This window comes from Muntiacus reevesi, chromosome 13 (genome assembly GCF_963930625.1).
Source record: "Muntiacus reevesi chromosome 13, mMunRee1.1, whole genome shotgun sequence".
NCBI classification, from domain to species: Eukaryota; Metazoa; Chordata; class Mammalia; order Artiodactyla; family Cervidae; genus Muntiacus; species Muntiacus reevesi.
In genome coordinates this window covers 38,283,710-38,355,798 of record NC_089261.1, presented here as the reverse complement: position 1 = coordinate 38,355,798, position 72,089 = coordinate 38,283,710, and the positions used below count along the sequence as shown (strand labels likewise).

Sequence of the window (72,089 nt, the reverse complement as noted above, 5' to 3'; positions counted from 1 at the left end):
GTCTGACTTTGGTGTCTTACGTGAGATAATACTGCAAGCCAGTGGCAGAAGTACAATAATGGTCTCAAGTCATTAACAATAATATTCAAATAACTCTGTGTTTTTAAACTAGTAGAGTAACTTCAACTTTTCAAAAGTCACTACCTCTCATTATTATTTATTAATATGCAATTTCTCAGCCAGTCATTTCACATGTATGTATGAAGTGCCTAATATGTGCCCAGCTCCACATGGTTATGTCGGGGCGGCAGTAATGAGTGAGTCTCTGTGCAGAGCATCTAAGGATGCTCCTGAGCATCCTTCCACAAGACAGCAGAAGTCACAGTTACCGACTGGTACCAAGAGCCCCACCATACAGCAAATAGGAAACACACAGGGAAGTGCTAGGAGGTGGGTAGCGCTGGCCATCATTCTTTGCCTGGCTTCCATTTAGGATGAACACTAAAACTTGCATGACATGTTAACTTGTCACCTTCCTGAATTCTTACTTCCTTCGGCATTACCAGCTAAGCCTTTGAAAGAGCAGAAGAGAATTCTTCTTTGGATCTTTGTAATTTAGGGCATATTATGACATGATCTTGTGTTTTGATTGTTCAATCTTATTTTGTGCTGTCTCCATAGAGATAATGTCAAAAATGACTTCTGGACAATTAGTAAAAGGTATAGATAGCCTATTTTGAGACTTCCCTAGATCACTCACAGGCTTTGATTTAAGTAGTTACAAAAAAATATTAATGGGCAAAGCTAAAATACAAACAAAATTAAAAAGATCTTAATTGTTCCATTCAATTAAGTTTTAAATTGTATATACACATTCATAACCATGAGCTGGATTTACAGATCCCTTCTCCAGCAGTGAGAAACCTGGCTCTCATTTCCTAAATAAATTTTCTTGTTTGAGTAATGCCTCTGTATGTAACCAGTCATCCATCTGCCAACACCTCTTCCCTCAAAAAGATGCCCTCCTCACCTCACTTGGGCTCCCAGCTCCCTTAACACGCAGGTTATCTCCACATGGTCATTGCACTCCTACTGTGTTATCTCCAGCTATGCCTCCCTTCCTGTAGATGCCCTCTTCACCCTGCTTGGATTCTTGTGCCAGGTCATCTTATTACACAATTGCCTCATCACCCTGCCCGGACTCTGACCCTGCTCTGGGATACAGTGGCTCTCCCTACTGTCCGCCCTTTGCCTCTGCTCTGCCCAATCTAATGGCTTTAGGGCTAATGTTTTCAAGAAGGGAAAGGAGGAAGTGCTTGTTGTAATTTTAATTTCCCTGATGACTAGTCATGGTGAGCACATTTTCATGTTTATTGTCCATTCACATATGTCCTTTTATAGATACCTATTCAAATATCTTATGCATTTTATAATGGGCTATTTTATTTGTTGATTTATAGATGTAATTAAAATATTTGTTGTGGGTATACAATTTCTTCAGACACATGTGCTGTTATTTTTCCCATCTGTAGCATCTGTTGATTTTCTTAATGATGTTTTGTTGAGCATAATTTTTCAGTGTATCATTTTTTTAAGTTAGTGATTTTGGGTGGGGGGTGGTGTTTGTTCGTTGAAGAAATGTTTGCCTTTCCCAAGGTCACAAAGGTACTCTCCTACATTTTCCTCTGTAAGCTTTATGGTTATGAATTTTATGTTTAGATCTATGCACCAAATTGGGGAGTCAAAAGTTAGATAGCGGCTAAGATTTACGTTTTTCCATATTGATAGCCAGTTGTTATGGCAGTATTTGTTAAAAATACCATTATTTTTATTGAATCTCACTGGTGACTTTTTCTAAAAGTCATTTAAATATCTATGTGAGAGTTCATTTCTGCTCTCTTTTCTGTCTTGATGCCAATACCACGCTCTACTGATTAGTATAGGAATATAGTAGGTCTTGGGCTTCCAGTGGTGGCTCAGTGGTAAAGAATCTGCCTGCAATGCAGGAGACACAGAAGACATGGGTTCAATCCCTGGATTGGGAAGATCCCCTGGAGGAGGGCATGGTAACCCACTCCAGTATTCTTGCCTGGACAGAGGAGCCTGGAGGGTTACAGTCCATGGGGTTGCAAAGAGTTGGACATGACTGAAGCAACTTAGCACGCATGCATGCATGCTCCCACAGGAGGCCTTAAAATCAAATAGAGTAAGTACTCTAACTTTGTGTTTTATTTTTAAAACTCATTCTTACTATTGTAGATCAAGTCTTAGAAAGTGAAAGTGAAGGTCGCTCAGTCCTGTCCGACTCTTTGCGACCCCATGGACTGTCCATGGATTTCTCCAGGCCAGTATACTGGAGTAGGTAGCCTTTCCCTTCTCCAGGGGATCTTCCCAACCCAGGGATCGAACCAAGGTCTCCCGCATTGTAGGCAGATTCTTTACTGTCTGAGCCACCAGGGAAGCCTAAGAATACTGGAGTGGGTAACCTATCCCTTCTCCAAGGGATCTTCTAGCCTAGGAATCGAACCAGGGTGTCTTACATTGCAGGCAGATTCTTTACCAGCTGAGCTACCAGGGAAGCCCTAATCTTCCATAAACCTTTTTAAAAATTAGATCTGGTCTCAGTGTGTGGGAGACTACAGAAACAAAAACTACTCCAGTGGATAACAGTGTTTCTTTCTCCAAAACCAAGATGGTTGTCATGCTGGTGTTAATGATGGAAGATAGCTTTTCCAGTTGGCTACTTGGAAGAATGGTAAGGCAAGATGGCAGAAGCATAGCAGGTTAGAAGGCTGTTTTTGAGCACAGATAAAGCCACAGCCTGAGGAATTCTCAGATCAAATGAGGACGTTTTACGGCGTTAACCTCTGATCACAATAAAACTAGTAGATGTTCAGATAATAGTAACTTAGATTAGACACAAAGAAGAATGACAAGGAGGGAGGAGCCAAGAGGAAAAGGAGGAGAAGAGGAGGAGAGAAAGGAAATCTATCTGTACTACCCAACCTACACCACCCCTCTGTATAAGCACTTCCCTCACTTATTAATGTTTCTGTATAGTTTTTCCCTGTATATTTTCCCCAAATGAATGCTAGCCTAGATGTTCCAGAATGAACTATGACTTTTTCTGCATCTAAGTCCATAACCCTGCCCTTTCAATTTGTATGTGAGAAGCACAGATCTATCTAGAATAGGATGACATGATCACCCACCCTAAGGTTATTGTTCTTTTCTGAAGAGGCAGCCTTTGATATAAACAAATTTGCAAAGCAAAACACAGATACTTTCATCTGCCAGATCCAATGTAGTAATTTAATAGGCATGAGATTATTTAAATAAGTAAAGTCTGTAAAAATATCATTATAAAGCCATTAGTTTCAGCATTTACTTAGAAAGTAACATTGACTCTGACAGAAACAATGATCTGGGATTTGTTTGAAAATTATGTTTTCATTCATGGGGAAAAGGCTTGCCTAGTGCCCGTTAAAAATAAAGAATAAAAAAGGCATAAGAATCAATGATGACTTACTAGTTAATACTACAAATATTCCACAAGTATACACTACATTTATTTCTTTTTTTTTTTTTTTAATTTATTTTTTTATTTTTCAGTGGGTTTTGTCATACATTGATATGAATCAGCCATAGAGCTACACGAATTCCCCATCCCGGTCTCCCATCCCACCTCCCTCTCCACCCGATTCCTCTGGATCCCCCCAGCACAACAGGCCCGAGCACTTGACTCATGCCTCCCACCTGGGCTGGTGGTCTGTTTCACCACAGATAATATACATACTGTTCTTTCGAAACATCCCACCCTCCCCTTCTCCCACAGAGTTCAAAAGTCTGTTCCGTACTTCTGTGTCTCTTCTTCTGCCCTGCATATAGGGCCATTGTTACCATCTTTCTAAATTCCGCATATATGCGTTAGTATACTGTAATGTTCTTTATCTTTCTGGCTCACCTCACTCTGTATAATGGGCTCCAGTTTCATCCATCTCATTAGAACTGATTCAAATGAATTCTTTTTAACGGCTGAGTAATATTCCATGGTGTAAATGTACCACAGCTTCCTTATCCATTCATCTGCTGATGGGCATCTAGGTTGTTTCCATGTCCTGGCTATTATAAACAGTGCTGCGATGAACATTGGGGTGCACGTGTCTCTTTCAGATCTGGATTCCTCAGTGTGTATGCCCAGAAGTGGTATTGCTGGGTCATATGGCAGTTCTATTTCCAGTTTTTTAAGAAATCTCCACACTGTTTTCCATAGTGGCTGTACTAGCTTGCACACCCACCAACAGTGTAAGAGGGTTCCCTTTTCTCCACACCCTCTCCAGCATTTATTGCTTGTAGACTTTTGGATAGCAGCCATCCTGACTGGCGTGTAATGGTACCTCATTGTGGTTTTGATTTGCATTTCTTTGATGATGAGTGATGTTGAGCATCTTTTCATGTGTTTGTTAGCCATCTGTATGTCTTCTTTGGAGAAATGTCTGTTTAGTTCTTTGGCCCATTTTTTGATTGGGTCATTTATTTTTCTGGTATTGAGCTTCAGAAGTTGCTTGTATATTTTTAAGATTAATCCTTTGTCTGTTTCCTCATTTGCTATTATTTTCTCCCAATCCGAGGGCTGTCTTTTCACCTTACTTATAGTTTCCTTTGTTGTGCAAAAGCTTTTAATTTTCATTAGGTCCCATTTGTTTATTTTTGCTTTTATTTCCAATATTCTGGGAGGTGGGTCATAGAAGATCTTGCTGTGATTTATGTCAGAGAGTGTTTTGCCTATGTTCTCCTCTAGGAGTTTTATAGTTTCTGGTCTTACATTTAGATCTTTAATCCATTTTGAGTTTATTTTTGTGTATGGTGTTAGAAAGTGTTCTAGTTTCATTCTTTTACAAGTGGTTGACCAGTTTTCCCAGCACCACTTGTTAAAGAGATTGTCTTTTTTCCATTGTATATCCTTGCCTCCTTTGTCAAAGATAAGTTGTCCATAGGTTCGTGGATTTATCTCTGGGCTTTCTATTCTGTTCCATTGATCTATATTTCTGTCTTTGTGCCAGTACCATACTGTCTTTATGACTGTGGCTTTGTAGTAGAGTCTGAAGTCAGGCAGGTTGATTCCTCCAGTTCCATTCTTCTTTCTCAAGATTACTTTGGCTATTCGAGGTCTTTTGTATTTCCATACAAATTGTGAAATTATTTGTTCTAGTTCTGTGAAAAATACCGTTGGTAGCTTGATAGGGATTGCATTGAATCTATAGATTGCTTTGGGTAGAATAGCCATTTTGACAATATTGATTCTTCCAATCCATGAACACGGTATGTTTCTCCATCTGTTTGTGTCCTCTTTGATTTCTTTCATCAATGTTTTATAGTTTTCTGTGTATAGGTCTTTTGTTTCTTTAGGTAGATATACTCCTAAGTATTTTATTCTTTTTGTTGCAATGGTGAATGGTATTGTTTCCTTAATTTCTCTTTCTGTTTTTTCATTGTTAGTATATAGGAATCAAGGGATTTCTGTGTGTTAATTTTATATCCTGCAACTTTACTATATTCATTGATTAGCTCTAGTAATTTTCTGGAAGAGTCTTTAGGGTTTTCTATGTAGAGGATCATGTCATCTGCAAACAGCGAGAGTTTCACTTCTTCTTTTCCTATCAGGATTCCTTTTACGTCTTTTTCTGCTCTGATTGCTGTGGCCAAAACTTCCAACACTATGTTGAATAGTAGTGGTGAGAGTGGGCATCCTTGTCTTGTTCCTGACTTCAGAGGAAATGCTTTCAATTTTTCACCATTGAGGGTGATGCTTGCTGTAGGTTTGTCATATATAGCTTTTATTATGTTGAGGTATGTTCCTTCTATTCCTGCTTTCTGGAGAGTTTTAATCATAAATGAGTGTTGAATTTTGTCAAAGGCTTTCTCTGCATCTATTGAGATAATCATATGGTTTTTATCTTCCAATTTGTTAATGTGGTGTATTACGTTGATCGATTTGCGGATATTAAAGAATCCTTGCATTCCTGGGATAAAGCCCACTTGGTCATGGTGTATGATTTTTTTAATATGTTGTTGGATTCTGTTTGCTAGAATTTTGTTAAGGATTTTTGCATCTATGTTCATCAGTGATATTGGCCTGTAGTTTTCTTTTTTTGTGGCATCTTTGTCTGGTTTTGGAATTAGGGTGATGGTGGCCTCATAGAATGAGTTTGGAAGTTTACCTTCATCTGCAATTTTCTGGAAGAGTTTGAGTAAGATAGGTGTTAGCTCTTCTCTAAATTTTTGGTAGAATTCAGCTGTGAAGCCATCTGGTCCTGGGCTTTTGTTTGCTGGAAGATTTTTGATTATTTCTATGTAGAAATTTATGCCAATACTTTTCCTCCTCTACTAGACAGTTCTTTTTCTTTAAAGAAAAACTCATATTCTAGCACTACCATGACTTAGATCTTTATGAATTTTTCAAACCCAGTTGAGCTTTATCTCATCTGAACACCACATAATCCTTAGACCACAAAAGATAATTTAATTATAAACTTTTTTGTATAGTGTTTATTATTCATATGAGTTTGTTATATCTTCCTTGAATGTTACTGAAATGTCTGTAATGATGATTGATACCCAGGTCTTAAAAGCTCTTGATAATCTATCTAGAATATAGCCTATATGCTATTATAAAAATTAAATGTTATTTTTAAAAGTATTTTAAAAGCCATATATAGCAATATATATATATTGCATTGTTTTAAAAAAAAAAAAAAAAGCTGTCAAATGCAATAACATACTCAAAGTCACTGGACCAGCTAGTCTCCCCAAAACAACAACAATGATAGTAACAACACTGAGTATTTACTGAGCTTTCTAGGTGACTCAGTGGTAAAGAATCTGCCTGCCAATGCAGGAGCTGCAGAAGATGCAGGTTTGATCCCTGGCTAGGGAAGATCCCCTGGAGGAGGTAATGGCAACCCACTTCAATATTCTTGACAGGACAATCCCACAGAAAGTGGACACTGGCGGGTGACAGTCCACAGGGTCTCAAAGAGTTGGACGTGACCGAGCACTCACACACGACTATGTCACAAATTGCCTAGAACTTCATGTAGATTAACTCAGTTCTCACAATAACCCATGACTTGGTTACTACTATAGTTTTTGTTACTAGGCACATCTACTTGGAAATTCATATCATCATCAGGTAATTTTTAAATTAGTTTATAATAATAAGCAACCACATCATGAACTGTCATACACTGTCAGTGCGGCATCCTCTTTCCTTAGGCAGAGAGCAGTATGACCTGACCCAGTCTTGCTAAACAGTTAGCCAAAAAATGGCAAGTGATGACTGTAACATAGAACATAGACAGTTCTAATGATTTAACAGCAAAAAGAAAAGATGCCCTGGTCCATCTAACTCACAATAAAGTCTTACCAATAAGAGTAGAATATTTGAAGTCTGTTTCCACATTTATTTTTACAGTAGGGATGGCTTTGTCCTTCAATCAATTCAGTTCAGCCACTCAGTCATGTCCGACTCTTTGTGACCCCATGGACTGCAGCATGCCAGACTTCCCTGGCCATCACCAACTCCCACAGCCTACTCAAACTCATGTCCATCGTGTCAGTGATGCCACTCAGCCATCTCATCCTCTGTCGTCCCCTTCTCCTCCCACCTTCAATCTTTCCCAGCATCAGGATCTTTTCAAATGAGTCACTCTTCACATCAGGTGGCCAAAGTATCAGAGTTTCAGCTTCAGCATGAGTCCTTCCAATGAATATTCAGAACTGATTTCCTTTAGGATTGACTGGTTGGATCTCCTTGCAGTGCAAGAGACTCTCAAGAGTCTTCTCCAACACCACAGTTCAAAAGCATACAACTGTGCACCGACAGTGTATGACACTTCTTTGGCGCTCAGCTTTCTTTATAGTCCAACTCTCATATTCATACATGACTATTGGAAAAACCATAGCTTTGACTAGATGGACCTTTGTTGGCAAAGTAATGTCTCTGCTTTTTAATATGCTGTCTAGGTTGGTCATAGCTTTTCTTCCAAGAAGTGTCTTTTAATGTCATGGCTGCAGTCACCATCTGCTGTGATTTTGGAGCCCCCAAAAGTAAAGTCTCTCACTGTTTTCATTATTTCCCCATATATTTGTCATGAAGTGATGAGACCAGATGCCATGATCTTAGTTTTCTGAATGTTGAGTTTTAAGCCAACTTTTTCACTCTCCTCTTTCACTTTCATCAAGAGGCTCTTTAGTTCTTCTTCACTTTCTGCCATAAGGGTGGTGTCATCTGTGTATCTGAACCAGTAAACCAGTGAAGTTGCTCAGTCATGTATGACTCTTTGTGATCTCGTGGACTGTAGCCTACCACCCTCCTCCATCCATGGAATTTTCCAGGCAAGAGTACTGGAGTGGCTTGCCATTTCCTTCTCCAGGGGATCTTCCTGACCCAGTGATCAAACCCAGGTCTCCCGCATTGCAGGCAGACGCTTTACCGTCTGAGCTACCAAGGAAGCTTGATATTTCTCCTGGCAATCCGTCAATACTGTCCTGCAATACTTATTATCAATTAATAATTTATGGGAAGTGAGTGATAAATAGAAACAGAGTTAAAGAGTCTATTTAACATTTAGAAATTTTAATAATAAAATCAATATTTTTAAGAAATTGAAGCAGCATAATAGAAAAAAGTAGAATTGAGATGCTGTTGCCAAATAGAACATGTTCAAAGGAAATATGAGGAATCCCCACTAAGCATCTCTTGCCTGGCAGAGCACAGCTTAGCACAAGGAAAAGCAAACAAGACAAATCTGTGACAGAATCTAATGCCAGGCTGCCCAGGGTCAGACTACGACTCCACCACTAGCAATATACATGACCTTGCACAATTTCCTTAATTTCTCTGGGTCTCTGGAAATAGTAATAATACCTACTTCTTAGAGGTATTGTGAAAAGTAAATATATATGAATTTCTAGAACAATACCTAGAACATAGTAAGAACTATGTGCTACCTGTTATTTAAATTGCCTTGCATTTTTAAAAAAATTAGATGTCTTTTCATTTTAAAAATTGATTAAGTATATACCAAGACCATTTTCATATACTAGATGATATGGAAATCTACTTGGTTTTTGCCTGAACTTTCCTAAGGCTTACTGTTAGCCATTAAACTATACCACTATCCAAATTAATAAAATAAGATAAACCTTTTTCAGAATTTTTTGATTTTTTTTCGGCTTTTCGGATATTCTTAAGATTCTCTTTGAACAAATACTACCCATTTCTTTCCTAATGGATAGATTTTAAAAGATGGAAATATAAGCTTTAAGCAGGTTTGCTGCCTAACTGCTCAGCTTTGGCTAAACGGGTAACTTTGCTGGTATCACAGCCGGAGGTAAACACTCCAGTTCTTAAGTTTACATCTTAAAACACCAAGATGCCCTGTGCTATCTTAAGACCCGTCCTTGGCAGTGTTTCTTTTAACATTTTTTATTCCCAGATTTAGGGTAGTTTAATGAATATTCAAATGCTAGTGAAAGGAGCCAGATTTTAGCAGTTGTCTTAGCCAGCTCAGGCCACCATAACAAAATACCACAAACAGGAGTTTATTGTCCCACAGTTTGGGAGGCTGGAATGGATATCAAAGTGCTAGGGTGGACAGATTTCTGGTGAGAGCTCTCTTCCTGGCTTGCATGTGTCCCCATATTTGATGGGGTGGAGGAGAGAGAAGGAGAAAGAAAGAATGAATAAACTCTCTGGTGTCACTTCTTATGAGAGCTGTTATCCCATGACCTCATCCAACTCTAATTACCTCGCAAAGGCTCCATCTCCAAATTTCATTACATCAGGGGTTAAGGATTCAACATATGAATTTTGGGGGGTGAGCAAAACCATCCGGTCCACACAGGAGTGTATTAAGGAGAGATTGCTGCTGCTAAGTCACATCAGCCGTGTCCGACTCTGCGACCCCACAGACGGCAGCCCACCAGGCTCCCCCGCCCCTGGGATTCTCCAGGCAAGAACGCTGGAGTGGGTTGCCATTTCCTTCTCCAATGCGTGAAAGTGAAAAGTGAAAGTGAAGTCGCTCAGTCGTGTCCGACTCCTAGCGACCCCATGAACTGCAGCCCACCAGGCTCCTCCGTCCATGGGGTTTTCCAGGCAAGAGTACTGGAGTGGGGTGCTATTGTCTTCTCCTAAGGAGACATTAAGAGTATTTAAATCATATATATTACTGTCCTTAACCTGGTAGGCACAGCCTAGTCCTTTTACTGCTGTCTTCTGAGAAAGACCAGTTAATTAGCTGACTCCTTATAGTAATATTTGATGGTAGAAGGGAACTTAGAAATGCTATATTGAAAATCTAAGAACAAACCAGAAAAGCAAAATCATAAAATGTACTTTATCTGTATAGTTTTATATAGAGAGAGAGCATTTTGGGAAATACTTCATTTATGTGTACAATGTTGAATTTTTTTTTTCATTTAGAGTCTTATTGCAGACTCATGTGTAAGATAACCTCAAATCTTTTCTTAATCTGGAACTTAGTGATTACTTTATTAATTGATTTGATTTATCACTAAGCTGGTAATTAATGATCAATAGACTTATTCTGGGTCATTTAAAAATTACCTTTATAATACTCTTAATATTAGACAATTGTTTTTTTAATTTAAGTATAGTTGATTTAAAGTGTTATATTAGTTTCAAGTGTAAAACAAAGAGATTTCATATTTATATATATTATACTCCATTTAAAGTTATGAAAAAATATTATCTATATTACCCTGGGCTCTATAATATATCCTTGGTGCTTATCTATTTTATATATAATAATCGTATCTCTTATTCCCTTAGCCCTGTCTTGCCTCCCCCTCTTATCTCTCCCCATACTGTATGTTATAACTTACATATGGAATATAAAAAATGAAAAATATATATAACAAAACAGAAACTGACTCACAGAAAACAAACTAGATCCACTATATGTTTTTCATTTTTTATATTACACATGTAAGTGATAACATACAGTGTTTGTTTTTCTCTATCTGACTTATTTCACTAAGTATAAAATCCTCTAGGTCCATCCATACTGCTGCAAATGGAAAATTTTCATTTTTTTTCTGACTGAAAAATATTCCACTTTATATATTCACAAAACACATCTTTATCCATTCATGTGTTAATGAACACTGGGTTGCTTCCACTGAGGTACATTTATTTTTTATTTTTTTTAAACTATAGTCTAGTTGATTTACAATACTGTTAGTTTCAGGTATACCACAAAGGGAGTCAGTAACACAAGTGTGCTAAGTCACTTCAATCATGTCCTACTCTGTGCGACCACAGGGACTGCTGCAGCCTGCCAGGCTCCTCCGTCCATGGGATTCTGCAGGCAGAAATAGTGGAGTGAGTTACTGGGCCCTCCTCCAGGAGACCTTCCTCACCCAGGGATCAAACCTGTGTCTCTTCCATCTAACCTGCATTGGCAGGTGGGTTCTTTACCACTAGCGCCTCCTGGGAATCAGTAATACATATCCATACATCTACTCTTTTTTAAAGATTCTTTTCCCATATAGACCATTATTGAATATTGAATAGGCATAAGAGAGTATTGAGTTCCCTGTACTATACAGCAGGTTCTTATTAGTTATCTACTTTATGTATAGTAGTATGCATGTATCCTTCCCAACCTCCCCATTTATCCCTCTCCCACTTATCTCCTGGTAACCATAAGTTTGTTTGCTACATCTGTGTCTCTCTTTTTTCAAAATAGTGTTTTCATTTTCTTTGGATATACACTCAGGATTCAAACTACTGGATCATGTAATCATTAATTTTTAGTTTTTCGTTTTTTTAGGAACCTCCATACTGCTTTCCAAAGCGGCTGCACCAATTTACATCCCCACCAACAGCACACAAAATTCCCTTTTTTCTACACCTTCACCAGCAATTGTTATTTGTAGACTTTTTGATGCTAGTCATTCTGACAGGTGTAAGTTGATATCTCATGGTTTTAAATTGCATTTCTCTAATAATTAGCAATGTTGAGCATCATTTCATGTGCATGTTGGCCATCCACATGCCTTCGGAAATGTCAGTTCAGATCTACTGCCTATTGTTTAATCAGGTTATTTTTTTGATATCAAATTGTATGAGCCAATTATATATTTTGGATAGTGACCTCTTATTGGTCATATCATTTGCAAATATTTTTCCCCAACTCTGTTTTTATAGGAATCTTTTTTACCAGTGTCCAGTTAATTTTCAGTGAGAATTGTTCCACATGTAGATATATTTTTGATGTTTTCATGGGGGGTGGTGGTGGGGGCAGTTCTACATCTTCCTATTCTGCCATCTTGATCAACTCTATAATGAAAGCCATGTGAAATACAAAATTATGGGAATCTTTCATACAATAGAAAGTGCATGTGATTTTGTAACTGTATAAGACTGGATTCAACTCCCAACCCTATTCCTTACTATTTGGGTAACTTTGATTTAATAACTTCACAGCTCTACTTAATTTTATCACTCAAAATGAGCGTGTTAAGTGACTACCTTAGAAAATTCTTGTAAGGATTATGTGAGAATATATTTGAAAGCTCTTAACATGGGCCTGTCACAGTAGCCATGTAATCAAGGCTATTATTGTTGTAGTGTTGATTGGGTGGAAGTAATAGAAGCAAAGATAGTAGTATTAACAATCATGCCTTTTTTTTTCCTACTGTTGTGGGAAAAAAAGCAAAAGCAAAACTTTTTTGTTACTAGTCACATAGAGAATTCTAGAAACAAAAACTGCATATAACATTCTTTCTCAATAATGTACTTTTCTTTGTCAGTTAATGCTATGGCCAATCACTGTTGCATACATGAATGCATTGTGACTTCTGATTAACTCTTTCCAAATAAGTTCAATTCATATCAAGAGATTAAGCTAACTCATATGTGATTAAGCTAAAACATATGTGGTATTGGTTTCTGCTCTCAGTGCAGTTTTAAACTGTTAAACCCACACCAGCTGCTTTCATAAACCAGCCATTCTAATCACCCAGTATCACTCCTTGAGGCATGTTAGATTACAGAAAGAATGTGATAAACCAACATGAATTTTAGATTTTCAGCAGATTTATTTCAATTTCTAATCAAACTCATTCCAAGCATTTTCCCTGACCACTCTTGTGCAAAGAGATTTAAAATAAGGAAAATTGAATTCAGAGAATGTAATACATGAAAATGTTATGCTGACAATACCAAGCTATCTCCTTTTGTTTCTAGTTATGTACAAGAAAACTCTAAATGATTGTCTCATCATCTCCATAATTTAAATACTTTTTAAAAAACCATCCTCCCTTCAAGTCAAATATAAAGTGAGTGAAGTCGCTCAGTCGTGTCCGACTCTTTGTGACCGCATGCACTGTAGCCTATCAGGCTTTGCCGTCAATGGGATTTTTCAGGCAAGAGTACTGGAGTGGGTTGCCATTTCCTTCTCCAGGGGATCTTCCCGACCCAGGGATTGTAGGCAGACACTTTACCCTCTGAGCCACCAGGGAAATCCTTCCCTTCAGGTCAAATACAAACAGGACCAAAAATATCAAGGGAATACCTTACAACCTGTAAGTTCCTTGAGATTCCTTATAAAGAAAAAATCATTTTCTGAAGATGGGAACAGCAATATATACTGTCTTATAATATTTCATGCCAAAATAATACAATTAAGATAATACCGTGTTGTAAGCACTATTTTCAAGAGCTTAACATGTATTAACTCATTTAGGGCACACAGTAATTCTAAGAGAGAGATGATGTTACTATACCCCTTTTTTTCTCATTTTTCAGATGAGAAACCTGGGGCATGCATGTGTGCTCCATCGCTTCAGTCATGTTCAACTCTTTGCGACCCCTGGACTGTAGCCCACTAGGCTCCTCTGTCCAGGGATTCTCCAGACAAGAATACTGGAGTAGGTTGCCATACCCTCCTCCAGAGGATCTTCCCAACCAAGGAATGGACCGTGCATCTCCTGCGCTGCAGGCGGATTCTTTACCAACCAAGCCACCAGGAAAGTGCAAACTAGGGCATTCAAACTTAGATATCTTGAGAAGGTAAGCTGTAAAGTCAAGATTCAAATCCAATGGTTTGTCTTCTTGACCGCTCATCTTAATGCTTATTTGTGATGGTTTAAGAAGTACAAAAAGAATGACATTCAGGAATTATTTTAACATAAACGATATCCAAGTGATTTCTAAATCTCATCTCATTTTTTGTATATCAACAAGGTAGCTAAAGAACCAAACAGCTAACAATCCCAATGGTGTGACTAAGTCACTCTTTAACAAAGTAACTTGAACCTATCATGAAATTCCAACTTTTTTTGTCTCATTCCTTCTTTGGTCTTCACCTTCTTCTTTCCTACTGTCCCAATGGGGTTTTTTAAGTGTATGTTTCAACTTTCTTCTATGTTCCTACTCTTGTCATTTGTACATGAGGATTTTCAATTGCTCTGGATATATGTTGTTTTATTTTCTTCTGGAAATTTTATTATTTGCTTCTTCTTCATTTATTTCTTAGTCCTCTCTGCAGTTTGTTTCAGTGATCTCCTTCTCAATAAGTGGGTTTGTTTAGCTACTTTAGATTTACTGGTGAATCTTAGAATGTCTAAATGAATAACCTGGAATTCATTCCAGAAGTATACAAGATGCTGAAAAAAGAAAAGATCCTCTATTTGCAACTTTCCTTATTCACTCCAACTCCTCTATTCACCCCAATCCTAACCTCATGTAGAGAATGTTCTAATTAGAGCTTAAGCTATCTTTCAAATTTCAAGTGCAAGAAAAAAAGAAATAACTTCTGCATTACCATTTTAGCCTGACTATTCAAAGATATCTGGTTAATATCTATGCTTGACTCAGGATAGAAATACTCTGGTTCAATATGTACAATATTCAAAGGAAAACTAATCAAGGGAAGTTTTCATCCAAAGAAAAGTTACATCTCTAATATGTATCACATGAGGCTGGACATCCCTAGGTGAGAAAATGCCAAATCTTTCCTTATGATATAAAGTGACAGTATGCAAAAGCATTTACTGATTTTCATCTGTTAAATTCATTATCATACATAATGGTCTTTCCAGGTAAATCAGCAAAGGGATGTAAAATTGCATAAATTTGTTCACAAGGTTGTAAATGTGCCAGAGTAGCTGTTTTTCAGGTATCTGACTTGACCCAACAGCTGAATGCTCACTTGTGTTTGAAAGTAATAAAATACTCATGGCTGGACCTCACTCTGGTCGAGTGCCAAACTAATTATCTATTACCTGATATTATCCAGGAGTTCTCTTTACGTACTTCTGATGCAAGCAGGTAAAATACTTAATCCTTCCTCCACATGTTAATTTGCAATTGGCCTAGACAAAAATAAAACTGAATAATAACCATATTTTTAAAGCAAATCACCCAATAAGTTCACTGACTTAAGTCTTGAGGCATTGCTAGTGACCCAGTGGAATACTGATTTTATCATTTCTTATACTTGGAAGCAATCTATGGAAAGAGAGAATGGAACAAAACAACAAGCTTAATTGATCCACCAACATGATTACTAAGAAAAGAAGAAAACAGGTTTTCTTATGTTGTGTTTTTTCTTTATTATAGAAAAAAAAAAAAGGTGATGTAATTGGGAGTGAGGGAACCAGGAAGAGATTCAAAGCACTGTGACTTATTGCATTGCTTTTTTTCAACCCTTATTCCACTAAATAGCTGTTTGTTTTTATACCATACTGAGTACTGCTATGTTTAAGCCATTATAAAATCACGAAGTTGAACTGTGGAAATGGCCATAACCAGAAATTATGAGCTGGATACCTATTTAATACAAATAATACTTATGCAAAAAGAAGAAATTCTAAAGAGAATTTAATGACCCTGTTGTTTATTTCCTTATGTACTGTTGCACAAAAATGAGCACTGTCTCCTTTCTATTTAAGTTTAGTAAATTTAGAAACAAATGTCAGTACTGTAAGTATACTGTAAATTATACTCATAACACTTAAAACAGTAGACTTCAAGGTAGTATCTATAGAGATTTTGTGGGGCTTAGATTATACTGAACAAGCCCTGAACAAACATTAATAAGATTCTCTGTGGATGTGTCATTTAGTCATAGCTCCTTATGGACCAAATAAAGAGCTTACAAGGATGTGAACTTTACATGTTTCTGAATTAAGCTTCTTATTTTATTTTAAATAGAATATATTTTGTATTGTTTCTATTGCATAAGCACTACTTGATTTGTTTTATTTTTTACTTTTTAATCTCAAATGTGTATTGATTTAATTCTAAACACCAAATAATATTACATAATACTTCATAATTCTAGACTTGCAAGTAATCCCCTAGTGATTCAGTTGAACTAGAAATCTAAGTGATACAAACAGCCTTAGAGTCATATGATAGGATGATAACTTGAACTCATAAAAGGGTACCAGTGTAAACAATTTACTTAGCTAGGTGGTATCTAAGAATAGAAAATAATATTTAAGATTAATTTTCACTTGTTTTGTGAGTTTGTGTCATTTTTAATGCCATACAAATTTTTCTTTAGAATAATGGTAAGGAAAGAGTGCATATTACTAAGTAAATCCTAGGTAATCACTCTTAAGATAAATTGAAAATGTCATGTTTAAATTTAAGTTAGTAAATATTTATAGAAACACTGTTGAAGATACATGTTAGGAAATTGATTGTAGGAGATGACTGATGAAAAAGAAATCATAATATAATTCAGTCCTGAAAAAAATAGAAAATCATGTTTCTTTATGATCAATTTCAGGATGTAAACTTCAGTTGTATATTAATTCATTTGTTGAATATCACCTCTCCTTCAGACACTGTGTAGGCACTGGGGTCTCCAACAGTGAATATAACCCAGAATAGTGTACTCTACAAGCAAATTTAAGTCTGCACTCAATAGAAAAATGACATAGGGAACATTTAAACATAAGCTCAAGAGAACTGGAGTCAGGAAGGAGGACATATTCGGTTAGGGACATCAGGCTTTCCTGGAGAAGGAAGCATTTAATTTGCAACTTGAAGGATGGTTAACATTTCAAAAATGAAGGAGAGGAAGGCTTTCTCTGGAGTTGTAATTAACAATACATGCGAAGGTAAAAACTCAAAAACTTTGTAAGAAGTAGTAGCATGGGGAATTTTCTAGTTATGGTATTAGGTATAGACTCATACTATCCTTCAGACTTCTCAGATGAGATTATGGATTGAGTGATTTCTAAGCAATTATAAATTTGAGAAGGTCCTCTTTTTCTTCTTGATAAATTATTTCCCCAGTTTTGTTTTGTTTTTATTCTCACAAGTGTGCTAGAAAAAAACCAGTTCCATTCTTGTGCTGCTCTGATCTATTTTCTATACAGCAGCAGCCAGAGAGCTTTTTAAAATGCAAATATGAAGATCTCACTTCTCTGCTTAAAACTGATTAGTATTTCCTCATTTTACAGTTCCTAAAATAAAGTAAAATAAGATAAAACAATAAAGGAAAGGGAAATAAAATCAAACAAAGTTTAATCTGTTTAAGAGCCTTCTTCCCTCTATCAAAAAACTTTTTCTCCTAAATTTTCTACAGTAGTGATGATTTACCATCATCAGATATTAACAAATGTCAGTTTCTCAAATATTTCTTCCCTTATTCATCTAATCTAAATGAATCCTTCTTTTAATTCTCTCTTATGGGGTCCTCAATCTTTTTGTTTTCCTTTACTTATCACAACTTGTAACGGTCTGTCCATGTATGTGTTTATTTATAAGACGACTCTCATTACCCATTCCCACATCTACTACCCAGGTAGACCAGAAGCTTCCTTTAAAAAGGCATCGTTTCAGGTTTGATTGACCATCATAGGCCCAATGCCCAGTGTATTAGGTTGGTATGAAAGTAATTGCAATTTCAGACCATGAATTTTAAATCACTATAACTAGACTCAAACACATCTTTATAATAGGGAACATTACAATCAACACCTTATTGCCAACTAGAAATGTTTGCTTATTCCTGTAGCATAAAAATCCATGCTTCAGGATTCAACAAACTCTTGGAAAGCATTTTCTTTCTCCTGCTAGATGTGGAAGTGTTTTCCCTGCAAAAAGTTGTTTGAGATGCTTGAAGAAGTGGTAGTTGGTCGGCAAGTGGCCAGGTGAATGTGGCCAATAAGGCAAAACTTCATAGCCCAATTCATTCAACTTTTGAAGCATTGGTTGTGCAACATGCAGCTGGGCGTTGTCATGGAGAAGAATTGGGCCCTTTCTGTTGACCAATACCAGTTCCAGGCATCACAGTTTTTGGTGCATCTCATTGGTTTGCTGAGCATACTTCTCAGATGCAATGGTTTTGCCAGGATTCAGAAAGCTGTTGTGGGTCAGAGAGGCAGCAGACCACCAAAGAGTGACCATGACCTTTTTTTGGTGCGAGTTTGGCATTGGGAAGTGCTTTGGAGCTTCTTTTCTGTCCAACCACCGAACTGATCTTCACCTGTTGTTATCTAAAATCCACTTGTCATTGCACAGCACAATCTGATTAAAAAAATAGTTCATTGTTGTTGCATAGAATAAGAGAAGATACTTCAAAATGACAATTTTTCTTTTGATGTTTGGTCAACTCATGAGACACCCACTTATCAAGCTTTTTCACCTTTCTAATTTGCTTCAAATGCTGAATGACCATAGAATGACTGATGTTGAGTTCTTCAGCAACTTCTTGAATAGTTGAAAGAGGATCAGCTTCAATGATTGCTCTCAAGTAGTCATTGTCAACTTCTGATGGCCAGTCACTACCTTCCTCGTCTTCAAGGCTCTCGTCTCCTTTGCAAAACTTCTTGAACCACCACTCCACTGTGCGTTCATTAGCAGCTCCTGGGCCAAATGTGTTGCTGATGTTGCAAGTTGTCTCTGCTGCCTGACAACCTATTTTGAACTCTAATAAATCACTTGAATTTGCTTTTTGTCTAACATCTCTATAGTCTAAAATAAATATAAAATAAGCAGCAAGTAATATCATTAGCAGAAAAAAATAAAGCAAAAAATGCACATTAAAATGATGTGTACCATAACTGCATTTATTTAAGAACATATTCCAATAGTAGCAGTATTAGTAGTGTTACAGCTCAGTCGTGTCTGACTCTTTGGAGCCCCATGGGCTGTAGCCTACCAGCTTCCTCTGTCCATGGAATTCTCCAGGCGAGAATACTGGAGTGGGTGGTCACTTCCTTCTCCTGGGGATCTTCCTGACCCAGGGTTCGAACCTGGGTCTCCTGCATTGGCAGGCTGATGCGTTACCATCTGAGCCATCAGGGGGGCCCTAACTTATACCAATATCAAATGCAAATGCCAGCAGTGCAAAATTGCAATTATGTTTCCACCAGCCTAACACCACCTGAAGGAAAAGTGGTTTGCAACGAACGTTGGCTGAATAAATCACTTTACATCTCCTGAAATCATTTTTCAGATTCTGGAACATAATCATAAAATTACATAATTTCTTAAAGTGTCTTACTCTGACTCCTGTTTTCATTGAAATCTAAAGCATGATTATTATTTTCAATTAGATGGAAAAATGTTTCCTGATTATTGAACTTTCTGTCAAAGTATATGTAACATGCTGATTTAATTAATAATACATTTTCTATATTCAATACATTGTATTCTTCAGTTCTGGAAAGTTATAAAATACACACATGCACACATATACACACAAATACATACATAAATCTATATGAGTATGAAGACTGACATTCCACTCTTTGTTAGCCTTACAACTATAGAATATTACTAAAGTGAAGGACCACAAGGATGAAAATGAAAGTAGGATGATGAAGGTAAATGCTAAGGTTCTATTTTAAGTATCCCTGAGTCATGTTGACTTACGGAACCTGAGTAGCTGATCTCACAGACAGCTAGAAATCATATAGAGTAGCAGACTGGATTTTCCAAAAATCTGTTCTGTCTCATGTTCTCATCTTCACATAACCCTTACCCTAATCAAAATGTGGAATCTATTGAACCACCTCCTTGAATATGGAACCACCAGAATGAGACACAAAATAAGCTGTGTGACTTGCAAGAGTAGGTCGGAAAAGGTGGTCCCCTTTCTAAGTTCATATTACAACAGTGCCATAGGAGGAAAGTGCTTTAAATAAGAAGTGAAAATCATTTCCCAGGTTCTTGCATTTTTTTTTTTTTTTCTATACCTACTTAACTACAGAGATGAACATTTTCCCCCTTTCTCCATCATCACTGGCCAGAGTTCATCATCTAAGGGCAGTCCCTGCTTTTGAGTCTTCCCAGCTGAGGACCCAGACATCACAGAGCAGAGTCAAGCCTTCAGTGCCATCCGTTTTCCAAATTCCTGACCCACAGAACTCACAAGAATAATAAAATTGTTGTCGTCTTGCAATGCTAATTTAGGGCTCATTTGTTGAACAGACAAATTGAACTGTTTAGCATGACACACAAATCTCTTATTTAAATTAACTTCATAGTATCCTGTTTTACTATGCTTAACTCACATGGGTCATTAATAAGTAAAACTATACTTGCTGTTTGGTTGAAAGTTCTGTTTGCATCTTTGCAGCATCCGCTAACTTGAACTTCCTGCTGCACAAGAGATGGAGTCTAACATCGGAAATCACTTCCAAAATTAGGTGCTTCTGCCTTGTGGACATGTATCACGTAGTGAGAGCTATGCCTTTTCCTGATTCTAAGTACTTTTCAGATGTATTCTCTGCACTCTACTTGAGACAATACCTGTCATCCCAGAAAATCTTAGCTCTAAATATTTGCCTGGAAAAAATTGGGCTTGCTTGTCTTAGAGGGTACTGGTTCTAGTCTAGTTAGCTAAGCTTTCCCTTTCTGGATGGATGGTGCTGCCTTGCCTTACATGACTCATTTTTCCATAAAAGTCTAGCATATTTTAGGTTTTGTAGGCCATATGTGAAAGTGCTCACACATCCCACCTCTCTAGGTTGACACAGAGCCCTTGTATGAGTTTTCTGAGACATACGGAAAATTCCCGTTGGCTATCTATTTTACATATGGTAATATAAGTTTCCATGTTACTCTCTCCATTCATCTCAGCCTCTCCTCCCCTCTCCCCATGTCTATAAGTCTATTCTCTATGGCTGTTTCTCCGTTATTGCCCTACAAATAAATTCTTCAGTACCATTTTTCTAGATTCCGTATGTATGTGTTCAGTTCAGTTCAGTTCAGTCTCTCAGTCATGTCTGACTCTCTGTGACCCCACGAACCACAGCATGCCAGGCCTCCCTGCCCACCACCAACTCCTGGAGTCTACCCAAACTCACGTCCATTGAGTCGGTGATGCCATCCAACCATCTCATCCTCTGTCGTCCCCCTCTCCTCCCGCCCTCAATCCTCCCCATCATCAGGGCCCTCTCAAAGGAGTCAGCTCTTCGCATCAGGTGGTCAAAGTATTGGAGTTTTATTTAAAGAGAACTGTTTTTTTCCAGTCTTATCTCCTACTATGCTCTTATACTCCTTTATTCTAGTGATTCTTCTTGTATTTTCCCAAATGCATCTTGTATGTTTCTACTCTTTTTTTGTCTTTATTATATTCATCTTTACTAGATGAATATACTAGGGCATTACTAGAATGCACTTTTCATTCCTGTTTCACACTCTTCAGAGGCAGCTGAAATTCCATTTCTACCTTGAAGTCTTACGTGACAAACTGAGCCCAACTACTTTTTAAAATACCATCTAGGTGGCTCGGATGGTAAAGAATCTGCCTGCAATGTGGGAGACCTGGGTCCAATCCCTGGGTTGGGAAAATCTCCTGGAGGAGGGCATGGCAACCCACTCCAGCATACTTGTCTGGAGAATCCAGATGGACAGAAGGGCCTGGTGGATAACTGTCCATGGGGTCACAGAGTCGGACACAACCGAGCGACTAAGCACAGCATACATTATCAGGAAATGCCACTGCACAGATATCAATCCGATGGGAGCTTTCAGTTCAGTTAAGTTCAGTCCCTCAGTCATGTCCGACTCTTTGAGACCGCATGAATCGCAGCATGCCATGCCTCCCTGTCCATCACAAGCAACCGGAGTTTACCCAAACTCATGTCCATCAAGTCGGTGATACCATGTGTTAGTATACAATATTTATTTTCTCTTTCTGACTTACTTCACTTGGTATAATAGGCTCTAGTTTCATTCACCTCATTAGAAATGACTCAAATGTGTTCCTTTTTATGACTGAGTAATATTCCATTGTGTATATGTACCACTACTTCTTTATCCATTCATCTGTCTATAGACATCTAGGTTGCTTCTATGATCTAGCTATTGTAAATAGTGCTGCAATGAACAGTGGGATACATGTGTCTTTTTCAGTTTTGTTTTCTTCAGGGTATATATCTAGGAGTGGGATTGCTGGGTCATATGGTGGTTTTATTCCTAGGTTTTTAAGGAATCTCCATACCATCTTCCATAGTGGTTGTATCAATTTACATTCCCACCAACAGTGCAAGAGCATTCCCTTTTCTCCACACCCTCTCCAGCATTTATTGTTTGTAGACTTTTTGATGATGGCCATTCTGACCAGTGTGAGGTGATATCTCATTGTAGTTTTGATTTGCATTTCTCTAATAATGAGTGGTGTTGAGCATCTTTTCATGTGTTTGTTAGCCATCTCTATGTCATCTTTGGAGAAATGTCTGTTTAGGTCTTTTTCCCACTTTTTAACTGGGTTGTTTGTTTTTCTGGCATTGAGTTGTATGAGCTGGTTGTACATTTTGGAAATTAATCTTTGTCAGCTGCTTCATTTGCTATTATTTTCCCCCATTCTGAGGGTTGCCTTTTCTCCTTGCTTATAGTTTCCTTTGCTGTGCAAAAGCTTTTAAGTTTAATCAGGTCCCACTTGTTCACTTTGGTTTTTATTTCTGTTACTCCAGGAGGTGGGTCACAGAGGATCTTGCTTTGATTTGTATCATCCAGTGTTCCGCCTATGTTTTCCTCTAAGAGTTTTATAGTTTCTGATCTTATATTTAAGTCTTTAATCCACTTTGAGTTTATCTTTGTGTATGGTGTTAGGAAGTGTTCTAATTTCATTCTTTTACATGTAGCTGTCCAGTTTTCCCAGCACCATTTACTGAAGAGACTGTCTTTGTCCCACTGTATATTCTGCCTCCTTTGTCAAAAATACAGTACCCATTGGTGCATGGGTTTATTTGTGGACGTTCTATCTTGTTCCATTGGTCTATATTTCTGTCTTTGTGCAGTACCATACTGTCTTGATGACTGTAGTTTTGTTGGATAATCTGAAGTCAGGAAGGTTGATTCCTCCAGGTCCATTCTTCTTTCTCAAGACTGCTTTGGCTATTTTTGGGTCTTTTGTGTTTCCATATGAATTGTGAAATTTTTTGTTCTAGTTCTGTGAAAAATGACATTGGTAATTTGATAGGGATCACATTGAACCTGTAGATTGCATTTGGTAATATAGCTACTTTCACAATATTTATTCTTCCTACCTAGGAACATGGAATATCTCTCCATCTGTTATGTCATCTTTGATTTCTTTCATCAATGTTTTATAACTTTCTATGTACAGTTCCTTTGTCTCTTAGGTAAGTTTATTCTAGGTATTTTATTCTTTTTGTTGCAATGGTGAATGGGATTGATTCCTTAATTTCTCTTCCTTAATTTTCATTGTTTATATATAGAAATGCAAGTGATTTTGGTGTATTGATTTTGTATCCTGCAACTTTGCTAAATTCACTCATTAACTCTAGTAATTTTCTGATAGTATTTTTAGGGTTTTCTATGTCATCTTCAGTGAGAACTTTACTTCTTATTTTCTGATCTGGATTCCTTTTATTCTTTTTCTTCTTTGAGATAAGGAAGGACACTACATAATGATCCAGGGATCAATTCAAGATGAACACATAACAATTGTAAATATCCATGTACCCAACATAGGAGCACCTCAGTACATAAGACAAACACTAACAGACATAAAAGGAGAAATTTACAATAACACAATAACAGTAGGAGACTTTAACACCCCACCCACACCAATGGACAGATCATCAAAACAAAAAATTAATAAGGAAACACATGTCTTAAATGATACATTATATAAGATGGATCTCAGGACATTCCATCCAAATGTGGAATACACCTTCTTCTTAAGTGCGAGTGGAACATTCTCCAGGATAGACCACATCTAGGGTCACAAATCAAACCTCAGTAAATTTAAGAAAGCTGAAATCATGTCAAGCATCTTTTCTGACCACAACACTATTAGACTAGATATCAACTACAAGAAAAAACTGTAAAAAACACAAACACATTGAGATTAAACAACACACAGGTTACTGAAAAAATCAAAAAGGAAATAAAAAAATTTCTAGAAACAAATGACAATGGAAACACAACTCAAAACCTATGGGATTGACTGGTTTGATCCCCTTGCTGTCCAAGGGATTCTCAAGAGTCTTCTCCAGCACCACAGTTCAAAAGTGTCAATTCTCTGTTGCTCAGCCTTCTTTATGGTCCAACTTTCACATCCACACATGACTGCTGGAAAAAGCACTGCTTTGACTATATAGACTTTTGTTGACAAAGTGATGTCTCTGCTTTTTAACACACTTTCTAGGTTGGTCACAGCTTTTCTTCCAAGGGGCAAGTATCTTTTAATTCATGGTTACAGTCATGGTCTGCAGTGACAGTATGTACTCTGAGGCTACCATGTTCTTATGAAGGCAAGTCACATGCAGAGGCCAAGTATAAGCATTCCTGGTTTTCCAGTCCTCCTTGCCTAGGAACCAGATACTTGAATGAATAAGTCTTCAGATGATTCCATTTTCTACTCTTCAAAACAGTCCTAAAGGTTGAATCTGATAATGACCCTTAATTTTTCTGATAATGACCCTTAATGTTGAATAACATTACCTCTAAGGATATTTTTCAATGACATGTGCACTAGAGTCATAAAAAGTTATAAGCATACCAAAAACAAAATTACCTGTACCATATTGAACTTGCAGTCAACATCACATTTCAATTTGCACATGAATTTTTTGCACAGATTCTATCTTTGTGCATACAACTTGCACATTAGTAGCAATAAAGCAAGTCATAAACATGCAATGAATAATTTTTTATTAGCTGTTATTTGAATCTTGGTTTAAAGTTACTTTATTTTGGAATATTATTTTTTAAATTATCCATTGAAATTTTCATTCATAATCATTTTTAAAATTTCCACCCACTCAGGATGAGACTTGCATCATAGTAAGGGCTAAACTCATCCAAGAAAGGATTAATTATTTGTTCAGTTTTAAACTCCCCAATAATCTTTAGAAGCTCATTTCAGGTTCAAAAATTGTGAAACATATCACTTTAAGAGTAAGATTTTGTTGAGAGGGGAAAATGGCATACATAATTGTAGTAATGGTATTTTTTATTTTCTATAATTTACAAAGCTTTGAAATTTGATCCTTGCAGACACTGGAAAGACTGCCCCTCCCAGGATGAGCTAATTCCTAGAGCTAGCAAATTACTCCCCTGAAGTATGTAAATCAACCAATCCAAAGTCCATACTCTCCTACTATCTCCTTTATCAAAGTTTTACAGGTTGAGCCACTATCCCTGTGCCCCAGCATCACCTCAGAGCCAGGTACCAGGCAATTAGGGGCTATCCCTCCACCCCAGAGCCTGTTGAACTTATTCACACTAAGTTCAGTTCAGTGGATCAGTCGTGTCCAACTCTTTGTGACCCCATGGACTGCAGCATGCCAGACTTCCCTGGTCATCAACTCCCATAGCTTGCTCAAACTCATTTCCATTGAGTCAGTGATGCCATCCAACCATCTCCTCCTCTGCTGCCTCCTTCTCCTCCTGCCTTCAGTCTTTCCCAGCATCAAGGTCTCTTCCAATGAGTCAGTTCTTCCTATCAGGTTGCCAAAGTATTTGAGTTTTCAGCTTCAGCATCAGTCCTTCCAATGAACACACAGGACTGATTTCTTTTAGGATTGACTGGTTGGATCTCCTTGCAGTCCAAGGGACTCTTAAGAGTCTTCTCCAACAGCACAGTTCAAAAGCATCAATCCTTCAGTGCTCAGCTTTCTTTATGGTCCAACTCTCACATCCATACATGACTGGATAAACCATAGCTTTGACTAGATGGACCTTTGTTGGCAAAGTAATGTCTCTGCTTTTTAATATGCTGTCTAGGTTGGTTGTAGCTTTTTTTTCAAGGAGCAAGTATCTTTTAATTCCATGTATCTAATTAATTCCATGACTGTATCTAATTAATTCCACGGCTGCAATCACCATCTGCAGTGATTTTGGAGTCCAAAAAAACAAAGACTGTCATTGTTTCCATTGTTTCCCCATCTAATTGCCATGAAGTGATGGGACCAGATGCCATGATCTTTGTTTTTTGAATGTCAAGTTTTAAGCAAACTTTTAAACTCTCCTCTTTCACTTTCATCAAGAGGTTCTTTAGTTCTTCTTCACTTTCTGCCATAAGGGTGGTGTCATCTGCATGTCTAAGGTTACTGATTATTTCTCCTGGCAATCTTGATTCTAGCTTGTGCTTCATCCAGCCCAGCACTTTGCATGATGTACTCTGCATGTAAGTTAAATGAGCAGGGTGACAATATACAGCCTTGACGTACTCCTTTCCTGATTTGGCACCAGTCTATTGTTCCATGTCCAGTTCTAAGTGTTGCTTCTTGACATATAGATTTCTCAGGAGGTAGGTAAGGTGGTCCGTACTCCCATCTCTTAAAGAATTTTTCACAGTTTGTTGTGATCCACACAAAGTTAATAAAGCAGAAGTAGATGTTTTTCTGGAACTCTCTTGCTTTCTCGATGATCCAATGGATATTGGCAATTTGATTTCTGGTTCCTCTGCCATTTCTAAATCCAGCTTGAACCTCTGGAATTTCATGGCCGTGTACTGTTGAAGCCTAACTTGGAGAATTTTGAGCATTGCTTTGCTATCATGTGAGATGAGTGCAATTGTGCAGTAGTTTGGAGATTCCAATACCTGTTTAGCCTGCTTACCCTGCCTTGCCCATTGCTTCCCATGGAAATCACAATGAAGGCTCTTGCCCACATTTTTGCTTGTTCCTCTGCCTTCTAACCAACCCTGGTGCTTCCCTGTGTGACCCTTCATGGCATGCCATGCCTCCTGTTTCTGGGGATCTGTGAACATAAATTTCTTCCTTCATGACAATCATTTCCATGTCTCTGTATCTTACCACATCTGATTGAAACAAATCCAGGGTACATCGTAGAATAAGATCCTGGAGGTCAAACTTTGGAAAAATGGTCATAAAGTTTTTGACAAGGTAGACAGAGTCCTTTCTCAAGTCCCACTTCAGGGTATCCAGACAGTTCCAATGCTTTTCAAAACTACTTTCCAAGAAAAAGAGAAGGAATAAGTACAGTTAATTGGGGACCCCGGTTGGATACTATTTTGAGTGATTTGGAGCAGTGAACTTTAAAGGAGACCCTTGTTCTGTCATTTTCAGGCAAATCAGAGCTTCTTCTTCCCATACATATACTTGTAACTTTTGGCCCCTTATCTTCCTTAGGGGATTGTTTTGGCTCATGAATCCTTTCCATAATTCTCTTTTGCTCAAGTGATTAGTCAACCTTCAGAAAAGATTTTATGGACATTATGATGAAAACAAAACAAAATACCTTTGTGTTTGAGTATTTGTGATAAGTGAGTCTTCTAAAACATGGGACATGGAGCAGAGCCCTCCTTGTCTGGGACTCAAGAGGTTTTGGCTCTGTTAGATATAAATCTGTATCATTTAAAACAATATAATATTGCTGAAATGTATGAAAGTGTTAGTTGCTCAGTCGTGTCCACATAGTCCACCCGGCTCCTCTGTCCACCATTCCCTTCTCGAGGGGATCTTCCTGACCTAGGGATTGAATCCTGGTCTCCTTCACTGCAGATGGATTCTTTACTATCTGAGACATCAGGGAAGCCCATCTTCAAATCCTATTGCTGACAGGGTGGAACTTAATTCAAAATGCAGAAACAGACCCAGGCATTTATAAATATTTGGTAATCGAAAATGAGTGAGAACAGGCTGTGCATTCAATAAATGGTCCTTGAACAATTGGTTAGTTCCATGGATGAAGTCTAGATCTGGGTGCTGCAACTTTCACAATGGCTCTTCTTCCACATTTTACAGATCAATACAAGTTACAAAGTCAACCCCAGTTCAACAGAGCGGAGAAATAGACTCTGCCTTTTGAGAGAGGAGCCACAGTGCCATCTGACAAAGTGGCATGGACAGAAGGAGACTTGAGTCACTAAGGGGAGGGTTGCCAGATGTAGTGAATAAAAATACAGACAGCCCAGTTAAATCTGAATTTCAGAAAAACAACACATTTTTAGTATAAATGTGCCCCAGATGTTACATATGACATACATATACTAAAAACCTCATTGTTTATCTGATGTCAAATTTAACTGGACATCCTGTATTTTGTCTTATAGCACAAATTAATGGCCATTATTAAAATGTTTACCACAAATATGGGCTTTTAATTTGTACATAAAACAATCATAGCTTGATTTAGGAACTCTGAATTAATAAATATTTCTAAAAATATATGTACCAAAAAAAACCACATTTTAAAGTTTAGGTTTCCAGGAGTTTAGAGCTGTTTATGAATGTTAACGGCTTATCAGTAGAGAACAACAAGAAAAGAAAAGTGATTTCTGTTTAGCTACATCATTACCTTTAGATGCCTGGTTCCTCCATTTATCAGTTTATTAAACGTACAAGTCAGATTACCAGCTCATTCACATTCATTTTCACATCTTTCCCTGGTACATTGAGAGGATAAAGAACTATTCACCCCATCATAAAGGTGATGTTCCAGCATTACTATGGTGAACAGATATTCCAAAGCACTCCCTTGGTTTATATCCAGAGACACTGTCCCTCAGGTCTCACCTTGCAGGCTGCAAAGGACCTGTTGTGATCTCATAACCAAGTGGAAAACCTCGGTGCCTCTGACAGAGGAAAGCCCCAAGTCTATCACCCAGGAGACTTGTTCAGTGGAGCAGAACAGCTTTCCAGGAAGACATGATAGGTTTTATATTTCTAAAGAACCTTATTCTGGCAAAAATAATACCACCTAATATTTATTTTTATCTCCAATTTCTGTACCTCTTGACTTTCAGTCATGGTTTTATGGAATACCTTTAGGGTGTGTAATCGCACGCTGGACTGGGGATACAAGAGACCCTGGTTCGTAAGGAATACTACTTAGTAGATGAGAAAACATCATGAACAGAAATATAAAGACAAAAGCATAGAAGTCATTTTTCTAACAGCTGAAGAAAAGAGATGGCTAATATCCAAAAAAGCTTTGGTGAAGTAGGAGAATCATCAACTGAGACTTAATGGAGGGGATCATGTGAAAGGCTGAGCAGGAAAAGGAAAACTTGTAGAGACTACTGTTGTTCTGCAAGATATATTTCCCATTTTTTGCTTAAGTACATAACCCTCAGGGTTTTGCTAGGTATGTGGTCACCTGTAATAAAAAACTACATTTCCCAGACTCCATTGCAGCTAAGTGTGGTCCTTTTGTCAAAGCAACATAAATATGAGACCATTGAGTGTAATTTCTTGGAAATATCCTTAGCAGGAAGGGCCACCTTTTCTTCAGCCTTTCCTACTTCTTGCTGGCTGGAACACTGACAAGAGGGGAAGAGCACAAAGAGCATATTTCAAGAGCCTTCTAGAAATATGAGGTGGAAGCTTGAACTAGAATGCTGAGGGTAATGGAACGGCAAGACAAAGGAGTCTTGGTTTCTAACACCACACGTGCCATCCTGCTCACCATAAGTGCTTACTACCTGATTTCATTTCCATAATTGAGAAATGAACACCTGTTCTACTAAAACCTTGCCCTGGGGTTTTTTTTGACAAAATAAAATAGTATCTTTGCATAACAGATATATAACATAATGGCAAAATCAAATGCTTAATAGGAAATCAAAACTATGGTTACCTGAATATCTTTCCAAAAAGTAGTGACCTTGTAATACAGTCAGAAGTGTGCTATTCCCCAGTGCCATCCAGGCAGATTTCCAATTGAAGAGCAAGGCAATAGGGAAATATTCAAGCCCAACTCTAAATGAGCCTGTCATTGAAGAGATTTATTTTCAAGAAGAGATCATAGGGTCAAAAAAGAAAAATAAGGATCGTTTGCATTGAAATAGTTCCGGCCAATTCCTACCAAATCAGGCTGACAATAAGTACAATTCAAAGTTGAAGTGAAATTATTACTTCTGACCAATCTCTCTTAGCCTTTAAAGATGGCTGTAATTGAGTTGTAGAATAGCCAGAAAACATCTTACATGGTGCACCATTTCTTGAATATCAGTCTGCACAATGATAATTAAATTACAGTACTTTTAACAAAACCTAATTTCCTGGAAATTTAACTTTTTCTTTTTTTTCCCACAATTGACAAAACCCAAAATAAACATGACAAGTTGAACATTACTTAGCAATTTGAACAAATATCAGTATTTATTTGAAACACAGTTAATTTGCAAAATCTCTGTTACCATTATCAAGTCATTGATAGGATCCACCCATCAAATAATTCTAGAAAGTGAAGAATAAGATATTCCTTAATCCTTTCATTCTTTTTGATTTTTTGCTTTTAAAGTAGCATTAGTTTATTAGACTGAATTTTAACTTCATAGACAGTATCATACTTTTCCACTTTCATTTACCTGTATTTTTCTACAAAGAATTTTACAGGCAGCTAGAAAATTTCACTCTAATACTTTATGGTATGGTTTTTATATTAAGGAAAGATATTTCAGTGGTTCACATTTTGGAGACCTTTCAGGTCGGAGACCAGTGGTGGCTTTTCATGCAAACCACAGAACAAGATGGAGGTGCTCATGGTCTTCACACTTCCTCCCATGGGCAGTGACTCTGGTGGGCCACACTGACTCTAGTAGTACTGGGACAGTGGCAATTATCACTCAGTTCCATAGAATCAATAAAGTCATATCAGATTCTTTATGACCCCATGGACTGTAGCCCTCCAGGCTCCTCTATCCATGGAATTCTCCAGGCAAGATTGGCTGGAGTGGGCAGCCACTCCCTTCTCCAGGGACTCTTTCTGATCCAGGGATAGAATCCGGGTCTCCTGCATTGCAGGTGGATTCTTAACCATGTGAGTCACCAGGATCAACAAAATGAGATGTTGAAAACAGATCTACAAGGTAAACCCTACTATAGGTACATAATTCAAATATTCCCCTCTTAATATGAAGATTAAAATCTGTTTTAATCTTAATGAAAATCTGTTGATCTTAACAGTTTTAAAAGGTGACAAGGCAAAATAATAAACCAAATAGACAAATAGAGGCCCGTAAGAAGCTCAACTGCAAGGAGATCCAAGCAGTTCATCCTGAAGGAGATAAGTCCTGGGTGTTCACTGGAAGGACTGATGCTGAAGCTGAAACTCCAATACTTTGGCCACCTCATGCGAAGAGTTGACTCATTGGAAAAGACCCTGATGCTGGGAGGGATTGGGGGCAGGAGGAGAAGGGGACGACAGAAGATGAGATGGCTGGATGACATCACCGACTTGATGGGCATGGGTTTGAGTAAACTCCGGGAGTTTGTGATGGACAGGGAGGCCTGGCGTGCTGCGATTCATGGGGTCGCAAAGAGTTGGACACAACTGAGCGATTGAACTGAACTGAATTGAACTGAAGAAGCTCAAATATTTATATATTTTATGTATCTATTTACATAACACATAGCCAAGCCACTATTTGGAAAACAGCATCTCTGTTTTTTCAACAGCTCAACTTGCTCAAATCACTCTTAAGGATTATCAGTAATGATTTGGTCAAGAAATCCACCAGGAGTTTTCAATCCTTGTTTAACATGAACTTTCTGCAGCCTCTGAGAATGATGGTTTATCTCTACTTCCAGAAAAATCTCTTCTCTCTTGGCTTCTGTAGAACTATTTTCTCTTGGTTTACTTCTTACCTCTCTGAGCAATCCTTCTGTCTGCGCTGCTGGCAGTCTCTGAAGTGTTACGGTTCCCTGGGGTCTTGATCAAAGCATTGTCTTGTCCCATAGTTTAAGCACTCCTCATCTGCTAAAAGAATTCCAATGCTTGACATTATCAGTCTCAGAACACACTTCCAAGGTTCGTTGTATCTGTTGTATTCTGGATTTTTTTCACTTGAACACCCCAAAGAAACCAAACCAAATCCATTCCAAGCCAGACTTATTTCCTAAATCTCTTCCCTCCCCCACCCCATCTTCATCCAGCCACAAATCCTGTTTATTCTACAGGCTATGCATCATTTATTTTTCTCTCCAACATCACTGATTGTTATTCAGCAGTCAGCTGGACCATTACAAAAATTATAAGAGGAAACAAACAAAAATCTTCTAAATAGCCCTCCAGCTTTTAATTTTATACCATTTCCATTATACAACAGCTTATGTGAGCCTCCTAAAGTATCTAATATGGTCATTTTCTTATTTGAAATCTTAAAGTGACTTTCCTTCACCTGTAGGTAAACATCCATGCTCTTGAGGGTACCAGATGCCATTCATACTCTGAGCACCTTCATTTCAGCCATCCACTTCTTCACACACTCAACCATGGTTCAGTCACCTTGAACTCTTATGTTCACTACATGCACTACAATCTCTCTTTCCTCTGTGGCTTTGTACATGCTGGTATCACTGACTGGAAAATTCTTCCCTTCTTTTTCTACTTGGAAAATTCCTCTTTTAAGAAATCCCCCTTTCTCCTATGTCTATGTTACACAGACTCTTCTCCTATGCAGTATTAGATATTCCCTTTCTTGAGTCCCTTTGCTTTTTGTATGTTTTCATTGCAACCATTTACACAAGGATTTGGAAGCACTTCTTTACATGTATATTTTTGCTTTATGAGGAAAGGAACCATGTCTTATTCACTTTTCTGTGACTAACACCAGGCACAATGCCTGGTGGTCAAAAGATGTTTGTTTTATTAATATTAAACAGAGAAGCGGGTACACAGATAAAACACATATGGTCCTGGATTTCAAGGAAATACATTAAAGATCTAAAGATGTATCATGAAAAAAAATGTAAAATAGGTTTGCTTTTATCCCACCAGAGAGTAGAACTAGTAAAATTTACAAAGAAGCAAATTTTTATTGAATAAAAGAAAGTACTCTTTAATTTGTGGAGTTCTCCAACAACCAAACAGGAAGTCCAAGGGTTAGTGAGTTTCCCACCTCTATAGTCAAACTGAAACAAAATGGTCTAATCAACCAGAAGGAGGGCTGGATTCAATACTTGTAATGAATGAGGGTTTAGGCCTCTATAAATCTGATGTCACTCTGTGAAAAAAGACATGCTTTAATGATTCTGAAACAATTTTTTGAGGAAATAAGATTATCTGATATTACTCCCATGATTCAGTATTTTAATATATTAAATTTAAATTAAGTTCAGAGTGTTTATAATGAGTTCACTGAAATTTTATAATTCCACAATATTCTGGGAATGAACAACTAGAGACATTGTATTAGAGTTATCTGGGGGAAAAGCAATAAATATCGACTTAGGAAACATGGACATAGGAGTCAGAAACATGGAGGTCAAACAGCACCTTTGTTACCAATGAAGATGAAAAGCTTTTTACTGATAAGCCCCATTCCTCTGCAGGCCTAACAAATAACCCTGTATTAAAAGTACTCAAGCCCCACCCCCCAAAAGATGTGCGCTTCCCCTGCAGTGCTCCCAGAGGGTAAAATGCAGAGCAGCAGAAACATCATGAGGACCCAGAAAGCAGCCAGCCCTGCCCTGTTCCTTCCCCATTTTCAACCGTCTGTGGAGGGGAGTGAGTGAAGGAGTGGGGAGAAGCTAGAAATGCTTCTTTTACAAATTCTTCTGGAGAACTGAGAGGAATGCTCCTCCTCTCTATGAAGAGGAGATGAGGAACAGGAAAGAAGAATCTTATATACTCTTAAGAGTAACACCTTCTTTCCAGTGCCTCTTATTCTACGATGGGCTTTACAGATGAGAAAACAGTCTTGCTTCACTGGTACTTTAAAAGAATCAAAAGTCAGCAGCTATACTAAAGACTAACCTCTTTCTTTATTCTTTTTGAATTTTAATAACATATTTTACTTAACCCAATATGTAAAATTACATTAATTTCATAGTGTAATCAACACAAAATTAATTATTGAGATATTCTACATTTTTATTTATCCTAAATCTTCAAAGTTAGGTGTGTATGTTTACACTTAAAGCACATTTCAGTTTGCATTAGCAACATTGTATTTGTCAATAGCTACCTGTGACTAGTAAGTATCATAGTGGACAGCACAGATAAATGGTTAAACTTTTGATATAAATTTGTCCCTGTTAATAGCATATATCTTGTTTTTTTCATCCAACCTGACAATCTCTGCTTTGTCATTAGTGTATTTACATGCAATGTGCTTATAATATAATTAGATTAAGCCTATCATCATATAATTTTTTAACTTTTTATTTTATATTGGAGTATAGACAATTAACAAGCAATGTTGTGATCTTTTCAGGTAAACAGCCATATATGCATGTATCATTCTCCCTCAAACTCCTCTACCATCCAGGCTGCCACATACAGTATGTCCTTGTTGGTTATCCATTTTAAATACAGCAGTATGTACATGTCCATCCCCACTCCCTAACTATCCCTTCCCCTGTCCTTCCACCCAGCAACCATAAGTTCGTTCTCTACGTCTGTGAGTCTCTTTCTGTTTTATAAATAAGTTCATTTGTGTCATTTCTTTTTAGATTCCACGTCTAAGGGATGCCATATTTCTCCTTCTCTGTCTGACTTACTTCACTCAATATGACACTCTCTAGTCTATCCATGTTGTTGCAGACAGCGTTATTTCATTTTTAATGGCTGAGGAATATTCCACTGCATGTATGTACTACATCTTCTTTATCCATTCTTCTGTTAATGAACATTTACCAACCTCTCTCTTTAGAATGACTTGTTTTACTGTTTACTCATGCACCCATAGAGTCAATGAACATTACTAAAAGCCTACTGTACCCCTGCTGCTTTTGTGCTAGTGATCAAAGACAAATAAGCCTCTGTGTCCTTGAAGAAGAAAGTCTAGCTGGAAGAAATGTCCTATTAATAATGTGATACATTGGGTAATAGAGGCAGGATAATTATACTATGAACCCAAAGGTGAAGGAACAATTAATTACTAGAAAAAAGGAAAAGGAACATGGTAATGAAAGTGGCAAAGATGAGGGGGAGTCCTGATGCAGGCTCTGAAAGATGATTGGGAGTTCACCGGGAGAAAGTGGATGGGGACAAACACACCCCTTGGAAAGAATGTCCCTGGGCAAAGGTACAAACATCCCAACATGAAGAGCTTCAGAAAGCACGAAACTAAAAGGAAAACACGGCAGAACATTTGATATATGTGAAATATTTTCACATTTAACTTAAAGTTTATTAAAGCAAGGAAACTTTTACATAGTTTAATATGCTTACAAGGACCTAGACATGAGGCATTTTGAACTAGTTAATAATAACCAAATGACTTAGGGAATTATTCATTAATCATTAACAAATACCCCCTGGATCCCTCATCTTTGGTTGATTTCCAACAGTTATATCTCAGCAGCCTTGGCACTTGATATTTGAATTTAAGCATTTATGCCCATAATATAAAAACCAAAAATATTTTGCTTCTGGGTCATTAAAATTTTTAGAATAATAAGCCGTTCCCTCCCAGCCTCTCTCTTTGGTAGAACGCCATCCAGGAATGTGTTCTCTATCGGAATTCACGAGGGAAATAAAGCAGTGCTCTTATTAAGGAAATCCATTTCCTCCAAAAGGATAAAGTATGACAAGGACTGTTTTTCCAACTTAATGTAAATTTCATAACATCAGCAGTGGGCCATGCAAACTGCCAAATGGAAAGGCTCTTGCACACATGCTACCCGCAGAAAATAAGGACTCAGAAAGGACAGAGGTTCCGGGCACCTCGGAGAGGAACACCCTCCCCCAGTTCTCTAAGCTCTAAGCCGGTGAATCTACTCCTATTATTTGAAGGCTTAGTCCTTACTAGATACTTTTGTTCAGGACAACTAAAATGATGAGAACTTTGGTTTTTGTTTTCTTTTTTTTCCTTTCCTTTCTGTCTCTTTCTCCTCACAGATACAATACCAGTGATTGAAAAGCCTGGCCTGCAAATCTGACAGTTCAGCTTATCTAGGTCTATCTCTAAGTACAAGGTCGACATTATCTCAGCCTGCATCCTGTGTAATTATAGCATTTGGCTGGCATTGCCGAACAGGGGCTGAAATCCATCAGGTTCTAGTTAATCTGCCTTGAGTAACCACAGCTGGTTGGCCGGAAGAAAATGATTATGAAATAGAGTTGTTGTGTCTTAATAATAAAGATTACTGATATGCAGGAAAGATGGATCTAACGTTAACCTTTTCCTCTATAGGAAGGCTCTGTATAATGTGAAGCAAACAAATTTTTCTGTAGTCTTCTCAATTACATATTTGGTGTCTCCTCCTTTCTTTTCACCCTTACCCTTACCTAATTTCCCACCAGTCCTAAATTTTTACTACTCTTCAGTGAGACACGTATATTAACTTTTTGGATGCTTTCCAAACAGACCACACTAGAAATTTAATGGACATGAGATCAGCTTCCTTCTTTTTAATTAGTCTTCAAACTTAATCTTGTCTTGTTTTATTAAGAATCAGTTTATCTTGCTAAAGGCTATGTGCTATTCACACTACAGACAGGATAACAATGAACCTACATGGTGATATTAGGTAGTATGTCTAGTGCTGTGTGGTACAAGGCAAGCCATGTATATATATACAACACATGCAACAGACATAGATGGGGAAAAACTCCCCATCACTATTTGTACAACATAAACAACTCAAGCATACTCCCAATCCAAAAATCTTGACCTCTTTCAACAATAAAAGATGAGCATAAAATGATTTATCTTGCAACTGTGGAAAACCTCATGCAGTAGTATGGTGGTTAAGAGCATAGATTTCAGAGTCCATATCCAGCTCTGCCACTCACCAGCTGTGTGACCTTGGGCAAATTACTTAACCTCTCTGTGCCTAACCTTCTCAAATTTAAAATGGAGACAAAATAATAATAGCTGTCTCATGTGGGTATATCAGAATTAAATGAGTTAACATATCTAAAGTACTTAGGACAGTGCTTGGCATTTCATAGGTATGGTAAGAGTTCACTGTTGATAAAATTAAAACAGCTAAAGAAACAAGACTGGCTGCACCATGGTCCTACTGGATAGTTAGTAAGTAGGACTTGCAAAATCTTTTGCTCTAAATTCCTGTGTTTGATATTTGACTTCAGGCTATTAACATTCAACTGGAGGCTCATAAATAAGATGAACTGTGGTTAAACCCATCATGTTAATGTGTCTATTCATAAGAAAATAAGAATGCACATAAAAATGGTATGCCTCAGACTTCACTTGGCAGAATGAGAGCAAAAGAGGACAAGGGAAGATGCTTTGCTCTGGGCTGATAAAGCCTGGACGTGGTGGCTCCCAGGTTCTTCCTTATTCCACTGCCCTCACTGCCCTCACTGCCCTTAGAGTACATGGCTGGGATGACTGTGGAAGTCCCTCAAAGGAACTCAGTTTCTGGATTTCCAAGCCTACCTTCCCACCATGGGCATTCATGCCTTGGCTCTTGCACATTCTTCTTTCTTCGTAATCACATCTCTAGTGTAAATGCATTCAACAGTGATCCTTAATTACATCCTCTTAATTGCATACCTATTGCAGATTCATGCCAAGCCCCCTTTGTCAACATTTAAGTCAATTGGTTAATACTAAAATTCATAGAGACATAAGAAAATCATCCATGGGGGTTTTTGGGTGAAAAGATAAGCTGAGGAATATGTCTTTTTAATAATTCCTTTTCATTTTTTGGATGCTTTTAAATTTTGGAAATTGCTTTTAAAAAATAAATGTTGGATGCACTGGGTCTTTGTGGCTGCGCGCAAGCACTCTCCAGTTGCAGCAAGCGGGGCTACTCTTGGTTGTGGTGCACAGGCTTCCTATTGCAGCGGCTTTTCTTGTTGCAGAGCACCGGCTCTAGGCGTGTGAGCTCAGTAGCTGCAGCATACAGGCTTAGCTGCTCTGCAGCATGTGGGATCTTCATGGATCGGGGCGCGAACCCATGTCCCTAGCATTAATAGGCAGAGTCCCATCCACTGTACCACCAGGGAAGTCCTGGAAATTGTTTCTTAATCAACTTACAGTAGCTCTTCTTCATTCTTATTATTCTTATCTGACTTTCTAAAGATAACAAAGGAAAAAAATGGCAGGACAGACTCTTGATATCTATTGTGTGTTTGCTTATAAGATTTCAAGACATCATACTCACATTTATGTATTTCCGCTGATCTTACAGTATGTTCATTTATTTTAACTGAAGATAATATATAAAAGTCAAAACATGTCAAAACACATAATCTTCCTTATATACCAAAAAAGTAAACAATTCATTAGGGAGTCATCATGATTTTATAATCTACAATGAATTTCTAACTACCTATTTCTCACCATAGTAAATCGGCATGGTTCTTATTAATGTCAAAGAAACTTAAGTGTCCTAATAGAAAGATCATGTGAGAATAAATGTGTTTTTAAAAAGTAACAACCACTACCAGTTGAAAGAAAAGAAAATTTTTTTTTGCTGAAGTTTGTTATTGGAGGTAGGGTTGGGGAGGAATGCCTATGTTTCCAGTTGCTATGAAGAGATTTTTTCAGGCATCATCTTTTCAAATGGAGCTTAAAATGGGTGGATTTCAAGATTGTCTTTTGCTCACAAATCATGTCTCCAAAGCTAGGAAGAGAATACATGAAATTAAATCACTTGGTAAAATATTAAAAAGTCAAACTATTTTAAACATATCATTATGAAAATAGACTTTCATAAGATCCTTGCTTTCTGTTTTTTTTTTTTTAAAGCAGTAGTCTTTTCATTTCTTTAATAATATTCAGTGCTGCTTGTGTTTCCATTTCTATACTGAGCTTCCTAACATCTGTTTTCCATTTTTCTTTAATTTCCACCCATGACCTTTGGCCTATTCTCTGTGTTTGGAGAAAAACAGGAATTAAAGTTGACATTATCTCTGTGCCTTCTCCAAACTGCATAAATTCAAATTTTTAGCCTGCCTTATTTCTCAGCACAGGCTTTCTGACCACAGAATCAATTTTTCTATTGTTTAGGAGGAAGTTTCATAATGTTCAAAACTAGGATCTGCAGCCTGGAGTCTGGGTTTCTGGGGTGCTGCCTGGGCTTTCAGAGCACCAGAGTATTTGTTCTAGATCTGTAGCCACTGTGAAAACTGCTCTGGTCTAGCACTAATGTTCTAGAAAATCCCTAAAGCATGACACATGTGAGGTTCTTTCTTATAATTACAGCATTTAGTTTCTCATATGAGACAAAAATGTGCTACTACCATAGTATAAAAATAATATCATATTTTCTAAAAAAACATATTGTCTGAAAAAAAAACAGTAGGTAAATGAGGAGGTTTTTGTATTTGAAAGCTTCTGAGACACTTAGATTTCTCATATTCAGAACTGGCCAAGATCATGGTGCACAATCTTGAAGAGTTTCTTTGATTTTTTACAACAAATACACCCGATAGGAAGGGGTTGGAAAGAACGCACCACTCTCTCGAGGCAGTTTGTCAAGTAAAGTGTGCGGTTCCAAGATTCTCAGCAACCACTCCAAGGAAACCATGCCATCCCCCCTGCCACCCAGGGTGTGTTGCTTGAGTAAATATTATGGAGGCAGAGAAGTAGTTTAAGAACCTTTGACCTTCAGTTTCCAATTTGGTAAAGACAATCCTACAGGGGATTTATACAAAGTCTAAAAGAGCAGAATTTCCTGAGAGGCAGAAGCCACAAATAATTAGATCAATAATTACTATTCAAAACTCACTGCAGAGAGACCGCTATGTTATCACCAAGACAGAAGACTTCAGGCTGCCTCGCATGATCCGGCTCACCCCAACCTTTCCTGGACCTGCAAGGGCACTTCCATAGAAGCAGAACTAACAAAAATCACAGCCTTTCTACTCCTTTTGGGATTAGCAACGAGTTTTACAAGTTTTCTTTAAAGGGTGAATGACTTCCTGTTCATCTGTACAAAATGCTTTTTCATACAGACTTTGCTACATATTTCAACATCAAACAATGCATTCTTACCCTGAAAGAAGTGCTACTTAAGAGACTAGAATACAAATTTTTATGGGAAGACAAAGATGAGCCTAAAATAAAAAGGTGAACCTATGATTTCCCTTATTTTTATAATTTAGGATCATTTGAATTAATTATTTACTTGTAATGTTGCTGGGGTCACTAGATCTTTTTTCACCAAATGCCATCTTATACAATTCTTTGAAGTTACACTTCTTATAAATCTATTAGTGCTTGTCTCTCCTTACAGAACAATAAGAAAGTAACTAAAGTGTTTTCCATGCTGTAGAGAAATCCATAAATAAGTCAGAAACCTTAACAAAGGCTAGCTATTTCTGTTCACCATCATGCTTCAAACGAGGAATTTATTTTTGGTCAACTCCATATTTTTTCTCTTGTGTGTCAAAAGAGTGATTGTCAAATAATAAAAGAGGATCGTTTCTTAACACCAGAAATATGAACTATAAGACATAAATTATTTTATCTGGCTAACCATTTGTACAAATCTTTCTTTACTTGTGATTAAATCCACTTTAGTATCCGGTACACATGACCCTTCACTCTTCCCTTCCAAGTTCCTTAGTTTCTTTTTGAATATGCTGTATTCTCCACTTCAAAGATTGTGTATCCGGTGTTTATTCCCACTTTCTTTTAAAACAAATTCGTCTTGGCATGGCGCAGGCATACTTTCAATGTTTGTTTCCTCTTCTTTCTTAAAATAAAGGTTCAAAAACAATTCCAAAAGAGCCAGTGATCTCTCAGTTCTCTGAACACCTAACGCAATTTTTTTTTAAACCATCACCCAGTAGAAAATACTATTTTCTGGAGGCCCAATTTATTCACCTCTCCAGATGGGACCATTCTCACCTGCCCCTCAGCTTGCCTCTGCCCACTTTTCTTGCTTCCTCTTAGTTGAAAGCCTGGGCACTTGGCCCCAGCATCTCCTCGTCTGCCAGCAGGATGGTCGCCTTTGCCCCTGGACAGTTGGGACTCAACAGTCCCCAACACCTAAGTCCTGCCCAGCGGTGCTCACAGAGATTCTGGCTCACTTGGGGACTGCAGAGAAGGGCTGGACAGCAGAAGCTGGAGGTGCAGGGAATTCAAGAGACAGAAGGAGAGGAAGGGAGGGGAAAGATGAGGACCTGACAAATTCTCTGTTATAGCTTCCTCGGAAACTCTTTCAGTGTACAGCATGCCCTGTTGCTTCTCCAGAGACACCCTATGTGTGCAGGCTTTCCTTGTTAAGCTCCGACCAGCATGGTAAAGTAACATGGGTGTTTATTTACTTTCCCCCCCTTCTCTGACTCATGTCCGCCATTTTCCCCTCCTCCTCGCTTCCCCCGGAATTATACTTCTCCAAGAAAACATTTACCACAGACTCTCTTTTCTGGGGTAAATGGCTTAGATGCCATTTTTACTAGATCTGTTAAAGTTTAAATATCTCTGTATCCTTCACAGCACCTGGTATCATACAGAACACCTGGCTGATGCTAAATAATATTTATATTTAACATTTCTACTGGAAGATAAGCTAGTTTAAAAAAAGGGAACGTAAGACATTTCTAAATACGTAGTGGATACTTCCAAAAGAGGCTTGTCTTTTGTCATTTGTCTTTATTAAAAGTGTAAGTATTGGCATTAAAGCATTATCTATCAGGCAGTCCCCATCAGGTAACATTTAGAAGCCATGTCTGATCTATTTTCAGAATGACAGAAGTAATATTTTTAGTTTCAAAGTAGAAACATCCACTTATATAACCTCCATTGTTAACTCGGGGTTGTTACTAAATTTTCCAAGCCACTTCCTCCAAACTAGAAAAGATGTTGAAGTAGAATTAAATGATTACAAGGCATTTGTGAATCTACATAAAGAGCCTTTTTATAGAACATTTTTTTTTAAGTGAGGGCTCAATCATCAACATCTGTCTTTATACATGATTCTTTCAGCCAATGCTACTTTTCATTCCCTGGATTTGACTTACGTTAGTTCTCCAAAAAAAAAAAGAAAAGAAAAACTATAGACAAAGTGCTTTTCAGTTCAGTATCCAAATATTTTTATTCAAATGTCTCTCTTATGTTGGTTTTTATTTTACTTTTTCAAAGATGAGAACTGAGATTCAGAAATTGCTCAAAGGCACACAGCATAGAGTGGCAATATTAGAACATAAGGAGTCTACATTCTGAAAGTTGCTTGTTTATCAGGTCAGATATCCCCTTTAAACACTTGGTGCTCTTTCAGAAGAAGTAAAGCTTCTGCAGGTGTGGTGCTAGCCAACCCCCTCTTCTCCTTCTGGAGCTGGGGTCTCCAACCTCTGGGATCTAATCCCTCATGATCTGAGGTGGAGCTGATGTAATAATAATGGAAAGAAAGTGCATAATAAATCTAATGCACTTGAATAATCCCCAAATCATCCCCCTCCACAGGTCAGTGGAAAAATTATCTTCCATAAAGCCAGCCCCTGATGTCACAAAGATTGGGGACCACTGCTATAGAGGACAGATTCTAGCTGTCTCTGCAATTAGGACACTCTCAGACACATGGATTTTAAAGACATCATGGGATCAATCAATATATGAAGAAGAAACCAGAGTCAAGAGTTATCTCCTCTGTAATTACAGCTTTCCCACAATGCTGCCAGTGATAGTCAAAATAGAGGACGTTGCCTTATATGTGTGAGGTAAGCACCGCTACAGAGACAGCACACTACAGAACTGATATTAATAATGTCATGTAAAAGTTTACTAAAAATTAGATGGAAATTCATCTCCATGTAACCCCACACAGGTCACGTCAGCAGTGATTCCAGCACATTCATGTTGAGGATTTTTCTACCAACTCACTCCCCTCACATACCTAGAAGACTGGATAGCACACTTCAAGGGCATGAAGATTAGAAATTAGGGAGAAAAAAAATCTTCTTACAGAAGCCTTAAATGCCAGGAATCGATTTAATCTTTTAAATCAATTCAGTACAAGGTAAAGAGTTATTGAAGATATTTTTGGAACAGGAGAAAAATAATCTTGGAGCTTCACTCAGGAAAAGAGTTTGAAGTTGTAAGTATTAGGAAGAGAATAGGAGTGATACATTTGTCCATACAGTGTGAACTAGAAGCCAGGACTAGGATGCAAAAGCTCTATGAGTTGACTTCTCTTTTTTTTTTCAATTCCATCTCCCCACATCTTCTCAAACTAGAGTGAGAGTAGGAAGCCATACGGATGGATGACAATTGTCTTCACTGTTCCACAGTAAGAGCCAGACCTGCAGCCCCTTATGTGAAGTTCAACTCAATACAGTTTACAATTGCTCTAGGCAAGATTGAGCTCTCTGACTATTTTTTAAATGAAAGAGCTAACTATAAATTCTAGATTGTAGAATTTCAAATTTGAGACCTAAAGCTAAGGCTCCCACAAACCAAAAATCCTTTAACCTAGTCTCAAACATTATAATGATGTAGAGATATTGTACTGTATTTGGTTAAGGGTGTTGCTTATTTGAAGTGGGGATGGGCATTTGTTCATGCTGCATCACTGATTTTAACATGAGTTAAAAATCAATCTGTTCCTTCCTATTTCCCATATCATCTCATAATAAAAAGTGCTAAATGACATTTTTAATTGTTTCAGGTTTAGTGTTACTGCTGCATTTAATAACCTTATAACAAATTGTCGTCATCTTTTATAATTCTTTGTAGCAATAAAGTCTCCATTATGTTCTTCCCTGCTGCCTTAACCTTTGTCTATTTAATAAATGCTATACATCAAAGTATAACTAATGGGCCATAAGACAATTTTAACACCTTCATGGACTAATTATTAAAGTGGCCTTTATTTAATTCTCTGAGGTCTGAACTCCAAGAAAATTACAACCCGGTGACAACATGAACCGAAAACTCAATGTTAGGCTTTCATTGTAACAAACTAGCACATAGTGTCCACTTGGCCGATCATAGTAAATATGAATCATATTAGTATTTATCCAGTTCAATTATCATAAAATTTGCTTAAAAATTGTTTTCTCCCCTCCCAGAATATTGGAAATAAAAGCAAAAATAAACAAATGGGACCTAATGAAAATTAAAAGCTTTTGCACAACAAAGGAAACTATAAGTAAGGTGAAAAGACAGCCCTCAGATTGGGAGAAAATAATAACAAATGAGGAAACAAAGGATTAATCTCAAAAATATACAAGCAACTCCTGAAGCTCAATTCCAGAAAAATAAACGACCCAATCAAAAAATGGGCCAAAGAACTAAACAGACATTTCTCCAAAGAAGACATACAGATGGCTAACAAACACATGAAAAGATGCTCAACATCATCAGAGAAATGCAAATCAAAACCACAATGAGGTACCATTACACGCCAGTCAGGATGGCTGCTATCCAAAATTCTACAAGCAATAAATGCTGGAGAGGGTGTGGAGAAAAGGGAACCCTCTTACACTGTTGGTGGGAATGCAAACTAGTACAGCCACTATAGAAAACAGTGTGGAGATTTCTTAAAAAACTGGAAATAGAACTGCCATATGACCCAGCAATACCACTTCTAGGCATACACACTGAGGAATCCAGATCTGAAAGAGACACGTGCACCCCAATGTTCATTGCAGCACTGTTTATAATAGCCAGGACATGGAAGCAACCCAGATGCCCATCAGCAGATGAATGGATAAGGAAGCTGTGGTACATATACACCATGGAATATTACTCAGCCGTTAAAAAGAATTCATTTGAATCAGTTCTAATGAGATGGATGAAACTGGAGCCCATTATACAGAGTGAAGTAAGCCAGAAAGATAAAGAACATTACAGTATACTAACACATATATACGGAATTTAGATAGATGGTGGCGATAACCCTATATGCAAAACAGAAAAAGAGACACAGAAGTACAGAACAGACTTTTGAACTCTGGGGGAGAACGTGAGGGTGGGATGTTTTAAAAGAACAGCATGTATATTATCTATGGTGAAACGGACCACCAGCCCAGGTGGGATGCATGAGACGAGTGCTCGGGCCTGGTGCACTGGGAGGACCCTGAGGAGTCGGGTGGAGAGGGAGGTGGGAGGGGGGATCGGGATGGGGAATACGTGTAACTATATGGCTGATTCATGTCAATGTATGACAAAACCCACTGAAATGTTGTAAAGTGATTGGCCTCCAACTAATAAAATAATATTTAAAAAAAAAAAAATTGTTTTCTCCCTATAAAATTGACCCATTTAACTGAACTTTTCCAGCCCACAGAGAACAATTTTATTATAGTGGCCATTGATCAAATCTTTAAGAAAACTTCTAGTTAGGGACTAACTTTTTGAAAATACTGACTTTTCTGATAGTTCCCATATAATCAAAGAGAGCGTAACAATCCATTTTCTGTATTGGAACATAAAACCTTGTTAATATGTTTCTGTTATATCAAAATGCTTTTTCACTCTTCAAATATAAGTTAAGAAGAAGAGAAGAACTTCTAAATGAAAACAAGGACTCAATGAATTCAATTCAGCTAATACATTTAAGTCTTACCCTTCAGCAATGGACTGTTACTGACCAAGGATTCCTAAATCAAAGAACCTCAGGTTCCTTAACACAGTCACATCTGCAAAATCCCTTTTGCTGTGTAAGACAGTATATTGGCAGCTTCTGGGTATTAGAGCACGAACATCTTTGGAGGCTATTCTGGCTACCACATCTGGTTTCTGTAACTGCACTACCAGTGGGGAGGGTCACAGTCAGTCTGGCTCAGTGGTAAAGAATGCACCTGCCAATGCAGGAGACAGAAGAGACACAGGTTTGATCTGTGGGTGGGAAGATCCCCTGGAGTAGGAAATGGCAACCCACTCCAGTATTCTTGTCTGGGAAATCCCATGGACACAGGAGACTGGAGGGCTACAGTCCATGGGGTTGCAAAGAGTTGGACACAACTGAGTGAACACACACGGGCATGTGAACATGACATAACCTAGGACTTGGGGAGGATGGCCTTCCGTTTGCTTCCTCCCTCTTCCAAATGCATCAGTTTCCTCAGTCCCTTTCCTATCCCTGTCCATTTGCAATTTATTTAAGAAACTTTGTGATTCAGCCTAACATTTGTTCTGTCTTTCTGTTTCATGGACTCTGGAATGATCTGTCTGAGAGTGAACTTGGAGGCTACCCCGGAATCAAGGTAACTCTCCAAACAACAGGATCTCAGTCTTGGTTGGTCCCCAGATGGAGCCTCTCAAACCTCACAACATCAGATGAATGAATCATGATTAATCTCAAATGAGAAGATAAATAATTGGTCGTTTACCTTTCCTGTAATAAAAGGGAAGAGTAGAAGATCAAATAGATCAAAAAGACTGAGAAAACTGAGTAAGAAGAAGGAGATATAGAAAGGAAAATAGTTTTAATTCAATAGAAACTAGAAACCACAAGAAGCATACTGCTTGGATTACCAGAAATGATAACTTTAATCTGAGTAGAAATTGAAGGTCAAAATGGGAAGTAATTTGTGGTAGACAAGAAACGCCAGCCTCAAAGCAGGAAGAATTTAAAACTAGAAAAATAACTATGAATTTTTTTTTTTAAGTAGGGCAGGCCAAAAAACCTGACTTAGGCATATTCTTGGCCTGAAAGATGCAATAATGTTCTTTGTGTCCCAGATTTCTTAATTTTATTTTTCAAGCTGGACTTTGTATCCATTTTAGGCAGTTAGTATTTGTCTATTTACATTAGCACAACAAACATTTACTTGGCCCCTGTTCTATACAAAGCATTTTTCTAGGTGCCTTATGCCTGGCTTCTGGAAAACAAAAATGGAAACTAATGACTGTAGCATGTAACGTGTTACGTGATCTGACTCCTGCCAACCCTTCCAGCTTCTCACATCAGCCTTCCCCTTACTCTGCCAAAAACGTTTCCTTCCTGCTGCTCAGCAAGCACCCGAGTTATTTCCACTCTCAAGGTCTTTGTTGCTGCTTCCCCAGAATGCTCTTTTCAGATTCTGTTCCATGTCGGCTACCCCCTGTGCTGGACAATTCACAGGGCTCTTCTCTGTCACCCTGTCGAAAGCAGCATCGCCGAGTCCCGTCCCAGTTGTGCTCTATAGGACCACTTCTTCCAAAGCACCCGTAACTGTCTACAATGACCTTATTTGTTTCCTTGGAATTATTCATTCTGTTTCCCTGTTTCTGTTTACTAGGATGCAAGCTCCACGAGACCAAGATTTTGCCTGTGTTCTCACCACTGTTATCACCAGCACCCAGCACTCAAGTGTTGTGCACATTTTAAATAAAACCCAAATGATTAAGAACTAAGTGAATGGATAGATAAGTGGATTTAAAGAGAAATTAGATTATGTATTCTGGTAACATCATAGAATTTATAATCCTACTGAGGTGTGAGATACCTGCAAAGCCCCAAATTGTCACGTTTCTTGTTGAGTCCTGCCCCAAGGCCACAGAAGCAGAGCCCAGAACCAAAGTCACCTTCGAAGCTAACAGAGCCCTTTTGTAACTATTGCCAAAAGCCCCCTGATGATCACTAACAAGCTTCCTGACTCCAGATGAGGCAAAGATGCCCACTCCAGTAAACACCCCATAATGCCCCAACCAATCACCTAACGCCAACCTTCCAGCAGGAATTTTCTTTTTCTTGAGGCTATAAAAATTGGCTCTGAATTCATGATAACCGTCAACTCTCCCTGGTCTGTCAGGAGGTTGGCCCGCTGTACTCACCCTGTCTACTTTATCTCTGCTTTTTTTCCTTAATAAACTCACTCCCTTCTGAAATGCTCTGTCTGGAAATTCTTTTCCAACCAGAATTTGGACTGCCTTAACATTTCTGATTGGATTATAGTCACGGTTCCCAAACTGTGTGTCAAACCTCCCAGGAAATCTCAATTAACATTCAGAGGAACATTTCAATGCTTGAGGAATTTATAGCAAAACATGTACTAGACATCATGAGAACTGCTAGGTTAAGGTACATCACACTTTCAATGTCAGATCACATTACATTTTTTGATGATGTCATATCTTTGTAAAGATGGGTTTTTTAATGGTTGTTGTGATAACAGGAAAATACCTGCAAAAATCAGTGTGGAATAAGAAATGAAGTTGGTGGTATCCAGTTTGATTCAAGACTTGAGGAACTGTGCAGAGCCCAACAGATAAGTAATTCCAGTTATTAAAATTTAAACTCTATATGCATGTGTGCTCAATCGTGTCCGACTCTTTGCGACCCCATGGACTGTAGTCTGCCAGGCTCCTCTATCCATGGAATTTTCCAGGCAAGACTACTGGAGTGGGTTACCATTTCCTACTCCAGGGGGAAATGGTATGGAACCCAGGAATGGAACCCTTGGCTCTTGTGTCTCCTGCATTGGCAGACAGACTCTTTACCACTAGTGTCACCTGGGAATTCCAAATTCTCTAGAAATCCATATTTAAAAAAGAGGAAAAAGGACAGATTAAATTAACTTTAATGGCATATTTTATTTAACCTAAATATATCAAATATATTACCATTTTCACATGGAATAGATCTAGAAATATTAAGGTAATATTTTATTTTAAATTCTTTTTTGCATCCTAGGTCAGCAATTCAGCAATTCAGACCAACCACATTTTCTATGCCCAGCAGTCACAAGTGGCCAATGCAGGTCTACATCCACAAAGTCTCAAACAGAAGGTATGTTTCATTATAAAATTCTGCTATGTTTTTTAATCTAAAGAAGAAAAAAATTTAACCAGTTTCTATGGCAAATAACTAATAATTGGACATGACTTAAAAAGGAAATTAAGAAGATAATTATTACAAAATAACAGTCTGTCAATGATTTCATATTTTCCATCTGATGTAATTCCATTCTTTTAATGAGATCATCTGTTTAAGGCATTTACACAGTACCTGGCATGATTCTGGATAAGTATGGAATATTGTTATTTATACCAAGGAAGACATATCAGTTTAGCAATATCCTTTATATGACTAGGAAGAAAGAAAGCACAAGAGTACTCATCAATTACTTTTTAGACTCTCTGTGGTAAACACTGGCCAAATAATTACATCAGAAAATATTTGTAAGATGAAGGTGAGTAGTAAATCTAGCACTTCCTAAGTATTTTAAAACCTTTCAAGTTTCTGAGCCTTATTACATTACTCAATTCTGAGTGTCTCCAGCACCAGTCTATATCTTTACTTTTCTGATCAAAACTAATTGGTATTTCAACCAGGAATTTTCAGGAGTTCACTATTATCCATACATCCTTCATTTTTGTTCAGTTTAGGGGGAGAAGTAATGTGCTGATACTGTTTTACTTCCATATTCTCATTTAAGAAATCCCTTCCATTACCCCATCCATGTTTCTCCCCACTTAAGCAGGAATGTGGCAAATGTGACCGTTCTTAGCCTAGTTAAAGCAGAGTAAGCATTTGCTTCAAGCATGAATTAATGGTAACCTTTGTAAGGCTGTATTTAACCTCTGCAAAATCCTGCTAGTTTCTGAAATATTCCTTGTCCTGAAATCAATAAATCACTGAAATCCCCACTGGGAGGGAAACTTCCTGAGGTCTCAAAGGCCAAGCTAGAGTGGAACTAGTAAACATCAGGTTCTCACAGACATGCAATTAGAACATCTGTTTGTGTCTTCTATGCCTATTAAGATGTTTACTCTGTTAATTGTAGGCATAACATGGGTATTCATCGGTATTTTTGTTTTCGCTCCCACTACAGGAATTCAATAACAGAGTTTCTAACCCAGGCCAAGCTACCTTGCCAGTCAATTAGTAACTTGTCTTTTGAAAAAGAGTATAAGAAATGCAGTTTGTCAGAAGCAAATGATGACTGATGAGAGATGATCATGAGGAAAACCTGCAAGTTGCACTATGGACAAACGTCTCAGCCATGTGAAAGTTCATTATTGGATTGATTATGTCAAAAGAGCCACCTCTGGGATCTAAGGATAGATTGCAAGCATCTCCAAGCATTTTAAATGCTTAAGTTCATTAGCCTTTCCAGCTGTGCTGCTAATTTTCCAGCTTGGGTTTTTCTGCATGAACGGGTAGTAATCTTCTGTAGTTTCCTCAATTTTAGAGTATTGGGAAAACTAGAGAAAGAATGTACCAAAATGCCTGAATTAGAGATTACTGAAAATTATTCATTACCACTCAGTAAATTAGCTACATTTAAAATTTTACTAGATAAATATAATAACCATGAATTCATAAAATTAATCCACTTGAAAATTTTGAAATACTGATGAAATTTAGTAAAATATTTCCCAGATGATGTTCCAATGGTATCACACACCAAAATTTGGGTTTCAGCTCTTTCTCAATAATATTGCTATGTGCATAAAGTAGTTTAGCAGCATTTAATTTAATCTTTACTTTACATTTATCCAGTAAACTTAACTTGTTCCAATTCACAGAAATGATCATATAGTAGTAAGCATCTGTATATAAAATCTTGAAAGCATAATAGACATTTAATTTACATAAATTTCCCTCTGTCAAATAATTATCCAATATTCTAATAAGGAATAAAAATGTAGTATTAATTTCATCATCATTTCCGTTCATTATTTCTGATAATTATGAATAATGACAATTGCCACGAATAATGACAGTACAGTAGAAGCAAGAAGTTGACGATATTTAGCAACTAGCTTGCTCTGTGTCCAACACTGACTCTGAAACATACCAGCTGGTTTAGGAGTATGTTTCTATGTCACCAACCCTTTAAGAGAGGAAATTAAAAAGAAGGTAATACTCACCTGAAATTGAATTTCAAGATGGGCTTCCCATCTACTATTTTGTTGAAATTTCTGAACTTCCTCAAAAGTGAGCACAGCCACAGTAAAAACTCATTTGCTAAACATCCTGCCTAAAACGATATTTTTCAAACATCTGGAAACACTCCTTTGCCTCCTTTCTAAAACCTTAAGAACTACACATTGCTGAAGCTTGATGAAGAAATTTTATTTCAGTGACTGTGGAACAGATATTCTCTACATTGGAACTCTATCAACACGGGGCTTTCCAGTTCAGAGAATGCCCTTGACTGTTTGTGGCGAAGAGATGGGTTTTTAGAAGGTTGACTGAACACCCCCCACCAGATACACACCTATTTTAGCTCTAGAAGCCAATCTAATCATCAAACAGCCTCTATCCAGTTTCATAGTCATTTTATCTGTTGTCACAAACTCAGGTATCCTCAACACAGTTAAGACTCAAATTAATCCTTTGTCCTTATTAGTATGTATGTATTCTGTTTCTAAGTTAAACCAAAATGGTGACCTTACTGGGGATTAGAGTCATGCTAAAGTGATTGCCTCCGTGGTGGCTCAGATAGTAAAGAATCTGCCTGCAATTCAGGAGACCCAGGTTTGACCCCTGGGTTGCGAAAATCCCCTGGAGAAGGGCATGGCAATCCGCTCCAGTATTCTTGCCTGGAAAATTTCATGGACAGAGGAGCCTGGTGGGCTACAGTCTGACTCAGACACGACTGGGCGACTTTCAATGGAATGATTTCTACATCCCTTGTTTTGCTATCGCAATCATAGATAGGGAAGAAAGAAAGCATACATTTGTATATATTGGTCTTTTTCATGTTATTTGTCTGTGCTTGTGCTTAGCATGTCCCACTCTTTGAGACTCCCATGGACTGTAGCCCACCAGGCTCCTCCTGTCCATGGGATTTCCCAGGCAAGAATACTGGAGTGGGTTGTCATTTCCTCCTCCAGGGGATCTTCCTGACCCAAGGATCAAACCCAGGTCTCCTATGTCTCTTGCATTGCAGGTAGATTCTTTACTCACGGAGTCATGGGGGAAGCCCTCTCTTCACATTCATTTTATAGCAACAGGTAGTTATGAAAACAGAAAACTTATAGCCTATGGATTTCCCTATAGCTCAGATGATAAGGAATCTGCCTGCAATGCAGGAGACCTGGGTTCAATCCCTGGGTCAGGAAGATCCCCTGGAGAAGAAAATGGCAACCAACTCCAATATTCTAGCCTGGAAAATTCCATAGACAGAGGAGCCTGGCAGGCTACAGTCTATGGGGTCGCAGAGAGTTGGACACAACTAAGCAACTAACACACACGACCTCAATATGCATATTCTTAGCCACTATGCTATCCAGCTTCTTCATAATAAAAAATTCAGCACTTACTTTAAATACCCACCAAGGAAATTTTTATTTGAACTATGACCAAAAGAAAATAGGATTTTTCTAAATAAGGGATTTGTTACAAGAATGAGACACACACAGACAAAAATTCCACAGCATTTCATGAGGTTCTTTAAAACCTGGCATGTGAATTTTAGAAACAAAAAACTACGTGCCATGTTTATAACAAAATGCATCTGAGACGTAAATGAAACTTAGCAAGGTAGATTTTTGTTATGCAAACCTATAGGTAAAGCAGTCAAGCTACAATACATCCCTTATAGAACATAGCAGACTGTACAGCTGTTGAGCTGAACTATGCGTTATACGGCCAAGTCAATTTATCATGAAAATTGACCAGATTTCCTACAGGCTAATCCATTTTGGTTTTGATAATTAAAATATAAGATAAAACGTGTCATAATTCACATTGTTATAATCTAGACATATCCAAAACTCAGCAGACTTGAAATCATTCATTTATGTAATGATCACTACATCAAAGTTGAGTAACTTAAAAAAAAAAAAAAAGGTTGAGCATCAAGGTAATAATTTAATAAATGATCCACAAAATTTCTGAAGCTTTCCCTAAAAGAGATGGGACTAAGTTCTATAAAATTTGCCAAAGTTGACAACAACAACAAAAGATAGGGATGAGAATCAGTGGAGTCTTGTGTATTCTTTAAATCTTATACTCCTTACAAAACCAGCAGTTACATCAAATTTCTCTAATCACAGGATAGCAAAATGTCAGAATTGGAAAGGAAAAAAATTTATATCTAGTTAGGAACATAAGAAAAACAATGCAGAGTTTTAAGGTTATTGTGTAACTCTGATGAGCATCCACAAAGAAAAGCTCAAATCAAATGCAACCTGATAGGTCAAATCTTCTCTTACAAATTCTCTGTACATTTTTAACCCCTCTAGCACCATTTGCACACCCTCAGTAAAGCCGCATGGACATGATGTTTTTGTAGCACTTCCCTTGTTTACCTTGCCACACAATAAAGTGTTTTAATTACTTTCCAGTCTCCTAAATGATACCATAAGTAACTTAAAGACAAAAATCTATATATCCTATGTTCTTTCTGTTGCTAACATCTAGTATACTGTTGTTGTTCTTTAAATATTTGCTGAATTATACAAAATTCAGCACAGTAACTATTAAGCACATCACTTTGCCAACAGAGGTCCATATAGTCAAAGCTATGGTTTTTCCAGTAGTCATGTATGAATGTGACGGCTGGACCATAAAAAAGGATAAGTGCTGAAGAATTGATGCTTTCTAACTGTGATGCTGGAGAAGACTTGAGAGCCCCTTGGACAGCAAGGAGATCAAACCAGTCAATCCTAAAGGAAATCAACCCTGAATATTCATTGGAAGAACTCATGCTGAAGCTTCAATACTTTGACCACCTGATGTGATGAGCTGACTCATTGGTAAAGACCCTGATACTGGGAAAGATTAAAGGCAGGAGGAGAAGGAGGCAACGAAGGATGAGATGGTTGGATCGCATCATCGACTCAATGGACATGAGTTTGAGCAAACTCCAGAAGATTGTGGAGCACAGGGAAGCCTGGCGTGCTGCAGTCCATGAGGTCACAAAGAATCAGACATGACTCAGTGACTAAGCAACAACAATGAGTCAATGACTGGGGGGAAGCAAAGTGAATTTTAAAAAGTAAACTGGATATAAAGGCAAGTATGTAAGTTCTCAATAAAAATAAAAACTGAGATATAGAGTTCAGTGAACTATAGACTGAATAAAATAATGAGGTGAAATCACGACGGCCAGCTCTTACATTTGCCTGATATTCTGAAAGATGTGGAATAGTATGCTTTAAGGTTTAAGAATAACATAGCTAAAAGTAATCACTGTCTACATTTTCTCACTAGGTTGTATTTTCTGGAATTCTGTAGAGTAATCTGTGTTTTTATAGTGTGTTTCTACTATGTCAGATGCTGTTTGATATAACTGATAGTGGGTGTCTGAAGGGAAAGTCTTCCCAAATCACTTCCCACCTCTTGTAGGGTAAATGCAACTCAGTTACAAGTACTTAATTACAAAGAATTAACCAGGTGACTGCATCATTTTTAGCAGTGCTATCTTTACTTTGATCCTCTTTCTTTTGTTTATACACTGCACTACCCACTGTATGCAGACTCAGCAGTAAAGAATCCACCTGCAATGCAGGAGACAGAGGTTCAATCCCTGGGTGGGGAAGACCCCCTGGAGAAGGAAATGGCAACCCACTCCAGTATTCTTGCCTGCGAAATCCCAAGGACAGAGGTGCCTGGTGGGCTACAGTCCATGGGGTTGCAGAAGAGTTGGACATGACTTAGAGACTAAACAACAAGCTATACGGTATAACCAAGTTGAAGCATACTGTTCTACAACAGAAAGCCTTGGCCCTTAGGATTTCAGAGTATAGAACATCACCCTCAACATTTAGCTCTCGGAATTCACTGACTGTAACAGAAGCCCAGGGCCATTTTCCTTTGGTCAATAGAGCAGGTCCCCTTCTATACCTATTAGTTTCTTGTAGGAAAACAAAAACGAGAAAAGACAACATTGACCCTTTCAGTAAACATTGTAAATTGGAAAGAAAATTAGAGATAAGCATAATGGGCTATGATCATTTATACTTGAGAATAAAATTAAACTTTCTTTTTCAATTATTCTCCATCTGTCCCCTATGAAACACAAATCTTTATTTGGTAGCATAAGGTCCTTTGTTGTTCTTTAGTCACTAAGTCATTTCTGACTCTTTTGACACTCCATGGACTGTAGCCCACCAGGCTCCTCTGTCCATGGGATTTCCCAGGCAAGAATACTGGAGTAGGTTGCTATTTCCTTCTCCAAGGGATCCTCCCCACCCAAGGATAGATCTCATGTCTCCTGCATTGGTAGGTAGATTCTTTATCACTGAGCCACCTGGAAAGCCCAAGAGCATTTAATAACATTCGACAAACATGTTTATGGGTCCAAATCTCTTGAAGGAATACTTTATAACTTTTAAGACACACTCACCCTCACATACACATCATGATTTAATATGTAAAAAAAAAAAAGAAAAAAAAGACGACTTGCATTTTAAAACAATTTTAAACATAATTTTATCTAAATAAAAATAGCCACCAAGAGACTTTGTTTTCAGTTGAAGTGGTATGCTTATTAAAAGATAAAGCCTATAAAGAAAATGTCCAAGGCTTTAATTATAGCTTGTTTTTTATACATTGCTGATCATTCTCAAGTTTAGTTTATACACCAGAAAGCCATACTAGACTGCTAATTTTCTGCCACAATGAAGAAAATGGCAGATCAAGATGACAAGTTTTATCAGTTCTTTATCTTTCTAGATTCTCCTCAGACTCCTTGGTATGATTCAAGTAGAAATGTTTTTACTGATTCATTTTCATTTTACTTTGTCAGGGGAAAGACGGACTCATAAAATATGACTAACAGTGACTAAAATATTAATTATTTAAGTGATTACTGTGGCAATCATTTATTCCAGTTTTCTGGAACATTGTTCATTACAAACATCTGTGTTATGATTACCAGAAAGACAGGGCTAACGTTTTACAACATGTATCCCAATATTGTATTTTGAACAAATGGTCATACAATCTTCCATTCCCCAGTAGTAGTATTAAAACTTTCTGTATCACATTTCCAAAACAACAAAGGTAACTTTTTCAGTGAATGAGTAGTTTGTGCACATATGTTCTCAGGCCCTTTAAAAAGAGATTTTAAATAACTGGGAGTTTACTCTCAGGAGAACAAACTCCCTGCAGTACTTTTGTGATCTGTTTCCTCTTCATACCGAGCAGATTTGTGTTGTCAAGTGCTATGTGCTTGGCTTCCCAACAAGGAAAGCTCAGTTGCTGCAGATGGCAAGTGTGTGTAATTCATTTGCCCACCTAGACCTTGCAAGATAGGGCTGAATCAATGCTCCAAGCACCCAACCCACAACAACCCTTGAGCACAAGAGTGAAGAAAGGCCTGTGGATGTCAGTAAGGCTTCCTCAGTCATCCCATAATCATCAAATGGAGACTGAATGTCTGGCTAAAGTAATCACATGCTTCATTTCCCTAAGGGCCTACAGGTGTCCTGCTTCAGAAGATCGTGTATCACTGAGGTGACCTCCAATGAAGAACAGTCAACCATGCAAGCCCTGAGAACTGTGGGGACACAAGAGACTGTCATCCAAATGCTCATGGCTCAAAGATCACCACACACACCATCCTCTACACGCACTGCAGGGTTGGGGGAGAGCGGTGGGAGGTGGAACGTGTCCTTTTTGTGCCCCAAAAGGGCCCACCCAGAAAGTCACTAGGTGGCTAAAACCCTGAACCTTAAGCTTAATCTGTGCTAATGATTTTTTTTTTAATGTGTGTGTGTGTGAAGTATATGTCTCCCTCACTAAGTGTCCTTCCCCAAGATTCTGTTTCATCATAAAATGGCAAATTCATTCTAATGGCATGACTTTAAACCTTTTCTATTACTGCGTAATAATTAGGACTAGTCAATAGAATCCGATACTATAGACAACTAAATACTGGTGTACAGTAAAGAGTGGAAAATGCTTGTATCTGGTTACATACTTCAAACTGGCTCATCTAATTTTATTCTACTTATTTCATTTGTATTTGTGTACATAAATCGATGGAATTGTCCTCTTCTACCCTCCAACACAAAAGCAGGAAGAGTAAAAAGAGAGTGTTTCTGAGTACTGTTACATAGATTAGCACATGAAAACCGGATGGAATAAAACTAGGCTGTGGTGAAGTCAGTGAGCTTAGAGGCTCATATCTGATCGAACCTTTAACCTCACTATTTCCTTTCCTTCTCCGAGTATTTATTTTAACTCTGAATTTTAGTCTTTGGCCTTCAGTGCCAGAAATATTCTTACATGTTCAGATAAGTCACTTTCATCCAGTTCCAAAAATGCTGAGGGTGAGGGTCAGATCTGAATTCCTGTTTATCCTCCAGGCAAATGTCTCCAACCAGACAAGCACTTGGAATGTCTTGACTGAAGTCCCTGCAGCTGACAGAGTGCCGTTTGCTGTCTCATTTTTTATCTCCACCATCCCCCTTTTCTGAATTGACATGGCAGCAGAGACAATAAATCTCTTGGAGATTCTCCCCATTCCCGCCAAAAGCTCAGCTGAGGACAGAAAGCCCCCGTCGATTTTTTCAGCTTGACCCTACCTGTGTTTGGCTTTTGCCACTCGACCATGTCAGCATTCCAGGACCATGAGAGAATGCCATGTTTGCAACCGAACAGGAAGAGGAGTAAGCCAGGCGTTGACATCACCTGACAGATGTGTTTCTCAAGTGGGAAATTTTATTCAAGGCTTTTTCATGGAAATCATTGACACAGAAAAGGAATAAAGAAAAGGGGGAGGGGGGGGAGAGAAAGCCAGTGCCGTGATAGGCATGTTTGCACCTCATAAAAGAGGAATTAAAATGACGCAACCTCAGCTCCCCTTCTCCACACTCCCCCCGTCCTCACTCATCCTTTATGTCTGGAGGTAAATGTTTCTGAAACACTATAGCTACTGGCGGAGCAGCGACACATAATAACATGGTAGCAACACATAAAACTGTCAGTCTTCAAGGAAAATAGATGGTTAGGTTGAGGGGGTAAATGAACTAAATCAATTTGAACACGCATGTTAAGGACTGTGAAAGGGCAGAGTTTAGTGCTGCTAGGCTGGAAAACATTTGTCTCTGTCTTCTTGTATTTCCAGAGCACCAGGCAGGACCCACCCAAGGGCTTCTCACTTGGCTCCAGTCTGACTCTGCGGCTGATTAATGGCAGCTGGAGGTGTCCAGTAATTTCCTCACCTAATAAGAAACTCCAACCCCAAACGGAGGTTCCCCTCAGGTCCACAGGGAACATACCTACACACGACAACCAGGACCCAGGCAATTACACTCGCCTCTGTGCCCACTACTCGGAAAGTGTGCACGCCAGCAAGGCTGGCCATTCCGTTTACCGGGGACCCAATTTCTGCCTATAGGCAGATGGTTCTTGTTACATGATGAACATGTATTAAGTTCATTCAGAGCCTATATATATATATATATATAACTTAGAAAAGTCTTCTAGTGATTCAACAAGATACTATTTTAAAGTGATCCCAAAACCATGGGAGAAAAAATGTCAGATGATGGACTGGTCCTCAGCCTTTTTGGAATACTGATTTTAAATTGCCATTTCTGAAATGCCAGGAGTGTAATTACAAAACCTGAAGCCTAAGCCATCAGACTAATTCCCCGCTTCCTGAGACAACCAATAAAGCTGTTTGTACCTGGACTCTTGCTTCCTCTCAGATTCGTTTAGCAATGAGAATTGGTCTATGCCATGAACTACGAGGTGATTACGTGGATTAACTTTGCCATTTTGATTAAGTGGTTAGCCTCAACATTTGTATTTATGGTAATTAACACAATTAATTTGTTAATGAATAATACATATTATATACCAAGATGAAAACAGAGAACTCTGTGTTCACAAGTGTGTTAGTTCTACATAGGAAGCAGCAGTGTGGGGGTGATGAAGACTATAGGGGCTTGTTTTCAGATTTCATTTCTGCTGCTTTACTGCATAATCTCATGAAATTATTTTAACTCCTATGAACTCCTGTTTCTTCACTTGCAAAATGAGGATAATAATATTTATCAGGAATAATGTATGTAAAGTATCTAGTTCAAAATCTGGCACATAGTAGGCAACCTATAATTAGTTTCACATGTTGTAAGTAAAGTCTTAAAACAAAAGTTTAATAAGTGTAAAATACACACAACATGAAATTCATCATCTTAACCATTAAATGTACAGCTAGGTGGCATTAAATGCACTCACATTGCTGTGCTACCAGTACCACCATCCATCTAAAGAACTCTTCTCATCTTGCAAAACTGAAACTATCTATTAAACAATAACTCCTTATCTCCTTCCCCTCCAGTCCCTGACAACCATTCTACTTTCCATCACTATGAATCTGACTACTCTGGGTTCCTCATGTAAGTAGACCTACATGGTATTTTCCTTTTGTGACCAGTTTATTTCACTTAGTATAATGTCCTCAAGATTCATTCTTATTTTAGCATGTGTCAGGATTTTCTTCCTTTTCAAGGCTGAATAATAATTCCATTAAAAATATTTAACACAATTTGTTTGTCTCTTCATCTATCAACAGACGTTTGTGCTGTTTTCGCCTTTTGGCCACTGTGAATAATGCTGCTAAAGAACAGTGATGTACAAATATTTCTTTGAGTCTCTGCTTTCAGTGATTGAAAGTATACACCCAGCAATGGAAGTGCTGGGTCATATAATATTATTTTATATGGTTAAATAATTTCATATTATGATTAATAAAGTAATATTCCCATTCCTTTGTTTAGGAACAAAGAGAAAAGAAGTCTGTCATAAAGATGCCTAAAGAATCTTTCTGATTCATAATTGCCAGAAATGGAGAAAGTTGCTTTTTCCAACTTTCAAGCTGCATCAGAATAATCCAACAGAGACTATGTAGCAAAAGGGAAATATCAAATTAACTGACCAGGGCATTGCAAAGACACACAGAATCTGTGTCAATGAAAACCTCGTCATCTTTCTTCTGTGTTTTTAAGAAAAATTATACCAGACTTATAGCCTGATACATATTTTGTCCCTATTCAAAAGCCAGGATGTCACACAGAAAGTATTTACTATTATCCCAGTATGTAAAATCTTTGATTCTGGTAGTCCTTAGGCATGGGGAAACTCTCTAAACAAACTCAAATCCTTGGCAAGAATGAGGAGACATTATATAGGGCAGACCTGCCCGTGTTAAAAATAAAAATTAGTATAGTGTCACAAGTCTTCTTTTTTTTTTTTTTTTTTTGGCTGTGCTGGGTCTTCATTCCTGTGCTCAGGCTTTCTTCAGGGGCTACTCTCTGGGTGAGGTGTGCAGGCTTCTCACTCTTGTGGCTTCTCTTGTTGCAGAGCATGGACTCTAGAGCACACGGGCTTCGGTAGTTGTGGCACTTGGGCTCAGAAGTTGTAGATCCCAGGCTTCAGAGCACAGGCTTGATAGTTGTGGTGAACGGGCTTAGCTGCCCCATGGCAAGCGGGATCTTCCCGGATCTGGGATTGAACCGTGTCTCCTGCATTGGCAGGCAGATTTTTTACCACTGAGCCACCAAGGAAGTCTTTTTAAAAAATTAGACTATGTATTGTTGAATTGCCATACAGTTTATATTACAATGAAGAATACATTGTAAACAAGTACAGTACCAGCACATTCTGGCTGAATATGATCAGTGAAGACGGGCAGATTATGTGGGTGGAAGAGGATACTGGCACTAAGAAAGATGATAAAGGAAAGGAGAAAACAATCAAGGAATTCATAAATATCAGAGAAGAATAGTAGCAGAATGAATCAAAGATATCGGATCAAAAACTAAAAGTTTATAGCATAGGTGTTAGACCTCTGTCAGGAGATCCTAAAATAGGCTTGGCCAGGCAAAATGAGAACAGAATAGGGGCATTGCCAAGTTCAAGACAGAATGTGTCGTGGAATCCCATATTTGGGGGGTCTTGATTGGAACTTAGAACAAACAAGAATTTTCTTGATGAATTAGTGACATGTGACAGCAAATACCAGCTAATCTTACTACTTTATATTATTAAAAGTGCATCTTCACCCATTGTGGCAGGGGTAACTGCATTCAGCTAACTAAATTTGTACATGCCATTGAAGTGTGTAATTTTTAATAGAAAAATGTTAAGCCTTCTTAACTATCCCCTGAGTTCCCCCAAAAGTGGAGACCTTTAGATTACTGAGGAGTCTATAGGTCTGTGGACCATGAAACAGTAAATCTACACTGGATGAGTTGGATGTTGTTGGCATTGTTCAGTTACACAATCATGTCTGACTCTTTGCAACCCCATGGACTGCAGCACGCCAGGCTTCTCTGTCCTTCACATCTCCTGGAACTTGCTCAAACTCATGTCCATTGAGTCAGTGATTCTATCCAACCATCTCATCCTCTGTCATCCCCTTCTCCTCCTGCCTTCTATCTTACCCATCATCAGGGTCTTTTCCAGTGACTCAGCTCTTCACAACAAGTGGCCAAAGAGTTGGATGTACTTTTGACTAAAACGAAGGACCTGGGTGGAGAGATTTAAACATGAGTACACTGACGCAGTGCACATTCAAGTGAACATTCTGACGCAGTCACCCAGATTTGTACTGAGGTCTTAGCTCTCTTAGTGTCTCCCACTGAGATGTTTCCCTGGCCAGCCCCCTTTCACATTCCTGCACATGACCAGTAGCTCTCTACCCACATCAATACTCACAGCTCCCTCATCCTGCTCAAGTTGAATCCATACATCTAATCCGAGTCTCTTATAACCAAGCTATTACAACTTTTTCTCTTCCTATTTCACCTCTCCCTTTTAATCAACATCAGTTCAGTTCTGTTCAGTCGCTCAGTCTTGTCCGACTCTTTGTGACCCCATGGACTACAGCACGCCAGGCCTCCCTGTCCATCACCAACTCCCAGAATTTACTCAAATTCATGTCCATTGAGTCGGTGATGCCATCCAACCATCTCATCCTCTGTCGTCCCCTTCTCCTCCCACCTTCAATCTTTCCCAGCATCAGGGTCTTTTCAAATGAATCAGTTCTTCACATCAGGTGGCCAAAGTATTGGAGTTTCAGCTTCAGCGTCAGTCCTATCAATGAATATTCAGGACTGATTTCCTTTAGGATGAACTGGTTGGATCTCCTTGCTGTTCAAGGGACTCTCAAGAGTCTTCTCCAACACCACAGTTCAAAATCATCAATTATTCATTGCTCAGCTTTCTTTATAGTTCAGCTCTCACATCCATACATGACTACTGGAAAAACCATAGCCTTGACTAGACAGCCCTATGCTGACAAAGTGATGTCTCTGCTTTTTAATATGGTATCTAGGTTGGTCATAACTTTCCTTCCAAGGAGCAAGCCTCTTTTAATTTCACGGCTGTAGTCACCATCTGCAGTGATTTTAGAAACCAAAAAAAAATAAAGTCTGACACTGTTTCCACTGTTTCCCCATCTATTTGCCATGAGGTGATGGGACCAGATGCCATGACCTTTGTTTTCTGAATGTTGAGCTTTAAGCCAACTTTTTCACTCTCCTCTTTCACTTTCATCAATAGGCTCTTTAGTTCTTCTTCGCTTTCTGCCATAAGGGTGGTGTCATCTACATATCTGAGGTTACTGACATTTCTCCCAGCAATCTTGATTCCAGCTTGTGCTTCATCCAATCCAGCGTTTCTCATGATGTACTCTACATATAAGTTAAATAAGCAGGGTGACAATATACAGCCTTGACGTACTCCTTTTCCTATTTGGAACCAGTCTGTAGTTCCATGTCCAGTTCCAATTATTGCTTCCTGACATGTATACAGATTTCTCAAGAGGCAGATCAGGTGGTCTGGTATTCCCATCTCTTTCAGAATTTTCCACAGTTTACTGTGATCCACACAGTCGAAGGCTTTGGCATAGTCAATAAAGCAGAAATAGATGTTTTTCTGGAACTCTCTTGCTTTTTTGATGATCCAGCCAATATTGGCAATTTGATTTCTGGTTCCTCTGCCCTTTCTAAAACTAGCTTGAACATCTGGAAGATCACAGTTCACGTATTGTTCAAACCTGACTTGGAGAATTTTGAGCATTAGTTTACTAGCATGTGAGATGAGTGCAATTGTGCAGTAGTTTGAGCCTTATTTGGCATGGCCTTTTTTGGGGATTGGAATGAAGACTGTCCTTTTCCAGTCCTGTGGCCACTGCTGAGTTTTCCAAATTTGCTGGCATATTGAGTGCAGCACTTTTACAGCATCATCTTTTAGGATTTGAAATAGCTCAACTGGAATTCCACCACCTCCACTAGTTTTGTTCATAGTGATGCTTCCTAAGGCCCACTTGACTTCGCATTCCGGGATGTCTGGCTCTAGATGAGAGATCACACCATCGTGATTATCTGGGCCATGAAGATCTTTTTTGTACAGTTCTTCTGTGTATTCTTGCCACCTCTTCTTAATATCTTCTGCTTCTGTTAGGTCCATACAATTTCTGTCCTTTATTGAGCCCATTTTTGCATTAAATGTCCCCTTGGTATCTCTGATTTTCTTGAAGAGATCTAATCAACATAAATCAATGCATTATTTTCAAAGGTATAAGGGCAATGCCCTCACACACACACATACACACACACCCATCTTTATCAGAAAATTTGGGAGAAGTTTTTTCTTTATTTTTGTTTCTAAGTGGGAATCTTATATTGTTGTTTACGAAGTAAGATTAGGAAGCAATACCCAGTTAAAAAGAGTGAAAATCTTGAACAGATATGTACTAAAAATGAAAGGATATGAAAGGAAAAGGTGTATGAAAATACAGGCATGAATAAGCTAAGTTACGCTCATGAGTAACAAGAATTCCAGAAGGGAGTAAGAGCTCCAAAACTGGTCCCGTCCTTGTATCATTCATATTTTTGCAGGATATACTCCATTTTCTTTTCTATTTGGCCTGAAAGTTGCTGCTTATTCAAACAAAGGGGGGAGGCAGGGAAGGACTGAAATATACAGAGAAAAATAGAGCTCAGGAAATAAAGGCCTATTGAAATGATAAGATTCAGAAAACACGGGTGAACCTCTAAGCTTCCCTGATGGTCAAGTCTGAAAACAAATGCTTTCTGAAAACTGGATAGAAAGTTCAAAGACTTGAACCACTAAAGGGACATCAGTTTAGTTCTTGGTATATGTGTCCTTAAAGGGGTGACCCTTGTGTAGATACATCCAGGAGGAATATTCCTATCATCTCTAATTAGTACGTAGGTGATGTTACAGTGACCACAAATAACCTACGCTCCTTCCCACCAAATTCCCTTGTCATCACTATCTCCAACTCTATTCGGAGGAAGAGGCAACATATTCCAACTTGCACAAATCAGCCATTTAGTGCCAGCTGAAGCTTCAGACAGTAATCATCAAAATCCAGGCTCTATTTCAAAATGTTTGTCACACCAGTGACAAAAACTGTCTGAACTACACATTAACACCTTGGGCTAATATAATTCACAAGAAACTGTGTACAGTTGATGCTTTTCACTACAGTTGCTAAGAGGAAAAAAATAAAACTACCAAAACGACTAAATATTCAACATTTTCTAAAGTTTTTCTTTTCAAACTAGCAAGTACTTGGAAGTCAAATTATAATCTGAAGATAATGATAGAGCCAGATTAAATGGAAGTAGTTAGATGATTTTCATATTAGTGGTAACAAGTATCTCTTCCCATAAGTATGATCTTCTCTGCTGTTGTTGTTTAGTTGCTCAGTTGTGTCTTCTGTGACCCTATGGACTGTAGCCCCACCAGGCTTCTCTGTCCATGAGATTTTCCAGGCAATACTGGGGTGTGTTGCCATTGCCTTCTCCAGGCGATCTTCACAACCCAGGGGTGGAACCCAAGTCTCCTGCTTAGGAGGGTGGATTCTTTACCTCTGAGCCACTAGGGAGGCATTTCCCTCATGCTCTATGCCGTGTCTCTGATAGACACAGCCAACCTAAACTCTCCCAAGTCCACCAATCCATTACTGACCCATACCCTTCTGATGGACAGATGCCTTGTCACGCTAAGCCGCTTCAGTTCAACACTGCGGACTGTAGCTCGCCAGGCTCCCCTGTCCATTGAGTCTCCAGGCAAGAATACTAGAGTGGGTTGCCATTTCCTACTCCAGGGGATCTTCCCGAACTGGGGATAGAACCCGCATCTCTTAAGTCTCCTGCACTGGCAGGCAGGTTCTTTACCATTAGCACCACCTGCAAAGCCTGATGGACACATTCTCTCTTCAGATACATTAACATCTCAGAGCATTTCCCCAAGTGGTAAAACAACTAAGTTTCTAATTAGTGTACCAGAATCCTTGCATTTTGAAGTCCTTAACACAATTCATCACAGATGTAGGGTTTCTTCTCTGGGTCAACTGGGATGATTTACAATATCTGAGCTTCACCTTAGGCTCTTACTTTTCACATTTAAAGGGCTTCTCTATGTGAATTCTCCAGTATCTGTGGATACCTAATACCTAAGAATTTTATATGTTGAATGTTTACAGCAGTTTTACTCATGGGAAATCTCTAATGATATCTTGTGGTGTATAATTGCAAAAGTCTTCTAAATTTACTGGACCAAAGTTTCTGCTTCTTGGTACCTCTCACATAGTTATTTCAAAGGAAATTGCTCTGACACAGGAGATTTTAGGTACCCATTTTTCCCCCTGGGAAAATCCTGCATTTATATTATTCTTCCTTCAATGTGCATGGTGCATTCTAAATAGCTTTAGTCATGTACGATTCTTTGCAACCCCATGGATTATAGCCTCCCAGGTTCCTCTGTCCATGGAATTCTCTAGGCAAGAATACTACAGTGGGTTGTTATTTCCTCCTCCAGGTGAGGAAATCTTCATGACTCAGGAATTGAACCGGGTCTCCTGCATTGCAGGCAAGTTCTTTACTGCCTGAGCCACGACTGCCTATAAAATAAAGCAAAAGACATTACTATTCTACAACTGTGGGGTTTAAAGCAGTGGCCACTCTTAGGATCCCTTTATCTCTTTTTTCTGCGGAAGAGTTAATCCCGTAACAGAATCTGTTTTAGTACATGGATCTGCTGTGCATGCGTGCTGTCACTTGAGTTGTATCTGACTCTTTGCAACAGTATGAACCATAGCCAGGCCAGGCTCCTCTGTACACAGGATTCCCCAGGCAAGAATACTGGAGTGGGATGTCATGCCCTCATCCAGGGGATCTTCCCTGACCCAGGGATAGAACCCACGTCTCATGTCTCCTGCATTGGCAGAAGGATTCTTTACAACTGGCACCATCTGGGAAGCCCTGTAGTGTTAATTAGTATATATCTCCCTCTTTCTTGGCAAAGTGCCACATAAGATATCACACAATCCTGACACATCTATACAAAGAGCCTCTTTAAAATACATTTTCCTTCATAGATCAGTCATTAGAAAAAGTAATAAGCTGTTCCATTAAGGAAAATTACATATGTATAACACATTAAACTCTAAAATAAGCAATAAATATATCTTTACAGCAAAGGAGAACAAGAGAAAAAAGCAAGCAAAACTGGTGAACAAGAAAGGAAAAAGGAGGAGAGGCAAGTGAGAGACAGAACTATATTCACAAAATATTTCTCTCCCTTGCTTAATTACACAATGGTGTCAAGCCTTACCTTCCTCACCCCTCCTCCTGCTATTATCACAGCTTTCTTGTTATTGAGAGAAACTCCTTTAGCTAACAAAATCACCACTCATTGGCCACCTCTGGTACATGGGAAATACGTGATACGGTGCTATTATACTTGTCCCCAAAAGCTCAAAGAATGTTCAAATTTACATAAAAGCTACTTGATAGACTTGTAGATGAAAAACATATTTGAGCAACATAGGCAATTTTTATGTAAGTAGGTTCTTAATACCCATTTTTAATAATTTTCATTTCAGAAGCCATAAAACTAACAAATTTAGACAAATCCCCTTCAATAAAAGACAGTTGAATTTAGTACCTCAGTGTTATTGACTGAACAATACCAATCTTGAAATTAATAAATAATTTCCAAACCATGTGTGATTGGGTGTAGTCACTCATTAGGAGAAATCCAATTAGCCATCTGAGGCTTAGGGACCAAATGACTTTAACAGAATATATCGTGAAATGGTGTGGCAAAATTTTCACTGATTCCTCCCAGAGTCCTTTTAAATTTAGGAGTAGGCTGACTTTCCAGACATTAGTGCAAATGTATATTCCACCTTTTCAGGGAAATCCGATCCTTTCACCTGGTATGCCTACCTCCGTTACCACTTCTAGACAGAGATAAAATGTCCATCTTAGGACACTGCAAAGTGACAAGGGAGTATATTCTGCAGGTCAAAGTACTCAAAACCACAGTAATCATAACACCAAGCTTAAAAAACCTGCGAGCTGGACTTTCCAGAAGAAGGAGTCCCTCTCAGAGATGACCGTCTCATTTTCAAGATACAGATTGGAACACTTGCTATATGTAAAATGATCTGTAAAGCTTTGTCTAATTAGACCAGAGTATTTTTTCTGCTGGGGGCATCCCTGGTGCCACAGATGGAAAAGCATCTGTCTGCAGTGCAGGAGACCCGGGTTCGATCCCTGTGTTGAGAAGATCCCCTGGAGAAGGAAATGGCAGCCCACTCCAGTATTCTTGCCTGGAAAATCCCATGGACCGCGGACCCTGGTAGGTTACCATCCATGGTGTCGCAAAGAGTCGGACACGACTGAGCTGGGCGACTTCACTTTCACTTTCTTTCCAGTATTCTTGCTTGGAGAATGCCATGGACAGAGGAGCCTGGTGGGCTATAGTCCATGGGGTCACAAAGAGTTGGACACAACTGAGTGACTAATATACACACACACATCGTGTCTGCTAGAGTGTGAGCTGGGGCTTCCCAGGTGGTTCTTTACTAGTGGGAAAGAACCCACTTGCCAGTTCAGGACACATAAGAGATGTGGGCTTGCTCCTTGGGTTGGGGAGATCCATTGGAGGAGGGAATGGCAACCCACTTCAGTATCCTTGCCTGGAGAATCCCATAGACAGAAGAGCCTGGCCAGCTACCATCCATGGGGTCGCAAGGAGTTGGACACAACTGAAGCGAGTTAGCCGGGACCCACAGTGTAAACTATCCCACTTGGTGATATTCAAGCACAAACACCAAAACAACTTAGAAAGTTTTCTGCTTTATTTTGAAAATTAGGCAAATAGGAATTTTAAATCTGTGAATTAATACAGCAAACCCAGCAGCAAATGCTATTATACTGTGACTGAAGAAAAAATATTAATATAATTCACAGTACATATTACACATGGTCTTCCACGATCTGGCCCCCGTCCAGCCCTGTAAACTCCACCCCACCTCCACTCACAGCCCAGCCCCACACACCCCACTGCACTTCCCATCACGTGGTACTCCAACCAGCATAACTGTGTCACTTGCAGCCTCAACAACACTCCAAAATCTCTTTTGTCCTGAAATTCATATAAACTGATTTCTCTGCCTCAAATCTCACTCCCCACCCCCACTTTCCAAGTTTATTTCCACAGTTTTTCCTTTGGCTCACTCCTCCTTGTCCTTGCAATATGTACACAAGCTCCCAAACTGCCAAGAATGGATGTGGCATTAAAACAAACATCTTTTCAGGCTCTTTGACAGTACCCTCATATCCTGCTTTACATTACAGGATTTGGCTTTGCACAGATCACTATTTGGGTAAATGAACAAATAAATGGTCCTGCCTGCTGGCAGAGAAATTCATTAAACTCCCAAGATCCCTTCTAGTACATTTCATTTCATACTAAATATTTCACACTGAGTATCAGATTGATATTCTAGTATTCAAATAATACAAAAAGTTATTGTATTTCTACCATCTAGATTATGTTTCATTTCCAAATAAGTCTCTAATTTCATGGCTTGTGGCATATTTGATTTACTGCTTAAGCAAACAATAACGAACAAGACACCATCTCCCCACATCATAAATTAATAAAGTTATGCTCATCGAAATTCTTAGGGAAACTAAACAAAAAACCATGTATAATGAATCCTCATGCTTTTGCTTTTCAATAAGCAGACAAACTTAAGAAAATACTAATAAATGATAAGTAACCTAGAAAATGAAAATATGAGTCATTTTTCTTCTAGCTTGATCCTTATAATGGTCATCATCAAATTGTAATTTCAATTATATCCTAACTCTTTTAGGTGAGGTTTGTTAACAATAATCTTGATCATAAGTTTTTTTTTCCCCCCACTAAAAGGATATTCCCCTAGTTTCAAAGTCACACTTGGAAGGAGAAGCTAGAAAATTGGGCAACATTATATCTTCAATGTAAGAGAAGCAAGTATTGCTCAGGTTATACCCAAAGGAAATAACATACCAACTTCTCTTTAAACTTTTACTGAAATGGTGAGCCTCAGTTCATGAAGTGAACGTCTTTAATAAACTCTCTTAACCTTTAAAGCTCTTACACCTCTAAGCGTGCTCTAACTCCTGAACACGATTCTTCTGTGAGGGATCATGTGTTTCCATATTAAAAAACAAGAGAACAAAGTTGAAAAAGAAAAAGGAAAGCGCAAGTCCTCACTGCCAGGACTCAGGCTTATCTCAGCAGCCTCCTATTTTTAACTAGATTGCAAATGGTATCCGTGATCAAAGGCCCAGAGCCCTGGAGGAACTTGGGCAAACAGCACGCAGCAGAAAGCTTCCTGATGATCTGTAAGCAGGAAAGGACTTTTGACATGAAAGACAGCTTAAAACAGGACAAGAATAGCAATAAACCAGCTGTAAAATGCTGAACGTTGCCCTTGAATGAATGCAAATTGTTCCAAATAATTTTTCCTTTTTTCACAGCCTCTGGATGCCCCGCTGGGGCATTTAAACAGCCACATGCTCAGGACACAAAAGCTTCTCTAAGTGAGAAAATACAGCGCACTAATGTGTTTTGAATAAGGGAACCGTACACATCCAGAGTTGAGATCCGATGCCTCCTTTTCCTTTTGTTGGCGACTAAGTTCATTAACGACAGGCTTGTTGTGGGTACTAACTAAGCTTCTAGTCAATAATGTTGGAGGGTAATTTTTGGTTTAGAAATACTCATTTAACCTCTGAAGTGGTTGTTAATATAAAAGATAAATGGGTTATTGAGTCTTCACATAGGACTATTCATGCCACTGGAATGTATATTCACCTAAAGATTAAGAAGTACAGTGCTCACTTTTCTTTATTGTTTTCTGTTAGACAAATATATACCATAGAAATACTATGAATTCTATGATGTTTATATATCTTTTCCACTATAAGCCATGACAATAGTATTATTATATTTCATATTTGCATAGTTATTAAATATATGTACGATTTCATTTAATTCACAAAAATGTTTTCAAATATCTTAACGTTCTCCTACATAAACCTTTGAAAACGTACATAAAACAAAATGATCTCTCTCAAAAATGATACTTGTCCTAATCAATTTTGTTAACTATTTAAGCTGAAATAATAGATTAAAAAGAAATATCTTAATACATCATTATTTTAAAAATACATTATGTAGTTTAGGACACAATATGCTTACAATTAAAAGACTCATTTTATTTCACAAGAGAAAAAAATTACCTTCAAATAATTTGGCAATTCACTAGTAACAGTTAAAAAGAAGGATGTATTTAAAAATCAAGTTATCAAAAACCCTTTAAAGTTACTCACATAGATACAGATATGTTGTATTTGATTAAATTTATGTGTTGCTTTAATATTAAATTTAACCACAATATTTATGAATCCAAACATATAAATTACATTTAGGGTTATAACTAAATGAGCTATGATATCAAACTCTTCTGTAAAAAATATTTTGCTTAATAAATTATTACCTAAATCTACATGTCCACATATGCATGAAAATAAAATTATTTGAGATAGTTACTTTGTGATCTCACATGGAATAAACATCCCCACAAGACCATGTACTATAAATATATACATATATATATATATATATATATATATAGTACAACCAGAGAAGCAAACTATTCCTCTGCCTAAATATTAAAAATCACTTTAAAAGGTAATATTTTAAATGAAAACATTCATGGAAAAGAGAATTTTTCTCAGCACTACTCAGCATAAACACATTTATGTTTAGAAGCATCACACATAAGATTTCCTATAGGGTCAATTATTATATATTAAATTTCTAAGTACTTTCTATGAAAGTAGTCAAGTTATCAAAAACTCTTTTTTTAGTATAGAAAAGTGATACCGTTAAAAATCTATACTTAGTTGTTTAGTGTCATGCAAACCAATAATATTTATTAGTAGGAGTATAGTATGTATTAAAATCTAATTCCTATTGCCCCAGAGATTTATTTCTTATTATACTCTGTTTTTACTTTTATAATAATAAATATGAAAACAGTAAGTACACAAAGCCTTACTGTGTTTCACTGGGGAACCAGCTAGACGACTAGCACAATTGCTCTGATTTTAAACCATGTTTTACTTAAGACTAATTTTTCATCAGTGTTAGAGGTTAATAACACTGTTATTTCCTCTATTACCTGGATTTAATAAAAGCAGTGGGGCATAACATTCTGTAAAGCCAGGCAATAAGAGGAAATAACACAAATGTTAACCTCTAACATAAATGTAATGGTAATTACTCCAGTCTAGTTTTAAAATTAATGCCTTTGGTAGTCTCCCAAGTGGCCAGAAAAAAATTCTCTCCCCTCAGTGTTCTAGCAACTACCAAGATCCAAGGTCAAGGGCAAATTATGCCATCAGTTTATACGTTTAACAACATTTGTGCACTGTATCAGCTTTCAATATAGAAGTGCATGATATTAGGAATAAAACACTGCAATAAAGTAATAAAACTGTAATTAAAAATTAGCTAAACTGAAATTACATGTTGAAAATGTGAACCAAAAAATGTTGCAATACAGGAAAGTTGATCCATCTTCTCATATGTCAAATACGAAATCAAGCTACATAATATGG

General features: G+C 38.1%; 1 long non-coding RNA gene and 1 pseudogene across 1 annotated transcript; one reads left to right on the top strand and one right to left on the bottom strand.

The window, feature by feature from the left end:
- Positions 1-17,894: 17,894 nt before the first annotated feature.
- LOC136145482 (histone-lysine N-methyltransferase SETMAR-like) lies at positions 17,895-47,284 on the bottom strand (annotated as a pseudogene).
- A 1,068-nt stretch (positions 47,285-48,352) lies between these two features.
- On the top strand, positions 48,353-50,110 carry LOC136145600 (uncharacterized). Its single transcript, XR_010658814.1, has 3 exons — positions 48,353-48,446; positions 48,868-48,963; positions 50,009-50,110. It is a non-coding gene; the product is annotated as an uncharacterized lncRNA (long non-coding RNA).
- The last annotated feature ends 21,979 nt before the right edge of the window (positions 50,111-72,089 follow it).